Genomic DNA, 70,194 nt, shown 5'->3' on the forward strand with positions numbered 1-70,194 from the left:
TAGGCAAGGCCGCAGACTTCCTAGGTACTGTCTGGGGTCTGATTCCTGGGCAGGAAAATGTGAGACAGGAAGAAGGGGAGGGGGAGGGAACAGGGGATGGGGAGCGTGGAGGAGAAGAGAGAAGTCGGGAGGGCTAGAGAGATGAGTGAGGAAGGGAGGGCTGGGTGGGGGGTGAGGCGGGAAGGGGGCCATTGTAGGTGCAGAGAGAAGGCAGCGGAGACCCTGGGCCACTCACTTGCTTCTGCTGGGCTCCAGGGTTCAAGGTCAGCCCAAGTGTACGTGCCCAGAACTGCCTACCTGCTCTCCCCCTTGGCGCTGATCATGCCCTCCAGATGCAGCCCAACCTGGGGGCTCCAGCTTCAGATTGGGGGGAGGGGAGTTTCCGAGGGTGGGGAGGGCTCTGCTCTCCCAGCCTGTACAGGCTCCCCAGGAGGAGACCCCCAGAAGCACTCTCTTGGCTTATCTGTACCGAGAAGAGAGGTGTTTACGTTTGCCAAGTGAACGATAAACAATGGATGGAGAAGCCATTCTGCTTGCCGGCCTTCCCTTTGCGTTCTGAGCAGTCTTCTGGCTCCCCGAGCTCGGCTGGCCATCTTCCTGGCTGCCTCTTCAGGCATCAAGACTGGGACCTCACACGCACATCCACGCACACCCTGCACACTCTCTCTGGGGGGTGTAGGGCGGATCACAAGACCAGTGATGAGTGGCTGAACTGGCTTGACCAAATATGAAAGGAAAAAAACAAAACCAAACAAAAAACGATGTCCCTTTGGACATGGGGGTTCCCAGCCCCTTGCCTGGAAGTGCAGGAAGACCCTGCATCACTGACAAACATCCTGGTGGGAAATCCCCCATCCAGGGGCTCCTTGGGGCTCCTCCCTTCAAGCCCCCACTGCCCTTTTCCTGTGGGAGGGAGGAATGAGGGGGGTGGGGGAGGCGCTGTCTACACCCCAGGAAGCCCCGTGAGAGCCGGCCTGGTGGGTGCCCCTGGGGTGTGCCTAGCTCCCGTGCAAATGATGGATGAGGCGGGAACAGAGCCTTTCTTCCCCAGCTGTGTCAACAGCCCCTGCGCCCCCCACCCCAGGGGGTGGGTGCTGCTGCTGTTGCGGGGGGGGGGGGGTTGGGGAAGCAGCCCCGGAATTTGCTGCCTCCTGGCCTGCTCTTTCCTCCCCCACCCCCCGCCCCCAAGAGTCTGAGGCGAGGCTGCTGGCGGTGACTTGACCAAGGGTGCAGTGCTGGGTATTTGCTGCGTCTCCATTCTTCTCAGCCCTTCCCGAGAGCTGGGCGTGGGGTGTGGCTCTCTGGCCTTGGTCTCACCTCCCCTGGAAAGCCTTCCCTGGTCACCCCTGCTGAGCTTCCTGCAGGTCCCTGTCCTCTGGTTCCCAGGGCTTCCTTCAGAGGTCTCCTGTATCTTGGAGCCTGTCCCCACCCCACCCCCTCTCTCCTTGGTCCCCTTCTCATTCCTGCCGAGGCTGGATGAGCAGTGGTTCATGGATCTGGATGGGTTTGGGTTGCCAGGGCTGTTGCATTGGTTTGAGCTGCTTCTGTCCCAGCTCACGGTATGTGACTCTCAGCAGCTGCCACCCAGAGAACCAGGGGTGTGTGGAGTTGGGGACCCAGGAGCTAGAAGCAGCCACGTTATCTCTTTAAAGAGGCAATGAGGGAGAGACTGAGACAACTGGAGTAGAGTTCCTGCTCCCACTCCTGGGCCATTCTCCCGATCCCTGCGATGGCTGTGGCTGAGCCTGGGAGGAACCACTCCATCCAGGTCTCCCACACTGGGGTCAGGAGTCCAAGCACCTGAACTCTCATTGTGGCCTCTGAGAGCCTGTGTTGGTAGGAAGCTGGCACCAGCACCTGAAGCCAGGAGTGATACCCAGCGACTGTGATGCGGGACCTAGGAATCTGAATTGTTAAACTAATTGCCTATTCAGCTTTTTTTAAAATAAGCTTTTGATTTTGGATTAATTTTAGATTTACAGAATAATTACAACGACAGTGCAGGAAGTTCCTGTGTGTCTTATTTTTTATAAAGATTATTTGCTTATTGAAAGGTAGAGTTACACAGAGAGAGGGAGAGATGGAGAGAGAAAGAGATCTTCCATGCACTCCTTCACTCCCCAAAAATGGCCTCAAGTCAGGAACTCCATCTGAGATTCCTATGCAGGTGCAGGGTCCCAAGGCTTTGGACCATCCTCTGCTGCTTCCCAGGCCACAAGCAGGAAGCTGGATGGGAAGTGGAGTAGCCAGGACTCAAACTGGCGCCCACATGGAAGCAGGTATCTCAGGTGGTACCTTAACCCACTTTGCACAATGCCAGCCTCTCCCATCTACCCTTAATCTAGTTTCCCCTCTCATTAACATCTTGCATAACCATGACATTTTGTTAAAACTGAGAAGTTAGCCTCAGCGCCTTATTAACAATTGCACTGGGGTCTTCATCTGGAGTTCACTTGATTTCCCATTAACATCCTTCCCCTGTCCCAGCACCGAGGCCTGGATACTGCCTTTGTGTTGCACTCACATTTTAAACCTTGTAGGGGTTGTTTTTATGTAAGAATAAAGGTTTCCCTAGCCATATCCTCTGTAACATATTGTTACAGGGGTGGGTGTCGTAGTGCAGTGGGTTAAGCTGCCACTTGGGATGACCACATTCCATTTCAGACTGGTTGCAGTCGTGGCTATTCTGCCTCAATCCACCTTCCTGTTAATACATCTGGGAAGCAGAGGATGGTGGTCCAAGTGCTGGACTCCCACCACTCATGTGGGAGACCAGGATGGAATTCCAGGTTGCTAGTTTCAGCCTGGCCCAGGCCCAGCTGTTGCAGTCCTTTGGGGCATGAACCAGCAGGTGAAAGATTTTTCTTTCTCTGTCTCTGTCCCTCTGCCTCTCAGCCGACCAACCCATCAATCACTCTTTAACAAAATGTTGTCAGTGTATTTATTTCTTGTGGTTTCTCAAACTCTCTGGCCTGTTGCCCCATGCCCTGCGGGGCGAGTGAGGCGCTGCTGTAAAGGAATGGCCTCAGGTCATTGTGTGTTATAATCACATCTGTTGAGTGACATGGGCAAGACACGGGAACTGTGGGGCCTGGGAAGGGCTGCCCTGGCACAGGGCAGGTGGGAAAGGGTACATTTGGGGAAGATGTGCAGACCAAGAGTCTTCAGGTTGCAGCCCGGGATGCCCCAGGAGACAGGGCCAAGCAATTTGGGCTGTGAGTGTGATAAGTGCTGTAGTGTCCCTGGTCCCTTGGCCCAGCCCTCTTTATTTCTGGGTGTTTATCTTACTTTCTGCCCAGGGATTTGGCTGTAGCAGCACACTTGGTCTTGTTCTTCCCGACATCCCTGGGAAGCTGGAATAATGAGAGTTAAATGTGTAATTAGCACCTCCGGGATGCTCGGCTAATGACAGAGCACAGACTTGCAGTCCCTCTTGAAGGACGACAGGGTCTTCCCATGGAGCTGGCCAAGCTGGCAGAAGGCCGGTGGGGCAGGGAGTCAGGTGGGCTCCCAGGGCTTGACCGCCTCCCCTGACCAGCCCACTTCCAGTTTGCAGGTCTTAGAGCACTGTCTGCTGATGTCATCTTCCGCACTCTCTCTGCTCGAAGAGGTGGGCCGGTGGTGGGGGTGGGGGGTGAGGCAGGAGGTGAAGGGGAGGATGTGGGAGGCAAGCATTTAGAACTTGGCTTTGGAATTTTTCCCACCTCTGGAAGGGCAGCTTGCGATTTCTGGAAGAAATCTGCAGGATGTCCGCTTAGGGACTGGGGGTGGGGAGGGGAGCTGGCTGAGGACGGAGAAGCCCAGGGGCCCTTCTCACCCTGCTGCGTGGGCCTGAAGCTGGAAGCCCAGGACACATCTTCAAGTCCTCCCAGGCCATGCACCCACTGGAGGCTGGGGAAAATGGGGTAGGGTGTCACCAAGGAAACCAGGCCAACAGACATCGCCCACACCACAAGGTGGCATGTCCTCTCAGTGGAGGGAGCCACTGTGCAGGCAGGGAAAGCAAGGGCCCTTTGTCTTCTCTGCTGCAGACCCTCCTCCTGGTCTTCATGTGTCCATCTCAAAGGGCCACAGCAAATAGCCACGGCCTTGAGTTGGTCCCCCAATTCATGCCACATCCGCGGGACACTGGCTTAGAAGGCGCAGAGGACTGTGGTGCTGACATGCTGTGGGCTCTGTGGCTGTCCATGCTCCTCCAGAGCGTGTAGGAAGTGCTAGGCTCAGCTCCGGCAGTGGGTCTTTGGAGCTTCAGAGTCCCAGTGATGGAGCAGGTGTGCCCCTGGCACAGAGCGAGCCAGCTTGCAGAGCAGGTAGTAATGTCAGCACTGCCCTGAGCAGGACCTGGGTCTGAGCAGGACCTTGAGCCTTGTCTGGGAAGTGAAAGCTGGACCCAGCAACTGCTGGGGTCGTTTTGGAAGCTGCACTGTGAGCCTGTCACAGGGGGAGCTGGAAAACTAGAGTGGAGGCAGCCAGGCAATGTGCAGGGGAGGCAAGTGACTGAGGCAGGCTGGGAGTGTGCTGCTGTCCTTCTGGCGGCCTTCTCAGCTGAGTCTCTGTCCCTCACAGATGAACATGGGTCAGTTGTGGCCACTGTGGGGCACTGGATCTTTTGAGAGTGACATCCTCTCTGGAGGTTTAGGCAGGAGCAAGGAGTATATTTTCCAGACAGGATTTGAACCATGTCACTGATAGATTGTGGGTGAGGTGGGCCATGGGGCCTGCGTGGTGGTGGTGGCGGGGAGGCGGGGGTGGCTCAGCTCCAGGTGGAAGGTGAATGTAGACTCTTGAGCATCCCATCTAGCCTGGGATCCCTACCCGTGGGACGACACACGTCACCCCTGAACATGCAAACAGAGTCTTGCTTCTCTCTTGCCGTTGCTTTTGGATCCAAAATCCTGCTCAGAGCTCTCTCACCTTTCAAGACCTGCTTGCTTTTGCACTGCCTCTGGACCCGGCCTTCGCCACGTGCTGCCTCCCTCTCCCTGCTTTCCCAGAGCTTCTTGAAGCTCCCGAGGACACTTCCCCCCCATCCCCCCTCCTTCTCCACCCCACCTCCCACCCCACTGGGAGGTGGGCAGGCATGGTTAATGGAGATGCAGATTTAAGCAGTTTTTGAAATTCCTCTTTCTTTTCTTTTTCATTAATTAATTAAATGTCTTTGAAAAGCAGATATACAGAGAGGAAAATCTTCTGTCTGTTGATTCATTCCCTAAGTGGCCACAATGGCTGGAACCGAGTTGATCCGAAGCCAGGTGCCAGGAGCTTCCTCCAAGTCTCCCACATGGGTGCAGGGTCCTAAAGCTTTGGGCCATTCTTAACTGCTTTTCCAGGCCACAAGCAGGGAGCTGGATGGGAAGTGGGGCTGCAGGGATTAGAACTAGTGCCCATATGGGATCCAGGCACATGCAAGGCAAGGATTTTAGCCACTAGGCTATCATGCCAGGCCCTGAGATGCCAATTTCTTTTTTTCTTTTTTTTTTTTTTTATTGTTGCTTACATTGTATTATGTAGTACAGTTTTATAGGCGCTGGGGATTCCCCCCACCCCTCCCATACCCCTCCCCCCATGGTGGATTCCTCCACCTTGTTGCATAACCATAGTTCAAGTTCAGTTGAGATTCATTGCTTGCAAACACATGCCTAGCATAAAGTTCAGCGTCTTATTGTCCAGATAAGTTCAGTGGCCTCTTGGGGAGACCTTCTATGGTCTGAAGATAGGTCTAACAGAGTAAAGATCCGGTCAGTTAAAAGCCCCAACAAGGCCTCAGTAGAGATGCCAATTTCTTAAAGCAAAGTTTTACTGGGACCAGATCAGGATTAGGGTGAGGCAAATGAGGCAAGAGATTGAAGACACGCTTGGATCTTATTTTTATTTGAAATTCTAACATCTTGTTCATTATGGAACTTGGGACTAATTTTGATTTTAAAAATATTGCGCATTTGGGGCTGGCGTTATGGCATAACAAATTGTGCCACCTCCTGCAACTCTAAAACATTTCATTTGAGTGCCAATTCATATTCTAGCTGCTCCACTTCTGATCCAGCTCCCTGCTAATGTGCCTGGGAAAGCAATGGAGATTATAAGTGCTTGGGCCCCTGCTTTCCAAAAGCACCCAGTTCCTGGCTTCAATCTGGCCCAGCCTCGGCTGTTGTGGCTATTTGAGGAGCGAACTGTTGGATGCAAAATTGTTCTCTCTGTGTCTCTTCCCTTCTCTCTATAACTCTGTTTTTCAAATGAATAAGTATTTTTTTTTTAAGTAGAGTGTCACATGAAGGTATTATTTATTGGCAGGTGTTTGGTGCCACAGTTAAAATGCTGGTCAGGATGCCCAGGTCCAATAGCAGAGTTCCTGAAATCCCTGCTTTCTTCCCTATTCCAGTTTCCAGTTAACGCACACCCTGGGAAGCAGTGGGGATGGCTCCAGTGGTTGAGTCCCTGCTGTGTACATGACAGGCCTGAATTGAGTTCTGGGAACCTGGCTCTGGCCTGGCACTGCCCCTGCTGTGGCAGGCATTTGGAGAGTGAATGTAGTGGATGGCCTTTCAAATAAATGAATGAATGAAAATATTGCTTTAAAATTTTGAGAGAGTCTGATCCCTGTGTTGGTTTCTGAGTTTGGGGCAGTCCTGAAGTTGTATGCTAGAGGCAGGTGTCCACGAGTCTCCCCAAGCCTTCCCCCAGCAGATGTGACACCTGAGGACCCAAAAGGGCAGCTATAGCTCAGAGGAGCGGCTACAGGTATGTTAACATGGGGAAAGCTTGGCTTGGTGTGGTTCTGCTGCGTGTAGGGAGGAGGCCCTAACTGGCCGCAGAGCCGCTGAAGAGGAGGTCCAAGTACCAGGACTGTGGTGTGGTCGGTCAGTCCCCTTCAGGTTGAAGGTGGGGTGGCAGGGTCAGCGGGACCCTCTGCTCGTTTCCTGGAGCAAGATTTGGGGAGAGCGCCTCTGGCACTAGCTTGCTCACTCCTTTAGGATTTTTCACATTCAAGATCTGAGCTTGACCCTAACCCTTGGCCTCCTGTTCCTTGTTAGAGCTGCAGGCCTGGTGGTCAGGGCTCTCTCTGATGCCCCCTGGCCCAGGGCACTGGAGTGAGAAGGCTGCTGTGGCAGCTCTGGGCTGTTCAGAGGAGGAAATGAAAGTGAAATGGAATCAATTAGTTTTGCTAGTGAACTCTACTCCTCCAAGGGTGCTAAGCAAAGTTTAAACAACCTCAAGAAAATCACTTTGACTACCATATATTTCCCCTGAGGATGATGACTTAAGATAGGGCCTGGGCCCTGGTCTCTTGGCTGGTCCAAGCATGAATGCTGGGTTTGTGAGCCCCCGGGGTGGGGTTGCAGAGGATCCTTTGGGGCTTCGGTTGCCTGCTGCAGGTCCTGGAGCCCACCTGCAAGGGTGTGCCAGTTTCCTGAGCCCGAGGGGTAGGGGATCCAGTGGGGCTTGGGTCACCTGTCCTGGGTCCTGGGGTCCACACCTGAGGTGGGGGCCAGGGGATGCAGTAGGACTCAGGTCGCCTGGTCCTGGTCCTCCCGCCTGCTCGTGAGTGAAAAAGGCAGAGCAGTGGACAGAGACCCTGATGCACATGGAAAATATGGCAGCTCATTTGGTACCATAGCAGAGGAAGGAGAACAGAGCAAATTGGACAACTACCCCAGCAAACAATGACAGCAAAAATCTGGGTGAATGGAGACTTGAGGTCGACCATGTCAGCCAGTGGACAAGGGAGGGTTGCCTCACCCTTGGATCGGCGAAATTGACAGCATTTCAGAACTATCCACACCAGTTGCTCAGAATCCTTGGAACATGCACCACATCGGGATCCTGGGTTGATATTGGGTGGCGGTTCCCCACCCCTGGGTACTGGGACAGTGTGGGGGGAGGGCTGGGTGTAGCTTCCACCTTTATTTCTCCCCTGTCTCTCCTTTTCTCTGTGTATCTGCCTTTCCAATAAAAAATAAATAAATCTTGGGGAAAGAAAACACAACTATATGTATAAAAAAAGAGAGACAGAAGGAATCAAGAATCAAGGAATCAAGAGTAAATAGATAATTTGGAAACAACGATTTCACCCAATTTCTCCTAACCTTCAATCCTTCCTGCCATGGTCAATCATGTAATCATCATAAAAAATAAAAATTTAAAAAAATTAATAAAAATAAAACAAAAGAAAATATATAAAATAATAGAAGCCTTAAAAAAAAATAAAGGCTGGGGCTGGGGCTCCCTGGAAACCCCCCCCCCCGAGAGGCTTCTGTTATTGGGGTCAGAGGTCGCTGGTTGGAGGTCAAGATCAAGCTTTAGGAGAGATGGAAAAATCTGGCCTGCTGCTTTTCCTCTGTGGGCCCTGAGCTCACCCGCAGGAGCCAGCTGAGCGCACACAAACAGAGGCACTGGAGCCGGCGCGGATCCCGGCTTCCTCTGAAATTTCCAGGCCTCTTTTTTCCCGTCGGATTCCAGACAGATGAAATTTTCCTGGCCCTAGCCTGTTCCTGGCGGCATCTCCCCTCTGACTCACCGTAAATCAGGGTTGAGGCTGAGCGCTGGGGTTTTCCTGATTGACAAGCCACTGCCCGGTTACATGGGGCTCTGGTTCTAAAGCTAAAAATAGTGCGTGGAGGAGTGGGGGGTGTGGGGAGGGGAGGGGTGCTTTGCCTCAGTTCTCTTGGCGGGAGCCCTGGCTGTACCTGCTTTGTGTTTTGAATGCTCTTACTGTCAAGGATGATGACTCCGTGGAGAAGGGCTATGGAAGTGCGGCTGGGGCCCCCGGGGGTGGGGTGTAAGTGACACCATTGTTCGTGGGCTTGCATGGGGGGCCTGCGCATTCTTCAACAACTCCATCATCAGCAGGGCCCCCAATGAATTTCAACACAAACACCGGATTTGGCCTCACCCACAGATCTGCAGCCATAACACATGAGGTCATGCTGCTTTGGCTAACCTGAGGAGCTGTTGGGGTGAGGTGGGGGCAGACCCCTGGGTGGCTGGGGTGTCTGTCCCCCTTGGCTCAGCCAGGCTCCTTGCTACAGCGGGGTCCCTGCCTATTCACACTTTCTCTCCCTCCTCTTAGACACTTGGAAACTCTTGGTTCCTTTGTCTCTCTTTTTTTTTATACATATAGTTGTGTTTTTTTTTCCTCCCAAGATTTATTTATTTTTATTGGAAAGGCAGATATACAGAGAGAAGGAAAGACAGCGAGAAAGATCTTCCGTCCTCTGATTCACTCCCCAAGTGGCCACAGCAGCTGGAGCTGAACTGATCCGAAGCCACGAGCCAGGAGCTTTTTCCAGGTCTCCCACGTGGGTGCAGGGGCCCAAGGGTTTGGGCCATCCTGCACTGCTTTCCCAGGCCACAAGCAGGGAGCTGGAAGGCAAGTGGAACAGCCGGGATTAGAATGCCCATATGGGATCTTGCGCATGCAAGGGGAGGACTTTAGCCACTAGGCTACTGTGCTGGACCCTCTTCTGTTTCTTTTGTCGGTTTGCGTCTTCTCTAGCTGCTTGCCTGGCCATTCCTACCTTGGAACTCTTTTCCTTTTGAAAGACAAAGTTAGAGACATACAGAGAAAGAGAGAGGAAGAGAGAAAGAAGTGGGAGGAGACAGACACAGAGAGGAGACACACACACACACACACACACACACACACACACACACACACACACTCACACGGTGGGGGAAGGGAGTCTTCTATCCACTGGTCTACCCCCCAAATGATAGTAATTAGCTGGGGTTGGACCAGTTGGGAGCCAGGAGCCAGAAGCTGGGGCATCGCTCCCCACTTCAGCTGCCAGAGCTGTTGGCTGACGAAAGGGTCTCTCCCCAATGACCTGGGGTGTCCCTGTTTAGCCATATCCTCTGCTGAAAGGGACAATGGGCTGGACTGAGAATGGCTGAGCCAGGCAGGGACACCAGAGTCGGCAAGAGAACTCCATTTGTGGTGCTGCTTCCTACCACCCACGGCCGTTGAGCAGATTGCCTGTCCTCATGGTGCCTCAGTATACCCTTCTGTGAAATGGTGTGATGATCCTCACTTCCAAGGCCATGGTTCGGGATGAAAAGCGTTGGGAACATGGGACTTGAGGGCAGGGAAGCTTGTCGTGGCTGCTTCCCTCTGCCGCCAGCTGCTGAGGAGGGGCTGCCAGCATTGCCTCTGTGCATTCTAGAAGAAGTGGTAGGCTTTCCACACTTTTTTTTTTTTCAATAGTAACAAGGGACAGGAGGGGGCTTGGGGGAAAGCCGGGTCTGGAAGGAGGCTGTTTTCACCCAGGCTGATTTCAGCTGCAGAACGACTCCTCAGACAGGAGGGAAGAAAAATTATTAAAGGATTAAATCTCGAATAATCCCCTAAGCCCCAGGGGCCTCAGAAAGCAATAAACCCACAGACCTGAACTCTGCTCTGAGAAGTCATGGGGGTGAGTCGGCAGCCAAGGCGCGGAGCGTGCTCCCAGCATGCACTGCGGTCGCCTGCTCTCTGTAACACGGGCCCGGACAGCAGTTTTTCTTGCCCTCGCTGTGGATTTTAATAATAACCGTGTGAGCTGCAGGAACGGTGGAACTTTCCTTAAGATTCCATAAAAATGAAAATACACAAGCTGTGAAATTCCATCCTTGTAAAACGAGACATCTTGGGGCTGTGTCCTGGGCAGGTCTTCCTCACCCCCTCTCCCCTCAGGGCCCCTGGTTCATACAGCTGCCCTAGGAGGGGCAGGCAGAGAAGATGCAGCTGGAACACGCCTGGCCAACTGGATGAGTCCGGAGGTGTTACAAGCTCTTCCAAGCTCTTCGCCTGGGTCGGGGAGACCCTCCAAGGTTCACCCAGGAAGTCCAGGAGGATCACAAGGCTGGTGCAGCACCCATTTTCTGTCTGCTAAGTGCCCTGGGTTTTGGGGGTGCCTTTTCCCGGGCTGAGCCAAGAACAGAGAGCTTGCCCTGTATCTTTCATCTTGTTCTCAGTGATGTTGCTAAGAGGGTAAAGTTTTCCTGTCTGTAAAATGGGTTGATTTGGTCAGATCAGAGGTTTCCCAAATGGTATCCTGAGGAGTCTTGAGGATTTCACAATGTCTGTTTCACACACCCCTGCCAGGGCCTGTGTGTGTTCTCTCTCTGTCTCTTATTAAAAACACTTTTTTTTCCCCAAAAAAAGATTTATTTATTTTTATTGGAAAGGCAGATCTACAGAAAGAAGGAGAGACAGAGAGAAAGATTTTCTATCCATTAGTTCATTAAACCCTAAATGGCCGCAATGCCTAGAACTGAACCGATCCGAAGCCAGGAGCCAAGAGCCAAGAGCCAGGAGCTTCTTCCATGTCTCCCACGTGGGTGCAGGGTCCCAGGGGTTTAGGCCATCCTGCACTGCTTTCCCAGGACACAAGCAGGGAGCTGGAAGGCAAGTGGCACAGCCAGGACATGAACCAGCACTCATGATCCAGCATGTGTGAGGTGAGGATTTAGCCACTGAGCCATCCTGTCAGGCCCCATAAAAACACTCCTATAAAAAGATTTATGGGCCTGACACAGTAGCCTAATGGCTAAATCCTCACCTTGGATGTGTCAGGATCCCATATAGGCATCAGTTCATGGCTCAGCTCTGGCCATTGTAGCCACTTGGGAAATGAACCAGAGGATGGGAGATTTTTCTCTCTTAATCTCCTTTTTTCTGCGTATCTACTTTTCTAATTAAAATAAATAAATATTTAAAAAATGTACAATGCTTGCCAACAGTGCCTGGGTCAGAAAAAATAATTATAATAGATGATTTATTTATTGCTTATTTGAAAGGCAGGATTACAGAGAGAGGGGACGACGAGAGAGAGAGAGAGAGATATTTTTCATTTGCTGGTTCACTCTTTAAATGGCTACAGTGGCTGAGTTTGAGCTAGCCCAAAGCCAGGGTCCAGGAGCTTCATTTGGGACTCCCACATAAGTTCACGGGCTCAAACACTGAGCCATGCTCCACTGCTTTCCCAGTGCATTAGCAGGGAGCTGGAACGGAACTGGAGCTCGTAGGATTGAATCGGCACATGTGGAATGCCAACATCGCAGGCGGCGGCTTCACTTGATGTGCCAAGTGTGTACTCCTTGAGACCTGCTGCCTTCGGGAGTCAGCCTGCCGCCCCTGTCGCCTGTGTTTGTTGCAGATGAGGTTTTCCTGTAAGATTGTGTTTGAACGAAAGGTACGGAAAATAAAAAAGCTTGAAGAGCTCTCAGGGTTCTGGCTGGAGCAGTGATCCATCTGTTTTGTGCCTCTGCCCGGGTTCTTGCTGGCTGCTAGCTTCTCACTCTAGGGCCCCAGGGCCCTCTTCCGCCCCGACAGATGGGGGAACCAGCCCTCCTCCATGGCTTCCACACTGGAAAAGGGGGTATAGGTATAGACTTGGTTGAAGGGCTGAAGGCCAACAAGGGGAAGCTGATGGAAACCTCTGTGTGTTTTGACTGAATTTTAATTCAAATTTCTTCAGAAAGAAAGTAGGAAGCTGGGATGTACTTGGCTTACCTAACAGGAATTGCCCATGGAGTGAGCCAGGGTCCCACTGGGCCCCAGCATTTGAGGGTGCGCTCTTTACATTGTGGCAGTCTTCATGTTGGGCTTAAGGGAAACAGGGCCTCAAAGAATACCTCACTTGTTTAAATAATCATTTTTAAAAGTTATACTTTTTATTTATTTGAAAGGCAAGTCAGAGTCAGATCTTACGGCTGCTGGTCTAGTCCCCAAATGCATGCAATAGCCTGGAGCCCAGGACCTTCACCTGCACCTCCTACGTGGCTGCTAGGGAGCCAGGCACTTGAGCCATAATCTACTGCCTCCCAGGGTGCACACTGGCAGGCAGGTGGCATGGAGAGCGGGGCCGGGACTTGAACCTGGACGCTGCCACTTTCCAGCTGCTGCAACAGATGCATGTCCCACTTTTCTTTTTGTCCCTCTGTCTTGCTTGGTTCCGCTCCTTTCTGTCTCAGTTTCATTCCCTTGTCCTGTAGAGTGGCCGTTTCTACTTGGTTGGGAATAAGTCCCTGGCCTCTCTCATCAGCTTAGTAACACCTGTCTCCAGGGACTAGGGGTCCATGTTTGGGCCAGCCTGGGTCAGGTGATCACTCTGGTGGCTGGGTGGACTGGGATATTGCATTTGGTAATGCTTCTGGAAATGTGAAGTGGAGGGAAGGCAGTTCTCTTACCACAAGATGGCAAAAGGGACCCTGGGCAGATGCCAACACATGCACCACTAACAGCACATGAATGTCAACTTTTACTGGACCTTGGACATTTAGATAAGCCAGCAATGCGCTTGTGAAAGAGGGCTTTTTTTTTTTTTTTAAAGATTCATTTATTTACTTATTTGAAAGAGCAACAGGGAAAAGAAACAGAGAGGTCTTCCATCCACTAGTTCACCCCCGAACTGGCCACAATGACTGAGGTTGGAGCAGACTGAAGCCAGGAACCAGGAATTCCATCTAAGTTTCTCACATGGGTGGCAGAGACCCAAACCCTTGGGCCATCTTCTGCTGGTTTTCCAAGCGTTAGCAGAGGGCTCAATTAAAAGTGAAGTAGCCAGGACTCGATCAAGCACTGCGATATTGGATATTAGCACTGCAGGCCTCTTCCCTCTCCCCCACCCCTATTTTCTTTTGAGAAGTGCTGATATTTCTGGCTAGGTCAACCTAGAACAGAGCATGGCCAGTACCTGCAGGATGGTAAAGTAAGCCACAGGCTAATTTAACCTGGAATTTGGCGGATCCAAGGAAAACCAGGAATCATTAGAGCCCAGAATTCCCAGGAAGGAGCGGTGCATATGGGATGGGGTAAGTGCCAGTTTTATTGCAGCCCAAAGGGACAGGCGCCTTAATTTGGACAATATTTCCAAAATATTGCAGAAAACCTGGGGACTCAGGATCTGCTGAGACCCGGTCAGTGGGAAGTCACCCCCTGGGGTCCTGCTTTCTTTGTGTTCGTTCCCCCCCTCACACGGAGGTATCCGTTCCTACCACCCAGGCTTCCCCAGCGTCACCCTGTCACCCCGGTCACCCCGAGGTACTGCATACCTCCATGGGAACTTTCTCAGAGCCTGGGCGAGCCTGGCAGTTGGTGTTTGGCTCACTTCTTCCTCTTTGGACAAGGTAGCAGCCCTGAGCCAGTGAGTGGTGCTGCCACCCCTCCCCCTCTTCCTCCACTGCTGAGAATCTGTCCTTCCTGGGGGAGCTGCCAGCAGCTGTGGGTCGCTGGCTGCCGGGTGCTTCCAGCCTCCCAGCTGTCACGTCTTGGTCCCTGGGGACCCGCTATGGGATTTACTGCTGCCTGCTTTTCTTGGATCTAAAAACCGCAGAAAAGGCGGGGGCTTGGGGGGTGGGGGGAGGGTTGTGGCAAGGAAGGAGTTGAATTTGTATCAAGGCAATAATTCAACAGGAGAAAAGCCCCACAAGCAGGAAGGCGTCTAGTGGCAAGGACACAGCAAGTGGCACTGATCAGCCACAGCCGTGAAGTCCAGTGTTAGGACACCGACATTTGTCCTGTATTTCGCTTCTCACTGCCCGTCCCTTCCCAGCAAGAGAGGCACTTGTGCGAGTTTACATGAGTGCGAGGCTCGGCTAAGCTTCAAGCCTGAGCTATTTATTTAAAAATGACGGTGGATTTACTTATTTATTTTCACTTTATTTGAAAGATGGAGATCTAGAGAGAGAGAGAGAAAGAGAGAGATCCATCTTTTGTCCTTTCCAAGTCAGGGCTGGGCCACATTAAAGCCAAGAGCCCAGAATCGACCTGGGTCTCTTGTGTGGGAGGCAGGGACCCAAGTACGTTGGCTAGTACCTCCTGGCTCCCAGGGTGTGCATTGGCATGAAGCTGGTTAGGAAGGTGGAGCCAGGACTCAAACCCAGGCACTTCAGTATGGATGCATGTCTCCCTGGGGGCATCTTAACTGCTATCCACAATGCCTGCTCCACCTGAGCTCTTTTCTTTTTAAAAATAAGTTTATGTATCTGAAAGTCAGAGGTCAGAAAGTCCATCTTCCGGTTTACTCCCCTGATGTTGCTTTATTCTGACCTAGCTCTACAACAATCATAGCTGGGTCAGGAAAAAGCAAGGAACTCCATTTGGGTCTCCCACCTGGGTGGTAGGGGCCAAGCACCCAGGCCATTGCCTCCTGCCTTCCCAGGTGCATTAGCAGGGAGCTGGATTGGAAGTGGAGCAGCTGGGACTCAAACTAGCACGCTGATGCCAGCGTCACAAGTCACAGCAAACGTTCTGGGCCACCACACTGTTGGCTTCTGTCAGTCTGCACTTGTTAAACTATGCATCTTAAGAGCCTTCTCTCTACCTGGTTTATTTTTTTTAAAAGGTTTATTTATTTGGCTTTCCTTTCAGCCACAGCCACTGTCTTCCAGTAATTCGTCAAGATGACAAACTCAAAAGGAAAAAGGAGAGGCACCTGTTATATGTTCTCCAGGCCTTTTAGGAAACGTGAAGTTGTTCCTTTGGCCACATACACGCACACTTACAAGAAAGGTGACATTATGGACACCAAGGGAAAAAAAAAGGAATGCCTCATAGATGTTACCATGGCAACACTGGAAGAGTCTACAATGTTACCAAGCATGCTGTTGGCATTGTTGTATACCAACAAGTTAAGGGCAGGATTCTTGCCAAGAGAGTAAATGTGAGGGAGCTGAGGTGGCCTGACATACAGTTGTTAGCTATCAGTTGCTACATAATGAATTGCCCTCACAATTCAGTCTGCCGCTCATGACCTCACAGCTTCTGGGCATCAAGAATCTGGTGGTGGGTGGGAGAAGCTTTGCTGGAACCCTGCTCAGGGTCTCCTGTGGCTGCAGTCTGTGGCAGAGCAGGGCTATGGTTGTTTCAAGCCTCTGGCTGTTTGGATGCTCAGAGTCATGGTATTGGCCTGGAGACATGGCACCCTGCCATGTGGGCCTCTCCGCAGGACAGCTTGCAACATGGCAGCTGGCTTCCCCCAGAGCGAGGGCTCTGACAGGGAAAAGGTGGAAGTCACTGGCTAACCTAATGTCAGAGGTGGCACCCTGCTCTGTTTGTTGGAAGTTGAATTTCTAGGTCCAGCCTACCCTCGGGAGACACAGAGGATCATAAAGACACGTGGGGTCGGGCAGTGTGGTTGCTGTGGACCCTGCTTGAGGCTGCCTATCACAGCCAGGAGAAGGGTGATGAGGCTGGGGGTGGACCATGGCCCTTGTTAACAAGAGGGCATGGAGGCAGACACTGCACACAGAAGGTGAAGCCACAGATGGTTGTGGGCAAAGAGCAGTAGTTATTTCACAGCTGCTTCCACAGGACAGCAGTGAGGTCTGGCACTCACTGGCCTTAAGCTTCTGGAAGGGTTGGAGGGCTGAAGGTCGGGGCTGGGAGGAACAGAAGCCAGGGGAAGCTGACCTGGTTCTGTGTGGCCCTGGGCTGCACTCCCCTCACCCAGCAGCATTTCATCACCGCAGTTCCTATGTTAGAATATTACCAGAAATTAATTTTTTCTAATAAAACGAATTATGAATTTAAAAGGAAGAAAGAGAGATGAGAGACAGGGAGAGACATACAGAGAGATCCAGCTATTGATTTGTTCTCCAAATACCCATAGCCACCAGGACTGGGCCAGGTCAAAGCCAGGAGCCAAGAACTCCATTCAGGTCTACATGTGGTTGGCAGGGGCCCCAGGACTTGGTCCATCACTCACTTCCTTCCAGGTGTACTAGTAGGAAGCTGGATTGGAAGTGGAAGAGCCAGAACTTGAGGTAGGACTTGGATTTGGAATGTGGCAATCCCAGACAACACCTTCTCTACTGCACCGGATGCTAGCTCAGACCTTAAAGTTTCCACAGCGCTAGCACATGAGTCGGTGCCTGGCAATTGACAGGTGTCTTGTAAGTTATTTCTGACCATGTAAGTTAACAAACCAAAGAACCAAAGAAGTAAGGGTCAAAAGGAGGGGGGGACAGATCAGACACCAGAAGAACACCATTGCCACTGTCCCAGGCAGTTGAGTGACGGTGGCAAGCCACTGCAGACCCTGGCTCACAGCATGGCATTTATATCTCCCCACTTGCCAGTCTGTGGGACACTGGTTTTGCCACAGCTCGAGGCTTACGTTCCAGTGTCCCCGTGTTTCTTCAGTTTCTTGAGCAAGATGCTATTTGGCACACAGTGAATGGCAGGAGCAGCACATGATGCCCCTTCGGGCTATGGCATAAAGCTAGCATCTCTCACTTCTGCTCACATGCCTTCGACCTCCTGCTGGTCACATGGCCATGGGCAAGGTTATTGGGTTGGGGAAGTGTTTGCCACCCACTCTCCTGCTGCAAGGTCACAAGGTGAGAACAGAGGTTGCCTCACTACAGTCACCTTTAAGACCAAGCTTGGTTGGGGCTGCCTTCATCCCTCCAGGGAGAATCCCCAGGAAACCACAAGCTGCTGGTCCCAGGGGGCTGCTTGCACTCCTGGTCGAACTTTTCTCCTGGGGTTTATGACACAAAGGGACAGGTGTTCCCTCAGCTCTGCTTTCTTTCTTTTTAAACAGAACACCCAGCTTTCAGTTGGGCATATGATGCAAATGTAAAGACACATTTCTCAGTGTTTTTATTTTCCTTTAAGATTTATTTATTTGAAAGAAAGAGCAAGGGAGACTGGTTTCCTATCTGCTGGTTCACTCCCCAAATGACCACAATAGCCAGGACTGAGCCAGGCCAAAGCTAGGAACCTGGAATTCCATCAGGGTCTTCCCCTGGATGGCAGGGCAACTCGAGTACATTATCAGGAAACTGGATCAAAAGTGGAGCAGAAGGGATGCCGGTGTAGCAGGTGGTGGTTTTACCTTCTGCACCACAATGCCATCCTTCTCAGCCTTCTTTTTGTCAAATTTGAGGAGACTAAGTTTTTTTTTTTTTTTTCTGTAACGGTGCAAGGGTTAAACACCTGGTGTTCATATGGTAGCTGCAGAGCACTGGCTCACAAGATGCCACAGGAATGTTACAGGCACTTCTCAAGGACCGCCAGGTGACTGCCCCTCCTCTGCTATTTCCTTCTTAAGCACCTTAGCTTGTACTTCACCTCCAGAAGGCCACTCACCGAAGGGTGGATCCAAATCGATGTTCTTTTTTAGGCAAAAACGAAACAGGATAGATGAAAAAAGATCACAAACTGCAAAGAACAGCCAAAGGAAAAATAAAATGCAAATAAAGAAGCGTAAGCCAATCAAGTTTATATCACAGAAACGCCTTACCCTGCTGTGGCATGAGCAGGGCAGTCCAAGGAGGATTTTTGCTTCAGGGGGCAGGAAATGTAAGAGAACATATTGCAGCAAGTGATAAACATGTATGATGTTAACATAGCGGTAACATAGGATCTGCTGCATCAACTCAGAGATGAAGGGTTTTGGCTCAGCCTTGTGTGGGAGGCAGGGTAAAGCGCCGGCTCCAAAGCCAGAATCCCCCCAAGTCCCGTCTGCTCCACTTCTGATCCAGTCCTTTGCTAATTCTCCTGGGACAGCAGCAGAAGATAGCCTAAGTGTTTGTGCTTCTGCCACTCATGTGGGTGATCCAGGTAGAGTTCCTAGGTCCTGGTTTCATTCTGGCCCAGACATGGCCCTTGGGTCATTTGGGGAGTGAACCACTGATGGTTGTCTCTCTCTCTCTAACTCTGCGTTTCTAATAAATAGATTAAAAAAAAAAAAAGATGGGGTGAGGGGTTTGGCTCTTCCCTAGGAAGCTTCCGGAGAGCCTACTGTTAATCACATGTCCCTTGTGAGTCATGGGTGGAAAATCAGATCCGATCGGAGGGTTTTCTGGGACCCTGATGGCCCAAACGCCACTCAGAGCTCTGTGCCCTCCTGTGGCCCCTCTGTGAGTTCTGTGCCTTTGACAATTCTCTGCTGGTGCAAAGCAGAGCCTTACAGGGTCATCCTTGCTTCCCAGCAATCTGTCTGCTTCTCTCCAACCCATGTCACCATATTTCCTGCCCCCTTGGACCTGGGCTCCTGATCATGCTGCTGATGGGGAAAGCTCCCCTGTACTCCTGGACCTCTTCCTCGGCATTATGGGGTCAGTTCAGTGTGCCTGGTGCAATTCCTGAGATCTCTGCCAGGAACCTGGTGGTGAACCCAACCAGTAACCACTGACCCCCTATTTGCCAGAGCTCTGCAGACATTTGATACTTGTAGATCTCAGAATTCCTAAATTCCCCAATTGTCTTTTGTGTTTCAGGAAGGAAAGAAATACTAAGTGAACATCTGCTATGTGCCAACTGTTTTCCCATTTGTTTCTTCATTCCAGCTGCAAGAGTAGATGCTAAGAGATGAGCCAGCCAAGGCCCAGAGAAAAGACTCAAGCAGTAGATGTGGGGCTGGGATTTGAACCCAGGTCTCCCAGCTTCACCAAACCTGGGCTCTTTCTTTTCTGCAGTCTCCAGAAAAGCGCAGGCACAGATGCTCCGAGGCTAGGAAGAGGCTTCTCTGTTCAGAGACACAAGACAGAGGGATCAAACGCGAGAGGGTTCAGACAAGAGAGATCTGGTGGTTGGACTGGGGGAAGGGAAGCCGAATTCCAGGGGCCGAATTCCAGGGGCCGCCTTGACAAGGCCTTGGGGCTCCAGGCACAGGGCTTTGTTCTGCCCAGGTCCTGCTGGAAACACCTCCCACCCCACCCGCGATGAGCTCACCCTCTGTTGGCACCAGTCACTGCTCATCTTGGCCCTGGCTGGTTACACATTGACATTTCTGCAGGAGGAATAAAGCAGTAACAGGAATCTAATTTTTCTTCTTAAAATAATACCTCTGTGTCCTGCCAGCTAGCAGGGAGCTGCTGCTGCCAGCAGATCTTAGGGACGCCTGCTCCCAATCTCGTAGGCTTAGTCTGATACTGGCTTCCTAGGAGACCCCAGCAGCCAAAGCCGCCCACAGGTGACCTTGAGCTCCTGGCTCTGGACCCCATGACATCCTTCACAGCCCTGGAGGGTTGCTCACTTCCATGCCCCCTATCCGCAGGGCACAGAGATGCCACTCAGCAGCTCCAGGTCTGGTAGTGGGTGGCTCCCACAGCCTCTTTCTTGGACACAAGCAATTTCCTACAAGAAAAAAGATCACTACAAAAACTACTCTGAAAAATAGAAATTCTGCACAGGAGGAATTTAATACTTTATTTTGCAGTAGGCTTTTACTCCTTTTTAAAGAAAAGGGGCAAAAAAAAAAAAAAGAAGAAGAAGAAGAGGAGTCCTCACCTGGAGGCCTGAGTGCCTGGCCACCCCTTCCCACGGGCACGTTCCCTGCGGCCTGGCTGCAGCGATGGAAGGACTCCGAGAATTCGGAGGATATTAAACAGAGCCACAACGGACCCCGCAGTATAAACACATCTCAAGTGCAGACAGGAATGCCACAAGCTCCTATTTGGTTTAATGTAAAACATACACCAGTTGTGTCTGTGTTCCCGTTTTACAAATAAACAAGGTGGGGAGATGGACTCGGCGAGCATCCCCGGAGAACCAGGTGCCTCCATTCATGGCAAATCCGAGACTTCTCCTACCCACAAACGATTCGAAAAAGAACGCTTAATGTGTGTCCTCAGGTCTGGGCCAAAAGGCAGAGCCAGAGGTGGATGGGGTCGGGGCAGCCCCGCTGTAGGACCCTCTGAGGCTGCTGCCAACAGAGGGGTCCCAGATGGCAGGATGTCTGCCGGAGGCCTGGATTCCATTCCTATTGTTTTTTCTAAGATTTATTTTATTTTTCTTTGAGAAACAGAGTTATAGAAAGAAGGAGAGAGAGAGAGAGATGGCTTCTACCTGTTGCTTCATTTTTCAAGTGGCCACAATTGCCAAGGCTGTGTCAGGCCAAAACCAAGAGCTGGGAACTCAATCCTGGTCTTCCATGTGGGTTCAGGGGCTCAAGGACTTCTGCCATTCTCTACTGTCTTCCCAGGTCATAAGTATAGAACTGGATCAGAAATGAAGCAGCCAGGACACAAACTCAATGCCCATATGGGATGCAGGTATTGCACACTGAGGCTTAACCTACTACACCATGGCACCTGCTCTAAAGTCCTACTTCCTACCCAACTCCTAGCAGTCTGTGTGGTCCCAGGCATGCCACTGCATGCCTCTGGCCCCATCTGGAGATGGGGTGACAATCTGGGATGTTCTGAGAATATACCACTGCCAGGGCTCCAGGGGGTAAATGGGCCAGCTGCCTGGGAAGGCAGGAGCACTCATGTCCCTGTTCTCCTCCGTAAGCAGTGCTTCCTGCCATTCCAGAGAGAGCGGGACTGTGTCACCTCCTGGTGGAGTATTTTCCTGAGAATCAAAGGAGCTCTCAGATGCAGAAACCAAGGTCCCTGCATAGCACATGACTGGCTGAAGGTCCTGCAAGTTCGACTGGCGTTTGACCCTTTCCTGGGTGCTGTGATCATAGGTCAACAACGACTGGCCCCTTTCTCCACATGTGACGCTGAGCACAGCTTTATTTTAGGTATTTAAATTTATGACTCTATGAGGAAAAAAACATATGCCCATTTTATGGAGGATGACACTGAGGCTCAGAGAGAGAACATGTTTTACCTGTGCCCAGCAGCTGGTGCTTCCCCCTTGGGATGCTCATCACACCTTCAGCTCAGCCCAGGCACCCTGGTGACCTCACCGGGGTCTGGGTGTGCAGTCGCCTAGTATGGGCACAGAACATGGTGGCTCTCAGCTCAGCCTGGAACCTAGAGTTCTTTCCTAGGGGCATCACTGTCTTCCCAGGGCTTGGAGAATGCTTGAAACATCTTTCCCTGGTTTTTGCCCATGCCTTTGTCTCAGGGCTTGAGGATTTTGTGCTCAGATAATGAAATCACACGTCCCTTTGTCTTTCAGAGATGTGGAAAGGAAGACACTTGGCCACTTTCAGAATCAAAGAGTACTTGGATCGTGCCTGAGAATTCGGGTAACCTGGTTCATTCATCCCCAAAGATCTCCCCTCTACCACTTCTCCAACCTGCTGCTGTGTAAATTATCCCAAGTTCTGCCTCAGGAGAACAGAAGTTGGAGGAATAAAGAAAGAGAGCAAGGAAAGAAATGACCAGCTCACCCATAGATGACAAGAGCCTCCCACCGATTCTAACTTCATAGATCAGAGCTGAGCCTGCAGCCTCGGACCAGGCAGGGATGCAGCTGATCAGAGCCGTCGGCCTCATGGGTCCTGCACCTGTCCCTCCTGGATGGCTGTACTGCTGCCCTTCCCCAGCACATGGGTGCATCTGGGTGCAATTTTCTGCCTTAGTGGTGTATCTTCTTCCTGGATGTGCATCGGCATCTTCCCAGAATTCATCCTCCTAGATGTCCCCAGCTGTGTGACCTGTGCGCCACAGATGCTGGTGTGTGTGTGTGTGTAGGTTGGTCATTTATACTGGGGCACCTTCACCTGCAGGAAGCTCTAGCTACAAAAGCTGGAGCTGTTGGTAGGAAGAGAAAGTGGACTTGGGCTAGGGCCGGAGTCTGGCTTGGTTCTCCAGGCTGTTGTGAGCGTGCTTGTCAGGGTAGGGGATGAGATGGGTTTCCTGGAAGAGTTAGTGGGAGCTGTGTGTCCGCTCTTAAGCATTCATGCCTTATGGGCTTGGCCACCATCTGTGCCTTTGCTCTGATCCTGATTGATTTATTTTTATTACAAAGTCAGATATACAGAGCGGAGGAGAGACAGAGAGGAAGATCTTCCATCTGATGACTCACTCCTCAAGCGGCCGCAATGGCTGAAGCTGAGCCAATCCAAAGCCAGGAGCCTCTTCCAGGTTTCCCACGCAGGTGCAGGGTCCCAAGGCTTTGGGCCATCCTCAGCTGCTCTCCCAGGCAACCGGCAGGGAGCTGGATGGGAAGTGGAGCAGCCGGGATTAGAACCAGCGCCCATATGGAATCCTGGTGCGTTCAAAGCGAGGACTTTAAGCCATGGCGCCAGACCCTCAGTCAGGCTTTTAAAATCCCTTTCTCTCATTTCCTAGATGCAATTTCAGTGGTTGCTGCTGTGATCCACGAGCTGGGCAGAAGCGTTTTCGGCGGCAGCTGAGAGCTGAGGCTCAGCAAGGTGAAGATGCTGGACTGAGTTTGTACAGGAGGAAAGTGACAGAACTTGGATCTGGAATGGAACCTTCCTCTCTGCACCCCCCCAGAACTCCATGCCTGGCTCTTGCTACCCTCCTGGCCTCTTTCCTGCCCTGAGGACTTCTTCCTCTTCATGGGGTGGCACCTTTCTCCTCCATGGGTACCCAGAGAGCATGATCAAACAGGCCGATGGGACATACGTATGAGCCAGAAATGTAATAGGTCAGACATGTGCCAGTGGGAGGGCTCAACCCTGAGGATGCCAAGAAAGGCCCCTCTCAGAAGGGGAAATGAAAACTCCATCCCTCCCCATAGCAGAGGTTCCTGATGATTCCTGTTTCAAAGCCATAACCTCATCAGGCCCCCTCGCAGGGCTCCCCTCTCCCAAGAAACTTTCCCAAGAGTTTTCCATTGTAGAGCTGGGAAGAATGCGGCTCTAATCCCCTTGGTTCCATGATTTCATCTGCTCCTCTTGCTCTCCCACCCTCCCCAGTGGAGAGGCAGGCAGCAGGCAAGCTGAGACAGGGAGGGGCACTGAGGCTGGCCTTTCGAAGTCTAGAGGCTCATTTGGGTCTTGGGGCAGGAGCAGGAGGAGCTGGAAGGGATCAGCGACCAACTGAGCTGGAAAGCTGAATGTCTTCCAATGAGCCGTTCCCACCTACCCCAACCCTTGTCCTCCACCCTGCTCCTCCATACCCCCACCTCTCCTCCCCGCCCCCCAGTCCCCAGGCCCAGGAATCCATCTCCCACACTTGCTGCCCTCATTATCTCTCACTGGTATTGCCAACAGCTGTCCCAGTGTCTCCCAGATTGCAGCCTGGGACCTATCTTTCCAGATGCCCTTGTGAGCCAAGCCACCAGGTCACCCTTGGGGCCCCGTAACACCCACAGGTTGAAGGCCAGGCCCCAGTGTGGTGGCCGAGGTCTCTCCCCTCCATCCTCTCCCTGCTTTCTCTCCCACAATCACTGCCACGTACTCCCTTGGCACTTCACTGTTCAGCACCCTGATTCCTTGTGGGGTGCTGCACAGCTCCATGGTACCATCTCTGCTTTACATACTCTCTCTCTCTCTCAGGTTTACATGGTTGCTCCCTTTGGTCTAAGATCTTTGAACTTGAATGGAGCTATGTAACTGGCTTCACCGGTTCTTTGGTTTTCAGACAGCATGTGGTGGGATTTCTGAACTTTCATGATTGAGTGAGCCAGTTCTGGTAAATCCCCTTTCCTTCCTCTCTTTATATCTCCCTGGAGAACAATGATGAATATAAGATTTAATGCAATTTCAATCAAAATTCCTAAGACTTTTGAAGAAATAGAAATAGAAAAGCTGATCCTCAGTTCAATATAGGATTGCAACAAAATGTTGGAAGACTCACAATTCCAGATTTCAAAACTTACTGCAAAGTGACAATAATCAAAACAGTGAAGATGAACTCATTGACCAAGGGAACATAGCTGAGGGCCCAGAAATAAACTCATCTATATATGAGCAGTGGGTTTCCACAAGGGAGCCAAGACCAGTCAGTGGTACAAAGAGTAGTTCTGTCAGCCATGTTACTGGCACTCACACACCAAGGAATGAAGCTGGACCCCTACCTCACTGCAGATACAAATTCACTCAAAAGGATCAGCAACCTAAATAGAAGATCTGAAACATAGCGGAAAACAAGGGGGGAAATATTTTTGCCTTGGATTCAGGAGATTAAAACATGTTTATTTATTTTTTTTAAATGCTCATTTTGAAAGGCAGAGTAACAGAGAAAGAGGGAGGGAGGGAAGGAGAAAAAGAATGAGAGTGAGCATGTAGAATATGTAAAGAACTCTTACAATTCAACAACAAAAGGCAACCCAACTAAAATGGGGAGTGATCTTTTCCTTAAGATTTTACTTCTTTATTTGAAAGTCAGAGTTACAGAGAAGCAGTGAGGGAGTGGAGTCTTCCACTCACTGATTTGCCCCGCAAGTGGCTGTGATGGCCATGGCTTGAGGTAGGCTACAGCCAGGAGCCAGAAGAAGCTCCATTTAGATCTTCCACATGAGTGGCAAGGACCCACGTACTGGGACCACCTTCCAAAGTTTTCCAAGGAAAACTTGATCAGGAAGTTTGATCAGAAGTAGATTAACCAGAACTCAAACCTGTGCCCATATGAGATGCCAGTGCTTCAGGCAATGACTTTAGCTGCCACGCCACAAAGCCAATGCTGGGTAATAAACTTGAAAAGACAAGTTTATTATCTTTTTTTTTTTTTTGCTTATAGGGACAATAAGAGCACAGAGGTGTTGACATCATTGGTCATGAAAGAACTATACATTAAAACCACACATAGAGATCATTTCATCCCATGGGCATGTCTAGAATAAACCGAGTGTAGCTGGGAACAGGAGAAGCGGGGGCCATCACAGCTTGGCAGTGGGGATGTAAAACGAGGTGGCTGCTTTGGAAAGCAGTTTGACATTTCCTCAAAACATAAAACACAGGATTGTGTCTGTGACTCAACAATGCCGCTTCTAGGTAGACATCTACGAGAAACGATGCAAAAATCCCATCACTAACACACACTCCCAAGAAAAATGAAAGCGCATGTCTACCCAGAAACTTGTACACAGATGCTTAGAGCAGCGGTGTTCGTAACAGATCGAAGACGGAAACTACCTGGATGCGCGTCGACGGACGAACAGGAAGCATGTCGCGGTCTATCAGCGTGGGGGATTATTTTGCCATCAAGTAGGAGGAAGTGCTGATACACACTCCGGCACGGACCGGGCTCCAAATTATGCAAAGTGAAGGAAGCCAGACACAAAAGGGCACATCTGAGTGTTGTATCATTCCTTTCACATGAAATATCTGGAACTGGCAAATCCACAAAGATAGAAAACAGATCAGTGATTTCCAGCGGGTGTGGATTACTTCAAGGGTATGGGATGTTCTGGAAGGATGGAAAAAGCTTGAAACCAGAGAAAGGCGGCCGTTGCACAATGTCGTGAGCACACCAGACGCCCCCACACCACTCTCTTTAACGCGGCGGGGGTGTGTTCCACGGATTTTGTCTCCATAAAGAAAAGCCCAAGGTCGCTTTTCTTATGCCACTGTGGTTAGGTGGATTAAGTTCTAGTCTGAAATGCAAACATCTCACATCTGAGTTCCTGCTGTTCCGCTTTCAATCCAGCTCCCCGCTAGCGTGCCTGGGAAAGCAGTGGAAGATGGCCAAGGTGACACGCGTGGGAGACGTGGATGGCCTGCCAGGAGGCTTTGGCCTGGCCCAATTCTGGCTGTGGTGGCCATTTGGGAAATAAACTCCAAGAGAAAAATCTCTTTCTTTGTAACTCTGCTTTTCAAATAAATAAACAAATAAATCTTAAACAAACAAGTAAAAAAACAACTGAGCTCCAGGGAGAGGCAGTGATTTACCCCCAAGCATTCAGAGATGATATCTTGAGACTTTCATTTGTACTATTCTTAAAAAATATTTACTTGAAATGCAAGAGAGAAAAAGAGAAACATCTCTCCCACATGCTGGTTTATATGTCCCTCCTGCCTCCAATAGCCACATGGCTGGGCCAGGCCATAACCAGAAGCCAAGAATTCCATCCTGGCTTCCCATGTGGCTGACAAGGGCCCAAGCATTGGGCCATCATCTGCTGCTTCCTTGGTGTACTAGCAGGACACTGGAATGGGAAGCAGAGTGGCTGGAACCAGGCACTCTGATGTAAGGTGTGGGAAGATTCAAGCTGGAGCTTAGCCCACAGCATTCAGAGCCTACCTCACTTGCACTGCTTTTCTTCTTTCATTCTGTCCTTTTCCATGCTGCCCAGTGCCAGCAGATGGCCCTGTGCCCCTAGGGACCTTATAGCATAGGCAAGTCTTACCTTCCCCAGTGAAGTTAGCCCTGGCTAGTCCTGCCCCACAGTAGGGTCCTGCAGAGGTGGAAGACGCTGCCTGAGACCCCAAGGGTCTGATAACAGCTGTCGGGTGGAGGGGTAGTACAGACTCTCGAACAGCATGATGGGGAAAATGCCCCTGGGCTTCCCCCAGCCCCCAGCCTCATGTATCCAGCAAGAAGAGCCGACCAGATATCCTGAAAGGGAAGGAAAAAAAAGAGGAGGAAAAAAAAAATCTTCCCATCTGTTGAGTATTAACCTCTGAACCATTTAACCAAACATTGGCTTCTCCTGTCATTTGATAAGGTGTATCCAGCGCAGGGAGATGAGAAAATTGGAAGGTTATTCTTTTAAATTACATCAGCAGGAGGTTTGTTCCTGCCGTGGAGCTCCGAGTGTCCCATTTGAGACATCACATCACAGCAACCCACTCAGCGCAGCCTGGAGAGGTTTCCTCGGTCTGGGAGTCCAGGCATTCACAGGGAGAAAAAAAAAAGCAAGAAGGATCTTAAAACAAGGTCCCTGCACACAGGCTGTGTGTCCTGAGCCGGCCCTGCGCGAGTGCTGATTATGGAGGAATGGTTTGTGTCACCGTCACACGGAAGTGTCCGATGGCTTTTCTGCAGAGACAGCGCCTCTCAGTCTTCCAGAAACTCCGTGTGCAGACTTCCGGAACTGTCGGGGACCTGCACGACCATCTCATCCGCCCCAGCCCCCCTTGGAGTCAGGGTTCTCAGCTGGATGGGCCAGCAAATAGTCTAGACAGATAGGGGCCTCCCGAGCGGGCCAGCCAGCTTCCGCTGGCTGACTGGGCCAGTCTCAGGGACATCAGGCCCTGGACAGAGCAGGGGAGCCCAGCTTCTGACTTCTGGCTTTCTTCCGAGCCCCAGCTGGTAGGCCCAGGTTACCTGTCCCCTGTTAAGTCCTTTTCTGACCCCACTCAGGCCTTGTGGGAAGGGTCCTGGGAGTCATGACCCTCCTCTCTGAGCTTCTGTTTCCTCCAGGTCCAAGCAGCTGGATTTGATAATGCCCCAGGTTCCATCGGCTCTGCATACAGCGATGCTTATTCCTAAAATGCTTCTGCTTGGGAAGGAACACCCACTCTGATTCCCCAATAGACTCCCAGTCCATTTGGTGAAGTCTTTCCGGCTATCTTCCCTGGCTCCCTCACTCCTTTTTGCTGGTTCTTGGTTTCCAAGGTGGCGCCCTCTCAGGACACACCCATTTTGTCTCACTCCTCACCTCTCCCTGGAAGGGACAACAGATAGGCAGCCCTGAGTATTTTCCTAAGCACAGAGGAGCCCTGGGCTGGGCTCTTGCATCTGGGTGAGCTCATTTAACCTTCCTGAGCCATGGTAGATTTCCCTTCAGATAAAGAACTGGGGGTTCAGAACTTGCTGAGCCCTCCAACTGGGAGGAAGTGCAGCCAGGAGTCATACCAGATCTGTCTGTCCCCAAAGGCCAGACTCTGTGCAGCGTGTCATGTCACACCTTCCTTGAGTCGCTCGGGCGCCTGCATTTCTCTTTGGTGACACTTGTTCCTGGGTAAGACTCTGGCTTCCTGAGGCCAAGGGGCAGAGCTGGCAAAAGGCTCTTCCTGAAAAGATGGAACTCCTCAGGCCGACGGGAGAACATAAGTCCTAGAGAATGGCTAGGACATGGCTACAAGCAGCTGGAGTCTAAGGTGCCCCTACCTTAGGTGACATCTCACCTGGTCCCTTCCCAGCACAGCTGGTGCATAATTTTGTGGGTCAGCCTGGCTCTCCAGAGAGGGCATCTGATGGGCCCCACAAAACAGCCACCAAGGGCCCAGGACGATAACCTAGCGGCTAAATCCTTGCCTTGCATGCACCGGGATCCCCTCTGGGCACTGGTTTGTGTCCCAGCTACTCCACTTCCCTTCCAGCTCCCTGCCTGTGGCCTGGGAAAGCAGTATAGAATGGCCCAAAGCCTTGGGACCTTGCACCCATGTGGGAGACTTGGAAGAAGCTCCCAGCTCCTGGCTTTGGATTGACTCAGCTCCAGCCATTGAGGCCATTTGGGGAGTGAATCAGTACACCAAAGATCTTTCTGTCTCTCCTTCTCTCTGTAAATCTGCCTTTCCAATAAAAATAAATCTTTAAAATAGCTGCCAAGTCCCATCATTTTTAACACAAAACTGCTGTATGCTCTTGGGTAAATCCCTTCCACTTTTGCATCATTTTACCTGCTTATCTCGCTCCCCAACATGCCCCACCCCTATAGCATTGAATACCGGAGACATGTGCTTGCTCTACCTGGCCCCACCACGATGCAGTGAGGAGCCACACCAGCTGCAGATGTTGCGTTCCAGAATTGAAAGCCAAACAAGCCTCCGGTCTTTGTAAATGACCTGCCTCATGGCATGTCGCACTAGAAAACAGACAACGACAGCTTCAGCAGCTTTGATGTGACCAGTGTTGTCCATCCTCTCGCTCTTGTTGTATCCACTCCCAGGCTTGTCCCAGCTGACCCCTGGCAACTGTTCGGTGGGTGCACACTGGTCCCCCAGCCCTGGATGTCCCTGAGGAGCTCACTGGGAGTTTCTACATCTGATAGCTGTTACTCTTCCCGACAGACCTTTTGAAAGGCTGGGCTGCCCCAGCTCTGGGCCTTGGTCCTCAGCCGTGAAGACACAAGTGGAACCTTGGCCACTCCTGGCTTGATGAGGGGCTGAGCTCTCTGCCTTCTCGTCAGTCAGACAGAGCAGATCTGTGAGGGCAGCCTGGCGGCCAGCTGCAGCCCAGATGTGGAGACCTGGCTGGCCACAGAGGAGGTGGGTGGGTGGGAACATCTTTCTGCTTCCTCTCTTGAAGACAAATGGTTCAAGGGCCACTGGAGGTTCCGTGGCCTGGGGCTGGAGCAAAAGCTTTGGGGATCTGGGAAATGTGTTCCTTCCACTTCAGGAGGAAGCTGTTTGGAGAACTGACTCAGAACATGGGGAGCTACGAGAGCCACCAGTGCTTCCCTTCTACTACCATTCTCTAATAAGTTTCGTTGGGGCCTGAATGAAGGGGACCCAACACTGTGTGGTCCTGCGGGGAGCAGATATACAGGCACACAAACATCGTAAACACCCCCAAGGCACACCACCATGCACCCCTATGTGCATGTACACACAGTCCCACATGCACCCAGCAGGTGTGCACACCCTCGCAGGTGTCCCCCTGCCCCACAAGGAGCAGCCGGGGGTTTCTGCAAGCTCTGTGAGCCCGGCACAGAGGAGGGCAGGAAGCTGCGTGTCATCTATCATCCCTCCAACAGGCAATGTCCTTTCGGCCCCAAGCTGGGGTGGGGCGGCCGGCATTTGTGAAGTGGTCTCAGGAAGGAGCCCCCCTACCCCTGGCCCATATTTCACGGACACCCCAGACAGGGCCTGCTGTCAGGATTGCAGGCCAATTTCCTCCCCCAGCAGCAGGCATGGTTCTCCCGACAAAGAGGGCCATTGTGTTTCTGCACCCCCACCCCCCAGTGTCTGCTACCGCAGAGATCTGCTGGGGAACACAGCGGGGATTCTGGGGGGTGAAGATGCTGTTCCTTGTGCCACAAACCCTGGAAGGGTCATTTGTTCTTGGTCCTAGCTGAGGGGCCTGGCTGAGGGTCACTTGGCCTCACAGACCTTAGCCACCCAAGTGCCCCATACTGCCAGTCTCCCAGGGCCGCTGGGACAGCTTCTCCCAGGCCTGCCAAGGTGGAGGTTGTGGAGCAGAAAAAGCATTTTAAGGGGCTGGGGCTCCCCAGGCACTCCCAGAAGAAACCCCAGTCCTGAGCACTTCCTTCCCTCCCGGATCAGGACTTATTCCCATGTGCAGGGCACCTGCAGGACACCAAGCCACAGCGGGGGCGGGGGGCGGGGGGCGGGGCAGAGAGGCAGGGGCATGCATGTGTGCCTCACCGTCCCACTCTGAATCAATTGCAGGTTGGCCGCTCTTTTTTTTTTTTTTTTTTTTTTGAAAGAGTTACAAAGAGAAGTGGAGAGAGATCTTCCATCCCCTGGTTCATTCTCCAATTGGCTGCAATGGCCAGAACTTAACTGGTCCAAAGCCAGGAGCCAGGATATCCCCCTGGGTCTTCCAAATGAGTGCAGAGGTCCAAGCATTCTACTGCTTTCCTAGGCCACAAGCAGGGAGCTGAACTGAAAGTGGAGCAGCTGGGGCTCAAATAATTGCCATAGAGGATGCTGGTGCTGTAGGCAGAGGTCTAGCCTATCACACTATGGCATCTGCTCCATTCTTTTTAAATTTTCACTTGAAAATCAGGGTGAGAGAAATAGAAATGGACTTCTTCCACCTGCTGGTTCACTCTCCAAATATTTGCAACACATAGAGCTGGGTCAGGCTGACACTGGGCACCAGGAACTCAGGCTCTCCCATGCAGGTGGCAGGAACTTGATTCTCTGAGCCATCCCCTGCTGCCTCCCTGGGGCACATGTTAGCAGAGGGAAAAGCAGAACTGGGATTCAAATCCAGGCACTGCGATATGGAATGTGGGGATATGCTGTACCAATTGCTTGCCATGGGTTAGACATGCTGGGAAGGGAGAAAGAGTCAGATATGAAGGTAGAAATAGCAGGCAAGGGCCTGGTGTGATGGCTAGATTGGCTAGTCTTCTGCCTTGCAGGCCCCAGGATCTCATGTGGGTACTGGTTTGTGATCCGGCTGCCCCACTTCCCTTCTAACTCCCTGCTTGTGGCCTGGGAAAGCAGTGGAGGATGGCCCAAAACCTTGGGACCCTGCACCCGCATGGGAGACCTGGAAAAAACTCCCAGCTCCTGGCTTTGGATCAGCTTAGCCCTGGTCATGTGGCTACTTAGGGAGTGAACCTAAGGGCAGAAGATCTTTCTGTCTCTCCTTTCTGTAGATCTGCCTTTCCAATAAAAATAAATATTGAAAAAATTTTTTAAAAAGAATAAGATAGGGCAGGTGAGAGATGATCTTGGCCAGTGCGCCTGGCACACTTACTGAGAAGATGTTGCCAGGCAGGCCCCAGGCCATCGCTCTCTGGGTCCCTTCCAGGGCCATCTGCAAAGATGCTGCTCCTCCGCAGGCACTAAGTCAAGGTGTGAATACTGCTTCCAGATGTGTGTGGGGATGGGGGTTGATTTCACACTTGAATTACCAGCGTAGGGTACACTCAGCTAAAGGATGCCAGCAACCCAGGTAACAGCTTAGTCCACTGCACCACAACACTGGCCTCTTGCTCCACGGCTTTGCTCTCACTGGGTTGTAGTCTCCTTACAGAAGGAAACTTCGACTAGTGCATATGTGTATACACATGTGGCGGGGGCGCGGTGGTGGGTCTCGCAGAGAGTCTTGTGAAACTAAGCACTGTCCTGCACAGTGTGTGTGACTTACCCAGGGCCCCAGAGATAAGCCGACTTTAACTCCTCTCCCTGCACAGAGATCACAGAGTTGTCACTCAAGGAACGCTTAGAGAAGTGAGAGGATGAGTCTGACCTCGGCCAGCAGCTTGTGAGTGAAGCGCCACATCTGCTTTGTAGGAATATGTTTCAACTACTGACTATCTCCCAGCACCAGGACCCTGCAGAGACAGTGTCAGAACCCCAAATCTGCTAGCTCCCTCTCCCCTGCTTCCAGCCTCAGGGTCTGCAGCCTGTGTGGTGGACTGGGAAGGGGAAGTGATGAGGTGAGGATATGGAAGGAGAAAGTACCGGGGGGGGGGGGGGGGGGGGTGTTGGGGGCATGGTGGTGCAAAGGGTCTGCCAGTTCAGATCCAGGCTGCAGTTCTTGGGCCAAGTGCACGGCATGCTTCTGGCAGGATTTGTGTCCCTGGGAAGCTGGTTTTCAATCACACTTTAAAGCACAGATAGAATTATATTTTACAGCTCCTGGGGAAACCCACATCTTCACCAGAGCCGGCCACCCAGGGGCTGCAGTACCAGCAGGAGTCTTTCAGAGGCAGGATTTATCCTGCTGGGTTGCTCAATACCTACTGAGTATGCTGGATGGCAGAAAAAGCCAACTTCAGGTTCCCGCCAAGAGGAGCACAGACACGCAGGTTGACGCCCTTCATGGGGATTCGCCATCTCTGGCTGAGCATGCTCCCTTCCCAGTAAAGCTGGAGTTCAGCCCAGACATGGGCCCCAGCTCTGGGGATGGGCTGCAGTCCTGAGCCAGTGGCTCCGGTTAGGAAATTAATAAAGAGAGGCTCTCGCAGCCAGGCCTGCGGCAAGAGACGAGTTAGGTCATGTCTCTTCTGCTCGTTCGGATATTACTCCCAACCCTGATGTCACCTTCAAGCTATTAAGCATCGCCCTCAGAGACATGCGGGGGCGGCCCGCAAGCCTCTTATCAGGCGTGCCTATGAGCTGCGCCATGGTCAGTGGTCAGACCCTGCAAGCTATCTCTTTACCAACCTCAGATCCGAGGGAGGAGGCTTCGTGCAGACTTCAGACAGGACTCGGGTGGGAGTGATTGACTGAGGATCTTGATCCCAAGAACAGAATCAGAGAATTGCGCTGGGCTGCAGAAAGAGGAATGGTGTCTTGTCTTTACAGGCGTGGCCAGCCAAGCCCTGTGGCCTCTGAAAGACCATTAGAGCCAGGGTTTCTACATGGCCAATGGGTCTAGCAATGGGCGCTTTTGAGCTGAGAAAACCAAGTGATACTACTAATTTTGCAATCTCTCCCTCTGTTTCTTCTTCCCTCCCTCCATTAACTCTGCATTGAGCATTTATTAGATAACAGGCATCCTGCTGGTACCTAGAAATCAGGTGACCAGAGAAACACACTGTAAGGAGTTATTTGAATATCCCACCCTGGACCAGGCGCCATTTCATCTTCCTCACAGCTCAAGAAACTCGCGCTGTTCTAGCTGTCCACCAGTCAGATGTAGCCTGGCATTCCACCTGAGAATCCCACCCCCAATCTTCCAGCCCCTCCCCCAGCCCTGCTCACTCACCAATCATCCCTAGGTATTCACCTACAGTCGCCAATCCCCTGGGGCCTGCCCTCAATCCCTCCCAATCCCCCGCCCCACACCTTGCAGACAAAAAGCCCCCAGGTGCGGCTCTCTATCTCTTCTCCTTCACGCCTCCCTTCCCTCTTCACCTCCTTTTTTTCTCTCCACCACCTCCACCCCGTTTCTGCCCCGCTGGAATAAAACTCCTAAGATACCTCGTTGCATTTGGTGTTTTCAGCTCACGGTAAAGAACCAGGGTGCAGGAATTAGCTGCGCGTAATTATATTATAATAACATATCGTATGAACTAGAACTCTGACACTGTTTTAAATAACTAACACACACTCCCTCTTCTTCCTCCAAGCCTGAAAAACAGACCACCAACGAACAAAGAAGCAAACAATGGAAGAATTACACATTCTGGAATTTACACAAGGTGGGATGATAGAAAAGGACAATGGTGACTGTAGATGAAGGAAGCCTTGGAGGGGGCAGAGATTGGTGTAATTTCCCAAAGTATTTCAAAAACAGGTATTCAGGACTTGCAACACCTGGAACTGAGAAAAGGTGACCAGTGAGCAAAGGGACCACGACTGGCCACGCGTCTTTGGTGATTAGAAGGGATGAATGGTTCTTCCATCTGCCTGGAAAATACTTGGCTGTTAATGGAAAGCATTTCCACTCATTGGCAGGGAAAAAGTCACCTTCAATGAGCTTACCCAGTTATTGCCACACCTTGGGAGCCCAGACAGGAAACATTGAGTCCCAGTTGTGTCCCTGGAGCTGTCAGAAATGCATCCGTCCACGTGGGGCTGGTCTGAGCAGGTGGGCAGATTCCTGCAGCTCTGAGCCCCTCTGGGCTCTCTTGTTCGGAAATGGATTCTTTGTCCATTTCATCTCTTTCTCACCTCTCCATCTCCCCAGCAAGGGCAGCCAGGCACCTGCTCGTCCTTGATGCTCTCTCAAGGATGAAGAAACTCATTACCCAAGTTGCTCTCTGGGAATTCTCAGGTGTTTGGATTCCTACCAAGTCACCATCTCTGGGCACAGTCACAGGCTCACACTGGGGAGTCACCAGTGGGTGGCCTGCCTCTCCACACAGCTTTGCCCTTGAGAGAACTGAGAGAACGCAGAGGGTTTTTTTTTTTTTTTTTTTTTTTTTTTTTTTTACCAGCTTGAAGAGCAGCTGGCCGCAGCTACTGCGCACCCAGAGCTGGTCAATTAGGCATCAACACCAAAGAAGGAAAGAGGAGTGGGCCATGTTTGAAAGGTAGAGAGATACGCACAGAAAAATTGCTCATCTGCTGGTTCACTTCCTAAATGCCTGCATCAGTCAGCGCTGAAGCCAGGAGTCTAGAATCCAATCTGAGTTTCTCAAGTGGGTGATGGGACACAAAGTACTTGAGCTCTTCCCAGAGTGTCCATTGGTAGGAAGCTAGATTGGAAACAGAGGAACCAGGACTTAGCTAAGCACTTTCATATGGAGTGCAAGGTATCCCAAGCAGAGACTTAACCACTGCCTTAAACATCTGCCTCAGATAGTTTTTACATTGGGGGTGATAAGGATCGATACTTTTGGTGACCCCCTTTGGGATGAACTAGGGGATGAACTAGGAGTCGCCTGAGACTGGCAGAGAGAGTTCCTGGAGATCCTAATGGAAGTGAATGATGTCAATGGTGATGGTGGTGAGAAGACAAAGTACATGGGGGCGGATAAGATCTCACCAGGAAGTGAAATAAGCAGGACCAGGTAACTGATTAGCCCTGAAAAGCAACAAGTTTAGTTCCAGGTTTCCTGTACATGTGAATGGGTGAATTGTGTTGCCAACAAGCAGAGGAGTAGCCCAGTAGAGGCCATGTGGCTGCCCCCTGTTAATAGGCTACCTTTAAGGGGTCTGGAGTCTCCAAACTGCCAAGGGCAGGAGGCCACAGCATGTGAGCTCTCCAGCTCGCAGATGAAAGGGTAGGAAGTGAGGGCCCAAGACTGGGATGCCTGGCTCCTTGCTGGAGCCTTCTGAGATTGTATATCTGTGATAAATGACCTGGCTCCCAGGGGCAGAACAGCAGCCCCCTTCTGAACCCTTACTTTACATTGAGAGGGTCTGGGGCCAACTGTGACTCCATTCCACACCTTTCTTGTTATAGAACCAGGCTAAAAGGGGAACCCCTGTCTCAGCCTGAGCAGGAAACACAGAGGAAGGAGAGAACCGTATGATGACTCAATGCATGCAGCTTTACCTCTGCCCACAGTGTGTTGGCCAGCGTAGATCACACGGACAGCCTGATGTCAGTGGCATGATGTCCCTTGACAAGTGCATCATACGGCAAGAGTCCAGGAGGTTGTTTTCCCCAAAGAAGGAAGGGGACTATTGGGCCCAATCTACTTCATCTCTCAGCTCAAGGTTAAACCTCAGCCTTGATGACCTCATCTGGGATACTGGTAGCATCTCCTGGGATTGTAAAGAGGACTCACCTAGCTGATCCACACCAAGCGCACAGATCAGTGACCAACCAGAGTGAACTCTGGAGGTGGACGGAGGAGGAAAGGGGTGTTAATGTCTTCAGTGGGGATGGTTGATGGGGACAGTGTGTGGGTGTACTTCATGCCACAGAATGACAAAAATGGTTGAAATGGTAGCTTCAGGGTTCTGTAGATGTCATGGTTTTAGAAGTAGATAGAAGGTGGGCCCTGCACGATAGCGTAGTGGTTAAGGTACTCGCCTTGCACTTGCCGAGATCCCATATGGGCACCAGTTCTAATCCCGGCAGCCCTGCTTCCTATCCAGCTCCCTGCCTGCAGCCTGGGAAAGCAGTTGAGGACGGCCCAAAGCCTTGGGACCCTGCACATGCATGGGAGACCTGGAACAGCTCCTAGCTCCTGGCTCCTGGCTTTGGATTGGCTCAGCTTCAGCCATTGTGGCCGCTTGGGAAGTGAACCAACGGAAGAAAGATCTTCCTCTTTGTCTCTCCTCCTCTCTGCATATCCGCCTTTCCATTAAAAATAAATAAATCTTAAAAAAAAAAAAAAACCCACAAAGTAGGTAGAAGGGATTGTCTGGGAGCAGAGTGAGGAGTAGGGACGGTAATCAGTAATGGGAAGTCTTGGGCGCCAGCTGTGAGGGCAGAGTATTGAGGGAGGGAACCTGAGAAGGGACACTCAGACAAGGCTAGTCAAAGCCAGTGATGTCCACCGGAAGTCACAGGGCCGGAGTGTCCAGTAGCAGAGAGGACTGGAGTGCCTGAAGGTATGTCCTAAATTATAGCTCTCTGAGCACCCTTCTCTCTGGCACCTTGCTTTGGTGTGTCTGTTTAATCCCCCCAGTGCTGATGATGTCACTTCCGGTCACTGTCCACACCTCATCCGGGAGGCCTCCATGCCAAATGAAGGACATGTCTTCTTTGTTGGCTTCTCCCGTCCCCTCTCCCTAGTCACTCCTAGTTTGTCCATTGTTGACATTTTGGTTAGACAAATCATCTTTTAATCAAACAGACATAGAGGAGGTGAGCCTCTGGGGCAGCAGAGAGACCCTGCTTGGGATGTCAACTTTCCGTCTCAGAGAGCTTGGTTCCACTCAGCTCTGCTTTCCACCCAGATTCTTGCTAACACACGCCCTTGGATAAGGCAGACACTGGCTCAAGTCACTGGGTCTCTCCCACCCACCTAGGAGACCCCGACTGAGTACTGGGCTCCTGGCTCAGCCCTGACGGTTACAGGTATTTCTGTCCATCTATCTGTCTCTCTCTGCCTTTCAACTGAAAAGAAAGACTTAGAACTGGCAACATTTATCCTCCTGTCCTTCTTTTTTTTTTTATTATTATTATTATTGCTATTTGTCCTTTATTCTAATTTCCTCCAGAAAACATCAAATGAAAATCCAAAGACTATCCACAGAACTATGGCTCTTAATTCTGCAAACAAAAAGGCCTGGGAACTTGGCATTTTTTTTAATCGATTTTATTTCTCCAAGAACTTTCTTACAAATTATTTTTGCACAGCTAGATTGATGTAATCTTAAGAAAATATATGAAGTATGCTTTAGGAAAAAAAGTCACACACGCTCTAACCAGCCATCTCGTTTGGCGATCATTTTCCATCGTTCTTGTCCTTCTCAGGGTGGGGAGGGGCAGTTATTTTTATACATGGCCGGTGAAATCTTCATGCAAGGGATCCCAGCTCTTGGTGACCTTCCTCCCCGCAGCCGCGGCTGAAAAAAAAATCAAAGGAGCACCACGGCAGGCAGGGGCATCTCCTTCCAAGGCTGCAGGCACCAGTCCTGGGGCTATTAGACCTTCAGTGGCACACCCAGAGAGCCCAGTTGGGGCCTGAGCAGTTTCTACACAAGAACCTCCCAGCAGAGTGGCCTCTGGGGAACACACAGAAGAGGCTGGCTGCATTTGGCGTGTGATACGATCCTGCCCTGATTATAATCAAATTTCTTTGAGAGCACAGGCCCCCCGAGGCTGCAAACCTTCTATTCCAGGGCTCCCTGTCCCTGAGCCCTCAACTGGCCACCCCTTCCCTAGGACAAAAGTGCCACTTGCAGCCCTTAACTCAACAAGGCGAGTGAGCACGTCTCAGTGCAGAAAGAAGTTGCTGCCCCACCTGCAGGGCCTACTACTCCGTCTCCTTACTGGTGGTGAAGCTGGGGTGTGGCCTGGCTCAGGCCCTGGGGAAGCCAGCTCAGACGGCCCTGCGTGGGGTCAGCATGCAATATCTCTGTCTTTTCAAATGTTCAAACATTTGCTTACTCGCAGGTACTGGATCTGGAGCAGGGACAAATTTCTGGGCGGCAGATGCTGAGCTGCAGTCCTTAACCTCCTTCCATGGATTTTGCTTATAGTTTGGGGATAACTAAGGATCCCCAAAGCCTCAGCTGTGAAGCCTGGGGAAGAGAGCTGGGCCAGGGTGCTTGTTGCCACCGTTTCCTTTTTTCTGGAACCCTGGTGTCTCTGAGTGGCCAGCTAGTTTGGGGATTCCTCTTTCTGCAGGCCGGGTGGCATCCAGACCTGGAGGAGGCCTGGCTGGTGCGGGAGGGGATGTGGGTGGCCATCAGGAGACCCTGAGAACCAGCGCCCTTGGAGCTGTTTCCAGATATGTCTGGTCCAGCAGACTCTAGATGATTCCATCTACACTGGGAAGCACAGGCCCTTGGGAGGGCTCCACTATCAGAGAGCAGGGTCCTCCCCACCTCGGAGGACACTCCGGGAAGCTTCAGGCTTCCAGAATGCAGACAGCTCTGAATCTGAGTCAATTGGCCATCCTGCAGGGACAGGGAGAAGGTGGAGGTGGGGTTGGACTGAGGCTTTGTGGGCAGGGGCTCAGTTCTCAGCCTTTTTTCTCCCAGAAGAGCTTCACTCTGAACTTGGAGAGGCTGCGGAGTCCCCGTCCTCGGGGTCCTGCCCATGAGGGGAAATGGGCTGACCTCCCTTCACACGCTTCCACTTCATCCGTCGGTTCTGGAACCACACTTTGACCTGAGGGAGAAAGTAAAGGTGCCCGGTGACTCCTGGGCTGGAGGTACCCTGCCCGTATGGCCTCCCCATGCAAGCCAGGGCACAGCTCCAGGGACCCTGGTGGGAAACCCCTGTTGTTGTTCTCACCTCCCGCAAACGCCCCAGGACCTGAGCCTTAAAGGGAGGCCACAGCCATCTATCTGCCCAGGGGTTTGGCCCTGGCCATTCATGCAGGGGACCAGGAAGGAGTTCCAGGCTGCTTCTGGTTGTTATGTGGGCATTTGGGAAATAAACCAGTGACGAAAGCTCTCTTTCTCTCTGTCACGCAACTTTTCAAATCAGTAAATCTTAAGAAATAATAATAATTCTCTCTGCATTGGCCCGGTACCCCTTACTTCCAGCCTCCACCACCCCAGGGTCTGGGAGCCGCAGGCTGAGAACACGGGTATCGGGAACTGTGCAATTCAGCTAGCTCGGGCAGCGTGCTTTCATCTGTGCATCAGCGTCACCTGTAGGCCATGGTACGATCCCGTGATCTACGTGGAGCCCTAGAGGTCATAGGGCTTGGAGGTGGTAGCGGCAAGATTTGAACCAATAGCTTCTGATCCCAATCCCAGCACTCTCGTAGAGTGCTGTGTCAAATGAACACTGCTATTATTGTTTATTATCATTATTATTGTTATTACTTCACATCAGAGCCTGGGTGTGTGTGACGTGGGAGGCACTGAGGAAAAGCTTTTCTCAGCACATGCCCAGGAACCAGCTACATCACCCACGACGTGTAATCGAAATGCAGACTCCCAGACCCATTCATCGTGATCATGAGACTGGCTGTTCCTGAACTTGAGCTCCAATCTGGGGGAATAACCAGAGTTGAGATTTCACCCCTGTATGTACAACTGAGGATGCCTGGGCTGCCTCCCTGACTGCTGGAAACAGTGCCCAGGGACCCAGCCCAGCCAGGAGCAAGATTCAAGTCTCTTCACATGATGCTCAGGTAAAGCCAGAGCTGACTGGGCAGAGGAAGAAGACAGTGGAGAAGGTCCATGGTGGGGGTGGGAGAGGAGGGAGTGGAGAGGATGAGACAAGTAGAGGGGCTGTGCAGGCTGCACCTGGCGTTCGGAGAGGTCCAGGTTCACCGCGATTTCGTATCTCCGCAGCCGGGTCAGGTAGTTGTGATGTGCAAACTCCGCCTCCAGCTCCCGCAGCTGCTCCTTGGTGAAGGCCGTCCTCTCCTTGCGAGCCTTGCTGCTGCCATCCGACTTCCCGCGGTTCTCCTGGTTGTCTGGGGAAGAGAGGACACCAAACAGGAAGACATGAGCCTTGGAGGGCCCTGGTCTCCCAAGCTTTGTCCTGAGCCTGCAGCTCTCCCAGTGTCTCATCTCTAAGGCATGCTGACGGAGATGCTCTCTATCCTTTTCCCTGCCTTTGGTGTTTGGCCCCCAGTGGCCATGGGGAACCCTTGGGGGTCCCCACCTCAGGGTATCCCCCTTCTTGATTTTTTTTTTTCCTAATTCTCAGGGCCCAGGAAGCAGCTCTTGGCTCTTCAATGATCTCTGTGACAAACTCTCCAGGTGGCGCTCCCAGCCCCGCAGCAGCAGCCTCACCTGAGAACTTGTAAGAAAGGCAGGCAAGAAATGTAGTCAGGTAAGACTGCTGGATCAACAACCTGTTTTAACCAGATCCTTTCACACACCTGCAATGATTCTAGTTCATGTTCAAGTTTACAAACTACTATTCTGTAATCTTGTAACTCAAAGGGTACTTTCTGCTGGCAGCATCCAAATTACATGGGGACTGGTTAGACGTGTAGACTCTCAGAGCCTGCCCCAATTTGCTCTAAGGCCAATCCAGAAAGCCATGTGGACCCCCAGAAAAAAGCTCTCCATTAGCCACAGCAGGGCTCAGTCATTACTGCTACCAGGGGCACGCACCTGTGCCTGGTTTGCTTTCTCCCCCTTTTTCATTTTCTTTTCTTTTTAAAGATGTGTTTTATTTATTTGAAAGGCAAAATTAAGAGAGGGAAAGTGAGAGAGAGAGAGGTGTCTTCCACCCACTGGTTCACTTTTCAAATGGTCACAACTGCTAGGGCTGGGCTTAGAAGCCAGGAGCTTCTTCCCAGGTCTCCCACGTGGGCACAGGAGCCCAGGTACCTGGGCCATCTTTAGCTGCTTTCCCAGCCACATTAGCAGGGTCATAGAAGTAGAGCAGCTGGAAATTCAACCCTCTCTCTCATGGGATACCGTAAGGAAATTTAACTGGTTGTACCACAGTGCTGGCCCACACCCCTTAGCCACTTAATCCTCACAATAACCCAACCAGTGATTCTAGGATTACTCCTATTTTGGAAAGGGGAAAGCTAAGACCCTATGTGAGTTGCCCCTGGTTCATCATGAATGGCAGGAATCAAACCTGGGCAGGCTGACCCACACACTAAAACAGGGTGGACTCAGAAATCTGAAAGTGCTATGCAGCTGAAAGGTGCCATGGGTAAGAGGTGCCTCCCCCCTCTGCAATGGCAGTGGCCAGCCATGGGCACACAGGAGACCCGCTCACCTGCACAGCAAGCTGACAATATGCATTTTGTAGTGTGAAGACAACCAGAGCTGTGAACCCCACCGGTGCAGGTGTCATAGCTCATGAGCCCAGGGCGCAGGCAGGTGCTTTAGAAAGCTGTGCCCTACCTGCACCTTGCTGGAGCCTAGGGACTTGTGTTTTAAGAGACGGGGTCTATGTTGACCTGGACAACTGCTGGAGGGACTCAGACGAAAGTGGTTAAGGCCTCCCCCCTCCCCCGCGCCTTCCGTGAAGCAGCCAGACCGCACTGTGGAGGAGGGCGGCAGAAATCCCACAGCAACCTGGCCACCCAGGGTGAACTTGCCGACCGCTCAGCGCTCCCTCTGATTTCCATTCAACCCCTCTGCATTTCGGGGTCTTGGCCTTCCGACACGCTCGCTGCACGGAAGCTTGAGAGAAATCCCGGGTGGGCGGCGTGGCCGTGCGGGTGGTGCCCGGAGGAGCCCATCCCGCCCGCCAGCCCATCCTGCAAGGCAAGTCTGCACCCAGCGACTGGAACTGGAGCTGGAGGGGAGGGGGCGCTCCGCGACGGCCAGGGAAATCTGAACCAGCCGAGGGGCCGGCCGGGGAAGTTGGGGTGGAGGGCGCGACGCCCTGGCGCAGAGACGTACTCCGGGATTGGGGAGTAAGGAACCGGGCGGGTGGTGGGGGGCCAGTTTCCCGGCGCGCGGGCTGCCTGCCCGGCGGCCTCTGGCTCCGAGCCGGCTGGGAGAAGCCAGGCCCAGACCCTTCCGGAAGCGGGAGCGTGAACCGGAGGGGAAGGACAAGCAGCCCGGGGCTGGGGTCCCTGAGGAGTTCTCCGGCCTTGGCTGCTGCCGGTGCCTCGGCCCCTCCTGGCTGCGGGCCCGGGAGTGTGGGTCACGCAGCGGATGGACGACCTTCCCGAAGCACGTCCTGGCCTGTGAGCTGGAGAGCAAGCAAGGCCAGGAAGCGTGGGCAGCGGCCTTCATGCCTGATGTGGTCGGGGTGGGGCCTGCCTCGCTGTGTCCCAGGCCTGTCTTCCCTGGAGGCCTGGGTTTCCATGCGAGGGATGCTAGGGACGTCATCCTCTCGGGCCCGGTGAAGAGTTAATGTGTGCTCAGACACCATCTTTAAGACCTAGCAGAACTGGGTAGTAGCACATAGTTGTCCTGTTTGTGGTCTCCTGAGCTGCCCGCTGAGATCTGGGGGGGCTCTGGCTGGCTTTCCCTAGCTCTCCATCTCAGCCCCCAGGGCACCCCATTAGGGCTTCTGTCACTGTGCCCTCCTGCCCTGCTATGCTCGTTTGTGAGGACAGTTGGACTGCTAGCTCCCCTTCCAGGGAGCCTGCTCCCTGTGGCATCAGGCCCTTAGCAGAGGTCAGAACTGGGCATCTATTGGATGCAGTGTGAGGTGCAAAGAAGGCAGCTTCAGAGATGCCTGGAAATGAACCCGGATCTCGAGCCCGGATATACCCATCTGGAGCAGAGGCTCCTGAGCTCCGTGTCAGATGCTGTGTCTCTCTGCTGGCTTGCCTGGAGTTGGCTCTGGTCCTCCATTCTCCTGACTCCATCACTAGGGCTCCTGGGGTCCTCTGCCTGACACCCCCAACTTCTCCTTCCATGGGGGCCTGCCTCCCTGTGCCATGTGCCCTGTATATCCCGAGCCCCTCCCCGTCCGGCACACAATCCTCCTTAGAAAAGAGGGAGAGGGCAAGGGCCTCCTTGGAGCTGCTCTTGCATAGGCCGAATGAGCAGCTGACCCCTGCTAGCCGAGCCAGGCCCCCTGCTCCCCTTTCTTGGCCTGTCACCCATTGCCCGGTGCAGGCTCTGGAGTCTCAGTGTCTGTTTCCAGAGGCAGAGGTGGCAAGAAGCAGCCTGACCTAAGAACAGAGGAGCCCAGCGACTCATAGACTGTGGGAGACAGGGGTTGGGGAGCAACATCTACTAGCGGTGGGCAAGACCCTTGTTCATCAGCAGCTTGCAGAATGGGATCAGCATTGCTCACTGCTTGAAGGACAAGAAGTGTGGGCTGTGGCAATGGCAGCTAAGGTTCTCCTTGGTCAACAATGCCAGAGAAACCGCACCCTTGGCACCCACATGGAAAAGAAGCTCCAGGAAAAAACAGCCAGCAATTTTTGCCATTTCTGGCAGGGTATGTTGGGTCAGCCAGTACAAGTGCGACCTTCAAATGCATATCACGCATGGAAGTGACCCAGACCTTGGGCTGCTTCCCTCCCCCCTCTGGACCTTCATTTCCCTAAGTGCAGAAGGACAGGGTTGGTTTCAATTCTCTTACCCCTAGGAAATTGGTTCCCAAAGCATAAATGCTCTCCCTCAATCCCCTTTCTGTTGAGAATGCCTGGTCTTGAACTCTGAGCCTTCCCTTCCCCCCAGCCTGTTTGGGCAGGCAAAACTGAGGGCTGGCTGTGTACCCCATTCCAAAGCATGCCCCCTCCTGCCATACCCCTATCCTTCCCACGTCCTCAGGCCAAAGATGTGGCTGGTTAGCTATCTTCCCTAACTCCACTACTTTTCTGTAGCTCTTGGTGGCTCTGTGGCCGCCAGCAGCCCCTATTAATAGCTTCGCCTCCCATGGACAGTGACCAGAAGTGACCTGATTGACCATCCGCTTTAGGGCTCCTGCTCTGCTTCTCTCTCCGGGACCGCTGAGGCCGTTTCCGGGAGGACTTGGAAGCAGGATGTAAGTGCTCAGCTGGAGGAGCTACCCTCCTCCCTGCCCCCCAGCTCCTGCACAACCCCAGGATCAGGCAGGGCCACGAGGGAGTCATTGACCATGCCCAGAGAAATGCAAACAGGATGTGTGTGTAACTGCGGTTTCCACTGTGAGCCCTGACAGCATCCCAGGCGGAGGGTTTAAGAGTAGCTCATGCTGGGCGGGCCTTCCAACGTGAGCAGACAGCTTTTTCAGAGCCCCCGGGGGCTGCAGACTGACCCAGACAACTGGGCCCAGGTGCCCTGTCTCTCCTGCACCACCGTGTGGGTCACTGCCCACGAGGACAGTCGGACAGTGATCTTCCTGGATTCCCAGCCCCAAACCTGGGAGCAGCCACCTTGTAGGGAATGTAAGGGACTCCATTAAGGACATACAGCAAGCCAGTGATGGGATTGGACTTAGAATACAGATTCCCTGGACAGGAAGCTGCTTCCACACATCAAGGCTACTTTCTGTGGTTTGCTCTTAATCATTTAATGAAACAAGGAACACATTAGCCCAATTGGACAAATGAGAAAATCAAGACCCAGGAGACCTTAAGGTGGTTTGCCCAAGGCACCCTCTCAGAACTGGACCAGGATATAGGGGCACATGTCACACTGCCCTGAAGGATTTGGGGTATGGAGGCTCTGCCTACTCCAGGGAGCCAGCCCAGGGCCACTCAGCCCCTCTCCCTGGACTCCTGAGCATGTTCCCTCAGCCTGTCCAGCCCATTCCCTCTCCTGCAAATGTCTCTCTGGTTCTTTAAGAAGCTAGCTGTGGGGGGTTGGGGAAGGCAGGCTATGTTTTCCAGGAGACACATAAGTTGTTGCAGAATGGGGATGCCTGGGGTCCAAGCGGTTTTTACTTAGAGTCTCAAGAGTCCCAAGACAAGGAAGGTGGGTAAGTGGGAGATGAGCCATCCGAGGCAGGGGAAGGGAGGCTGTAGTCAGAGGGGTGGGAGCAGGAGCCTTTGGAAGGGTCTGGGAAGACACAGGCAGCCCTGGGCTTTATGTTCATGAGTTCCAGATGTCACCCTCGGCTGTCACAGCGGAAGTGTGGGCTTTGGGACCCACACCTAATACTCATTTATGCAGACCCTCTACTTTGCATCATGTTCGGGAGACAGGGAAAGACCACTTGAAGGCTGGTGGTGGCTCCTGGCCAGGGGTGGGAGCCAAGCTGGCTGGGAAGGAGGTCAGTGAGGAGGGAGGGATTGGGACCGGTGGCTGCCCCTCCTCTGCAGGGCTGTGAGTTCTGCCTGCCAGGAACAAAAGGCTTCTTAGCCTCTGACTTGGAGTGCTCTTGGGCCCAGATTCCCCTTATCTACTGCAGCCAGGGTGACAGGTGAGCAGGGCGGGATCCCTGAGCGCCTGGCATGGCATGGCAGTGGGCAGAGCCGGGGTGATCCCTGGCTGATCTTGTGGCCCATGGGCCCTTTGACTTTCCACTGGGCAGGGTCCAGCTGCCATAGCAGGACTTGACTTTCTGACTGTATCTGGTTAGGGGCCTGAGCAGGGTGGGATGTCTCTGAGCTCACAGCAGAGGCTGTGGCCTTAGGTCCTGCCCTGGGATTCAGGCTCTCCCAAAACAGGAGGAGGGGCAAAGAGGCTCAAGCCAGGAAGCAGGGGACATCCCAGAAGCTCTGCCAAGTGTCTTCCCCAATACTGGCCATGCTGAGTCTTTAGGATCCTTCCTCATGGGGGGTGGGGGTGGGGTTGAGTCAAGAGGAGCTCAAGGTACCAGAGAGACTAGTCTCAAAACCTACCCTGCCCAGGACTGCAGCGGCCCTGGCCTGGCGATGCCACGGGCTCAGGTGGGTCATGGCAGAGGTTCTGCCAGCGCTTGGGTCACTCTGCCCAGCTGGGCTGGGATGCAGCCTGCAGCAGGCTGTGGGGGAGGAGAGCATTGCATCATCTGAGCCTGGCTCCCCATGGAGGGCTCCTGCAGTTGGCCCAGCCCTCCGAGGGAGGGTGTTTATGCATCTTCTGACCCCAGCACTCACTCTGACCCCAGGGCTGGCTTTATGATTGAAGTCTGGCTCTCTTGAAAGCCTTTCTCCTACTCAAGGCGATAAAAGTCCTGATGGACTTCAGAGAGGTGCAGGACACAGGGTGGAAAACCTCCAGTCCAGCAGTGGAGCAACTCCAGGCGACAGGGTGAGCACATGAACGAATGGATGAACGCATGCCAGGCTGTGGCTTCAGCTCCTGGCCATCCATCATGCTCCTCCTGGTTGTGAATGTTTCACTAGGTGCCAGGGAAACTGTTCCGGCCCTCCAGACACTTTAGCCTAAACGGGGTGAGGCGGCAGAATGCACCAGTAACTCAGGATACCAGGCCAGCTGTGGCTGACTCTTAAGGGAGCAAGGCACACTCTTTGTGTATAGAGAGAAGCAAGCAAGGATTCCTGCACACCCAGCAAAGAGTGCCCCAATGTAACAAAAGCTCTGCGTGAACAGCCCACCACATCTGGTCCTCAATGGTGGAGAATGGAAAGCTTTTCTTCTAATATAAGGAACAAGGCAAGGATGCCAACTCTTGCTACATCTATTTTAGAGTGTTCTGGAAAGATTAGCCACATTAGTCAGGCAAGAGAACAAAACAAAAGGCATCCAAGTATGAAAGGAAGAAGCAAAATTATCTCTGGCCAATGACACAATCTTATTTGTAGAAATCACTAAAAATTCCACATGCAGAAAAGTAGACTCATCAATGGATTCAGCAAAGTTGCAGCATACAAAATAACACACCAAGATCATTTGCCTTTCTAAATACCGCCAAGGAGCCACCTGCAAGGAAATTTAGAGAGCAATTCCACTTACAGAAGCCTCCAAAAAGAAAGCAGTACTTAAGAATAAACTTAGCTTGATGCCTGCTTTGTGGTGCAGTGGGCTAAGCTAATTCTGGCACCTCATGTTGAAGTGCCCATTTGAGTCTCAGCTGCCCCACTTCTGATCCAGCTGCTTCCTAACACTTAGCTCTTGAGAGGGCAGCAAATGATGACCCTTTGGATACCACCACCCAAATAGGAACCAGTTTGGAGTTCCTGGCTTCAGGTTTTGTCCTGGTCCAGACTGGGCTGTTGCAGTCATCTGGGGAGTGAACCAGTGAATGCAAAATCACTCCGTCTCCATCTCTCCCCATCCCTCTCTCCCTCTTTTTTTTTTTTTTTAAGATTTATTTATTTTTATTGCAAAGGCAGATTTACAGAGAGAAGGAGAGACAGAGAGGAAGATCTTCCGTTTAAGAATTAATTTCCCAAGAGGCTGCAACGGTCAGAGCTGAACCGATCCAAAGCCAGGAGCCAGGAGATTCTTCCAGGTCTCCCACGCGGGTGCAGGGTCCCAAAGCTTTGAGCCATCCTCTACTGCTTTCCCAGGCCACAAGTAGGAAGCTGGATGGGAAATAGAACAGCTGGAACAAGAACCAGCACCATATGGAAGCCCTGCTTGTGCAAGGCAAGGACTTAGCCACTCAGCCATCGTGCTGGGCCCCGTTTATCATTCTTTCAAATAAATAATTAATCGGGTTTTTTTAATGGGCAAGGGATGTGAACAGGCATTTCGCCAAAGATCAACAAGTGTATGGAAAGATACACAATGTGATTAATTTTCAGAAAAAGAAAAACTAAAACCAAATGAAATATTTACCTCACAACCATCAGGATGACTGCCACCAAAATAATAGTAATAACAATAAAAGGAAGATGTGAATAAAAGGGCAGATGGAGAACGAGAGCATAAAATGGTGTAGCGACCATGGCGCAGAGTGTGAAGGTTCCTCAAAAAATCAAATGAAATTATTAGGAATTACAGCAGCTCTACTATGGGGCATCTAACCAAGAAACCAAAAACATGGTCTCAAAGAAATGCCTACACATCAGGCCTGGCAAGGCAGCCTAGTGGCTAAAAGTCCTCGCCTTGCATGTGCCAGGATCCCATATGGGCGCCAGTTCATGTCCCGGCTGCTTTACTTCCCATCCAGCTCTCTGCTTTGGTTCATCTTGGCTCCGTCCATTGCGGTGCTTGGGAGTGAATCAGTGGATGGAAGATCTTTTTCTCTGTCTCTCCTTCTTTCTGTAAATCTGATTTTCCAATAAAAATAAACAAACAAACAAAAATACCTAAAGGTCTGTGTGCATTGCCCACAGGCAGATAAATGGCTAAAGAAAATGCAATATATAGAGACAGTGGAATTCTATCCAGGCCTCATAGAAAGGAAGCCCTGTCACACGCTACAACATGGATGATTTATTTGAAAGGCAGAGAGAGATCTTCCATTTGCTGATTCATTCCTCATGTGCCTACAATAGCCATGTTACTTGCAGGCCAAAGCCAGGAGTCTGGAACCTTCCAGGTCTCCTATCTGGGAGGTAAGGCCCCAGCTACTTGAGCCATCACTTGCTACCTTCTTGGGTATGAATTAGCAGGCCGTTGGAACTGGGAGCAGAGCCAAGACTCCAGGCCAGGCACTCCACAATATGGGATGCAGGCAACCCAAGTGCTTAACTGCTACATCAAATGCTTGCCCCCAGATGTTAAGTTTTATGTTGTGTGTTTTTTAACCACCGTAAGAAAAGAAGGGGATTTTAAGTAGAAGACATTTCATGGCAAGAAATCTCTGGAGAGTTCCTTTATGGAGTTACAAACTGCGGTCAGAAAATCAGTACGGGTTCTAGAAGGTGCTATAAACTTTGTGATGGTAGCTTTTATGGAGAGGATGTAATGTACAAGTTTAGTCAATTAAGAAAAGAAAGAAGATATTCTTGGAAACAGTGGCTTAGAGATAGTCGCTAAAATAAGGAGAACTTCCACAGGCTGAGGATGGGGGAAGGGCAGGGTGTTTTAGGCAAACCGGAGGCTGAGAAAAGTCGGGTTGCTAGGGGTAAGCGAGAAGCCAGAGGTGCTGAGGACTTACACAGGTGCATGGGGTGAGTGGAAAGTGTGTGTGTGTGTGGGGGGGTGGTCTGCAGATCTGGCAGAAAGGGTCTGGGAAGGGACCATTTGGTGGGGTTTTAAATCCCAGGCGAAGCTAACAGTTCATATCGGTGGGTAGGGGCAGGCAGAGACTTGCAGCACTTTCAGGAGAGCAGGAGGGACAGCAGGGGCTCTGAGGTGGGAAGCATTGGTATCTGGCCAAGCTTAAGGCAGGTGGGACACAGGCAGGCAACAAGAAGTTAGGTCCGCCGCCGAGGACATGAGGCGAGAGGACAGCGAGACAGCCAGCCTGTGGCACTCCTAGGCAGCTGAGCCCATCCACCTGTGGCTGGGCTGATCGTATGCAACCTTCCCTTGAACCCATGGGGAAATTGTTGTGAAATCCCTTCTTCCCATCAATTACAGATGACCACAGTAGCAACAATGACAGCCAGAGGAAAAACAACGGTGGCCTCGCAGCTGTCCCTGTCAGCAGGGGTCTTTAACACCCACTTGACTGGGGTCAGGGAGTGGTGAGGGTAAGATAACACCTCATGGGGTCTCCCCAGTCAGCTCTGGGGTGGGAGAGGGCATGGAATCCTGCTCTCTGGACCCATTGGGAGCCAGCTTTGGGGGTAGGGAGATGAAGGGAAGGATGTGGGAATGACAGGAAAAGAAGGGGAGTGCAGAGTGCATCTCTCATCACAGACCTTGTCACGGATGCCTCAGGAGTCACCCAGAATGGAAAGCAACGCTGAAGCACCACTCACCCCAAAATCTCCCCACCAAATCCCTGTGCTCTGAGCCCCAAACTGCCAGCAACTGGAATCTCCCATGACTTCCACCCCGGATTCTCACAGCGGATTTAGAATGCTCCATTGCAAGGTCCCCATCAATCCAGGCATACATGCTGGACCCTACATTTTGAACGTGGCCAAAGGAAATGTGGGCACAGTGCCATGGGCAGCTGCCACTGACTGAACCCTCACAGTGACCCCATGCGGAGGATACTACCGTTACATCCCATTTCACAGCTGGGAAAGCTGAGGCTGTGAGGAGTCAGGAACTTTCCCAAAGTTATGCAAAGATTACTGTGCTGGCCCCACAAGCTATCTGTCTACCTGTGCAGCACCCCAAAAACATGGTTCTGATCTCTGCTGGTTAACCTTCCAGAGCTGGCTTGACTTGAACCAGGGCAGGCACTTGTATTGGGCATAAAAATGTAACGGGTACCGAAACCTCGGAAATCATGATCCATGTGATTTCAATGCATTGTTTTTTAAAAATCAAAGTCAATACCATAAAAATTCATGAAGGACAAAATCTCAAACTTTCAGAGAGAGGATTCCACCAGAGGAATTAGGATTGATGGAGGTGGAGAGGGGCGAATCTTCCCGAGTTTTTCTCTTTGATGTGGAATTTGAGGTTCCTGGAGTTGGTGGTGACCTTTACTCATTGCTTTCCCGTTTCTGTAGACTCTTGCAAAACTCATGTTCCTGCCTCCTTCTTCCCCTCTAGTTCAATTCCAAAAGTAGAAGGAAGCAACGAGGTATACAGATTTCCCTGCTGCTACTGCTCCTGTAGGAACCCCAAGGGACAGTCCAGAGGCCCTCCCTGCTGTGAAGTCCCCCAGTTCCAGGACCAAGCGTGGGAGGAATCTGTGAGGGGGTCAGCCCGGAAGTCCCTTGGGGTGCCAGTGGTAGGCCTGGGTATTCATTCCATGGTATGGTGCCATTGGCCAGTGGCCACAACGCAGTGGGACACATTTGGGTTTTTGCTAAAATTGAAAACGATGGAAGCCTTGTGCCTGGGCCCATCTGGTTCTGGCCTTTCCATCTCTTCCCCATGCCCTTGGATTTTGGTTCCCTGGAAAGCTCAGGATGCACCCACAGACTTCTAGGGTTCTCAGTGGCTGACCGACACCCTCCTATTCGGCCCACCTCTGTCTAGCCCCACGGGAAGTTTCCCCAGAGGTTTCTACACACAGCAAGGACAGTCGGGCTGTGCATGGAGACAGGACGCTGGGGCGGACGGGGGATCTGACGGGAGGTGAGTAGCAGAAGCCCGGAGCGCATGGCTCAGCATGACTGATGCCCCTCAGGCCTGTACCCCAGGAAGGCACTTCCCAGGGCTGCCAGACCTCCAAATGTTCAGATGGGCCTGGGCCTGCAGTGTGCCAGCTCATGGGAGAACAGCCCTAAATTTACCTCTTCACTCACTCTCCTCGCTCCCAGGTCAGCCCCAGGTTACTCCTCTGCCTCTGGACTCCGGGAGATGGGTCTTGGCCTCAGTCCTGGCGGACTTCCCTGTGCCCAGAGCATGGTAGGGAGAAGACTGACCCAGAGGCAACTCAGACATGGGAGAGCCCCACCCCAGCCCTTATCAGTCTGCACCCCTAAGTTCTGTCCCATGGGTCTTCTCACTGATCTAGTTTTATTCTCTCACAGGCACATCTTTCCTGGAGCCAAAGAGTGCCGGGGATACAACCTCAGTCCACCAACAGCAAAGAATCCTGAAACTTTGAGTAGAAGAAACCCCGGAGTCTTCAGGATTTGGCTAGGTTGGTCCTCTTTACAATTCATAATCGGGGCACCTGGGTTCAGAGAGGGTGAACAACTTCCCCCAGGCCACACAGCACAGGAGTGATCAGCCACCTACCTGAAGTCTCCTTTTTCCGTGTGGATGATTTCTTCTCTGTCTCATTGGCAGTGCTCCCGAGCACCCCGTAGTCCTCACCAGGGCTTCCTGCAGCATCCACCAGCCCAGGACTGCTGGCCCCCAGCTCCCTGGAGCCCCCAATGGGGCCTGGGTTGAGCCTTCGCCGGGCCTCCGTGACAGGGAAGTGCCATTCGGGGGATTGTGGGAAGGTAGGGTGCTGCTCATGGAAGACACGCTCCTCCCGGGGTAGGCTGTGGGGGGTGGCAGCCAGGCAGGAGGTTGAGAAGTCGGGGTACGCCGCTGTTGCTGCTGTTGCTGTCGCTGGGAAGTCTGGCTTCTGATGGAAGGAGAATGGGGTCGGGGTGTAGTGGGGCAGCCCCGAGGCCCCACTGCCTTCGGAGTGAGGGTTCCGGAGGCAGCCCCAGACCGAGGCTGGGGGGTGAGCGCTGGTCATGCAGCTGCTGGCCACGGGATCCATCTGCTGGCCGCCCGCCGCCTCTGTCCTTCCACGGGCTGGATTGTTTACACTTTATGTTCAAGTGTTTTTAAATACAAACACAAGTCTAAGCTGGAGGTTAAAATGCTCAACAGAAAAAAATCACCTCAGGAACCAAGTCCAAGGTCTTTCAGCATACACACACACACACACACACACACACCTGTGGCCAGCTCCCCCAAAATGTGTGTACACACACGTAGGGCTTCTGGACACAGCAGCCTGCTTAATGGGGTCCTGTGCATGTGTGTTGGTCGCCAAGGACACTACACATGGCCACTGTCCCAGCTGATGAGCAAGCAGCTTGACCCGCAGCCCCGAGTGAATGCCTGCCGGGGGCTGCCGTGCGGGGCTGCAAGCCACACTTTTAAATCCTGCGGTGGGGAGAGAGTGACAAATTTCTGAAGTGAAATGTGAGAGAGGAGAGGGAGGGGTTAACCTCGTCCCCTCCAACCAAAACGCGAGGAGGCAACTATTAATCACCAGAAACCTTATATGCACATCTAATGGGATTTGCAGATGGAGACTTTTAAAGAAACATTGTCTGTATTTTTTTTTTAGGAGAGGTAGCAGCACTCACAGTGGTGTGTATGGACACACACACACACACACACACACACACGGGTTTTAGTGTGCCTCCTGTAACACCATAAAGTTATTTTTATTGCCCTGTTAACAAAATTCCCCAAGTCTTGGATTGAGAAAATGCCTTCAGTCAGATCTAGAATTCATCAAATGTCAAATTCCGGGGAGTGGAGAAGGGAGTGAGTGCGAGAGACAAGGCTGGTGATGGGCGGTGATGGGGGGGGGGGTCCCTCTGCTGCTGCGGGCGGGAGTGGGAAGTGGATGAGAAGAAATGTGGTTGAGCCTTGGCGGTCTGCTGTGGGTCCGTGGGTTAGCGATTGGCGAGGTCCTGCAAACGCCTCTCCTGCTGCAGGAACAGTCACTCAACCCGCTTCACCTTCTGCTCACAACCTCCTGCCTTCTGCCAAGGAGCCGCGCTCCCCTCTGGGGGTGTAGTAAAGGGGGTCCCCTGTCATTTGTCTCCAGGGCAAAGGCAAAACTTTTTTTTTTAAACAATCTTTATGTAGTTAATTAGGGCACAAAGGTTCAAGGGCTACAGGAAAGTGGGTAAGACTATTATTTCCACATTTTTTCCCCTATATCTGGGGTAAGGGGGAGATGAAGGGAGAAGCCCCACCCAGTCTCCCACCCACCCCAGGTCCCAGACATGGGGCATGCTCCAAGGGTCTTGCTCAAGTGGTTTTGATAGTTCAACAGTTATGAATCTCTGCCAGTCTCGCCATTCCAAGTACGATGAGGTCGCTGAAGAATCCTCTGATTGACATAGTCCATCTTAGAGTCTCCGTTTGCCCTGTTTTTCACTGCCAACATGTGGCTGAGGTAGTTGATTGATTTGTTCTGTCCTCTGTCTTTTCGTGGTTAGGGTTTTCAGTTCGGCAGTTCGACTGGGGAGCTCCCTAAAGAAACTTTGTCTGAGGTGATCCCAGGCCAGGTTCTTGTGTGTACTCGCAAGCACAGGGCCCGACACAAAGGCAAAATTTTGAAATAAGGTCCTTAATGTTCCCGCCAGACATTGTGTCCACCTGCTCCCTGCCCCCAACCCCACCCACCTGCTGCGTTCTCTCAGTCCCCACAGGCACCTGGAACCTGCCTGCGCACCGAGCGTGGGGTCCCTGAGGGAAGTTCCGCCCCCTCTGGGGTGCTCTTGGGGGTGTCGATCCAGGAGTGCACCCCTGCCCTTTGCACCACAGGTGGCCTCCACCTCTGCTGTTGCACAGGCAGGGCAAGGCCATGCAGAGGCTCTAGGAGGTCCCTGGCGGAGGCTGGCCCAGCTCCTGCGGGTTCTGGAAAGAATCACCCGCTGCTGCGGGGAGGAAGAGCTGGCCCCTCAGCTTCCCCGGGAAAGCCTCTCGGGGTCCCGGCCAGCAAACTGTAACCCGATGCCTGTCCCGGCCTCCGCATCTGGCCCGGGAACCCCATCCCCGAGAGGCCCAGCTGCTTGGCCCTTTGCCCCTGCAACGGGTGGACCCTGGGTCACGGTGGGGTGGGCCGGGAGGTCAAGAGGGCGCGGGCTAGGGACGCGGCAGGGGCTCTGTGTTCCGAGCTCAGGAGCCGGACTCCCCCCCAACCCCCGGTGGTGCTGCAGCTGCCCACGTCCGTCAGCTCACCCACCCCTCACCACCCACCCTCCACTGCCCAGCCCTGGGGCCCCTGACAGGGTCCTCCTGGGGCAGCAGAGGCAATAGGCGGCCCAGGCCCTCCAATGCCAGGCCTTCCTGCCCCCCGCCCGCACCTTCAACCTCCCCTGGGTCAGCATTCCCATCCAGGCTTCCCCTGACCCCAGAGTCAGAAGACAAAGGACATAGGTGACTATCAGGCAGCCAAGAGCCATCAGGAAGGGAGGGTCTCAAATGATGCCTGGGCCGTGGCAATAGCTGTGTAGGGGTGCAAGAAGGCCACATCCCTACTCTGAGTCTTACTTTCCACACTGGTCAGTGGAGTCAGTTGTAAGGGTCCTAGGCTAATGGCCCAGGGAAAGCTCAGGCTGCCTGAACAGAGCACAGGTGGGGGGAAGATTATCTGCCTTTTCTTTGCCTAAGTACCCAGAACAGTGGGACAGAGGGCAAAGATGGCCCATCCATGCCCAGATTCCTTGCTCTGTGGGTACATGAGTCAAGACTGCAGCTTTGAGAATCAGGAGGCTGAGAGTTCAAGTCCTTCCGCTGGATGTCATCTACAGTCTGGCCTTTAGCAATTCACTTTGTCCTCTGAGCCTCAGTATTCACATCTGTAGAATGGGATGAGCTTGTCCCCTCTTCATTGAAAGCTCTTGTCTTAGCCCAGCACACAGGGGTCTCAGTGAGAGGAGGATTTTTTCCTTAGCCTTTTGCCTTAAGGAATAACCCAGAAGGTACCTGCAAAAGAGCCGTGGGCCACAGGAGAGAGGATGCGACAGAGTTGTGGGTGTCTCAGTTAGCCCAGTTCCCCCAGCAACCCCTGGAAGACAAAGGCAGGTTGCCCCGTGGGCCTGCGCGGCAGACTGTGCATGCCTCGGCTTGTCGGGAGTGGGGTCAGCTGATCTTTCCGGCCCGTCGGTCCCACAGGGCTTTGATGAGGCTCAAATATCCGTCCCCCAGGGTCATGGATGTGCCCTGGGAAGCCTGCACCCCAGGGAGACACAGAGCGGATGGAACTGTGTAGGAGAGCTGTCGCTCACGTGTCTGTTTTCGTCCTTGGGCGCTGGTCATTACGTGTGTGTGACCGAGGTTGCAGGCCGACCATGGAAAAGCACCATACACACGGGAGCCTGCGGGGGAGGCCCTGGCTTCGCACAACGTGCTGGCTTATGGCTTAGGGCAGGTGCATGCACTTGCTGGGGTCCCGGCAAATGGGTCCCCTGCAGGAATCCTCGCACAGGGAGTGAGAGGCCTGCTGATGGAGGAAGGTGTGCGGGCGCTGGCAGGGATGGGGCTGGGGAAACTCGTGTCAGTGAGAAACTGGGGAACTGAACACTCCACTGCAAACAGGGAGTACCACAAACAGAACTGTTATTCTCCCGTTTACAGAAGCTTGGAGGTTACAGGTGGGATGGGAGCAGCTCCTGAGACTCATCAGGGACCCCAGTACTGTGTGTGTTTCTTTTGTAAAAGATGAATTGATTTGAAAAGCAGAGTGACAGAGAGAGGCAGCTTCCAGCTGCTGGTTCCTTCTCCAAATGATTCCAGCAGTCAGGCCAGGATAGGCTCAAGCCAGGGACTCCCACACAGGTGGCAGGGGCCCAGTCCTTGGGTTGTCTTCTGCCGCCTTCCCAGGGACGTGATGCAGGAGCTGGGTCAGATGCAGGCAGCAGCAATTTGAACTGACACTCCGTACTCCAGGATGGCGCACACAGACAGACTGACAGGCAGTTAGGAGCAGTCCCAATTGGTAGATAGAAAGGGAGCATTTCTTTAAGAGGGTGAAAAATGCTTGCTTCTTCCCAAAAGCAAGATTGAAAGTGTCGCTCCCTCCCCGGGGATCCAGTTTCCCCATGGGACTAGCCTTGTGAGTTCCCCTTCCCAAGGGGCCTTTCTGCAAGTCTCACCCCTCAGCTGCCCCGTGGACCTGCTGGCCGGCGCTGTCCCAGAGCCACATGGAGCTGCAGGGCAGGCTGGGAGATGGGGGCACGACAGCTTCTCCTTCCCTAGCAGAAGCTGTTTCCCGGCCAGGTGTCTGGCTGAGCACGCTCCCTGGAGTATTTGAGATGGGTTTAGGCCAGGAGAAGGGTTTCTTTCTCATCGGCATACTTAAGGCAGAGGTTTTTTTTTTCTCTCCTAAATCTGATGCTCCTAATCTGAGGCTGCAGGTTCTGGCTTTCCCAGCACAGTGACAGATGATTCTGGAAGGAAGCTTTCCCCAATATGCACTTGGGATTGGGGGAGGGATAGTGGTTGTGTTAATGCTGGGCCCTGGTTGTTGGAGGTCTTGGGAGAGAGACAAGGCAGGGTCTGAGAGAGGGTGGTCAACGGAGGGGTGGGGACACAGGAGTAGCCCTCAGGCAGGAAGTGCTGAAGGATCAGGCAGGGGCCCTGTGTGATGTCCATGTGCACATGTGTGTTCAGGACGTACATGTATGTACATATATGTGCATTGTATATATGTGTATATTCATATATGTGCGTGCTGGTGTGTGTGTGCACCCGTGTGTGTATGTTTTATCTCTGTGTGCATGTGTGTAAGTGTTGTGTGTATATGTGTGTGTGTGTATGTGTGTGTGAGTGAGTCTGTGTATGTATGAGTGTGTACAGGTGTGTATCCATGGGGCAGGGTGTCAGGCAGGGAGACTTTGGGCCTGCTAAGAGGCCAGAGCACCATTCTTTGGGGAAACAGCTAACCAGATAGGACAGCGACCTGGGATTTATGTGGTGTGGGACAGCTGGGGTTTCCCTTGCTGTTTACCCAGCAGTATTTTATAAAACAGAAATCAGCATGTGGGTAACCACAGCTGTGAGTCAGGGGCCGGTGGGGGAGACCTGGTCCCAGCGCTGTGCTCCAGGCTGGTCACAGTCTGGGAGCCCCCAGCCAGCCTGGAAGCAGCGGAAGCATACGCCCCTGGCCAGCTGTGGTCTTGGGCGGGTCCCAGTTTACGCTCCTTCCCCAGGAGTGGCCGGCATCCTTGGAGTAGCTGGGGCTAAAGAGCACAGCACCCCCTTGTCCGAAGGGAATGGAGAGGGGTCCAGCAGGAGGTGGAGGGGTCAGGAAGCTTGAAACTGGCTGCTCAGCCACACAAGAACGTGGCTCCCGTTTTATAGCTTTTTCCTTTTGTAAAGAGAAGCTATAACTCTAGATTCGTTTTTAGAATCCATCTCTCCATATTCAAACATTGGCAGTGATCTTAAAATACTTCTGGTTGACCAAAGGACTGCAGGTACGACCTGGGTTTCTGGTCTCCAGCCTGCAGTCTCTGACACTGTCCAGGGCTCTGGGCTTCCCTCCTGGAGGGCGAGGGAGCCGAAGCTGGGGGAGGCTGGGGGAGGCTGAGGGAGGCTGGGGGAGGCTGGGGGAGGCTGGGGGAGGCTGAGGGAGGCTGAGGGAGGCTGGGGGGGACTGGCGGGATCACTGTGCATGGACGTGACATTGACAAACGCCCATCAGCTGCCTGAAGTGGCAGGACTGAAGGAGCAGAGCTAGTCACTTACAGAGGTCGAGTAACCCATCAGGGCTGGGGCCTTCGACAAGCATCTTGGATGTTACCAGCCCCGAACTCTGCCACCCATAAAAATAGCAGGCTCCTTGGGGGGGCACAGGCTGACACGGACCATAAACTTAGAGGGTTGTAAATGGCTGGGACACTCGGATCAACTGAATATTCTTTGTAACTTGGAGTTAATTGAAAATCCATAGGTTATCAATTTTCCAAGCAGGAGAATAAAATAGGAGGTATTTCAAAGAGCAATTACACGCGGCAGGGTTTAATCTGTCTCTGATGGCTCTCCAGGCTTTGGGAGGAGGGAGGTGGAAGTCTCAGGATGGGCAGACTAGAAGTTGGGGTCCTGACAACACTCCTCTAGCATGTGCAGCATGTGGGGTATCCTGAGGGAGGGGTGAGCACTGGAGCCCGCTGCTCTCAGTCCATTTCAGGGCGTGGGAACAGCACTGTCACATAGGGACAGTGGTGATGCCATGCCTTCCTGGGGCTCTTGGACCACAGTATGCCCTGGGCTCACGGAGACATCTGAAGCCCAAAGAGGCCAGGGCCTTGGCCAAAGTCAGGCAGCCAGAGCAGAAATGCTGTTTTCTAGGCTCTTGATTGAATATTGCACTAAGCAGGAAGGGACTTGGGGAGACTGCAACATAGGCAGAGATACCTGGGTCACTCTGGCCACCAGGGAAGGGTCAGGGCTCCTGGCCTCAGTACGGGGGCCCTACAAGTCCTAGAGGAGGCAGATGCTGGGGGCCACTGAGACACTGCCATCAGGTTTAGGGCCCTTTGACCATCAGCCACAGCTTCTAACACTGTGGTACCATGTGGTACACAGCCTCCCAGGGTCTTTTTGTTTTTGATTGAAGAAATCAACAGGCTCTCCCAAGGCCTGCCTGCCAAGGGGCAGTAGTAGTCCCAGAGGGCAGTAGGCGGAGCAGTCCTGGAGGACAGCACAGCTGAGATGGGCTCTGAGGGATGTGGAGGGAAAACAGGCAGGAAGGGAGGGAGTGGGCCCTGCCCAGGGACAGGAGGGAGAGCCCTGTTGTCCCACACCTGTTGCAGATGCCCCTGTCCTCCGTGGGCTCCAGCCCACTCCTGCAGGCTGTGTGCCCACTGCATGGGATCCGTGTTGTATGCCCACGCCAATGCTCTCAGAGGTGCTACTATGCTTGTCAGCTTACTCGTGCTGTGGGGACCTGTTCCTGTGGACTGGGCAGGGATTCCAGGACAGGGGTGGGTGTAAACCCACATGCACACAGAGTTCCCACCCCCACCAGGTGTGCCCACCTCCCCTGTGGTTGGGGTCTTGTCAGTGCAGACTCCCAGATGGTTAAATAGAGATGCCAGATCTGAATCCTGGTGTCCACACCCCTGCTGACCCTTCTCCCCAACCCACTGGACCACCGCCCCCCCAGCCATGTTGGAGAGCTAACATCACAACTCCCAAAAAGTGAATGTTCCAGTCCTTGGGCGTGCAAAGCATTTCACCCCACTGGCCCAAGGGCCCTGGCTGGCAAGTTCTTGTAGCAAGAGCAAGAAAAAATGCTTCCGCTCTTCAGGCAGGAGCCAGGGAACGCTGTGGACAGTGGGTCTGAGAGCGCCTCCTGGTGGTGATCATCAGGACTGCAGCATTTTCTGCACGGAGGCCCACTTTGGTGCAGTATGAGCCCATTTGGTGGTGGACAGGTGTGTCTGCCTCTTTTACCCATAAGGTCCTAGGAAGGCACAAAGAAGCATCTGTCACACAAGAAAGAACTCTTGTCCCACAGGGCTCACAGCCCGGTTTGAGGATGAAACATGAAAGGGTATTTTCCTCTTGCAAAATGCTGCGTGGGGACCAAAGGGGCTGGGGTGAGCTCTGGATTCTGGTGGCCTGAGGACGGCTGCAAGGGCAGACACCGGGCCTGGGGGTGACTTGGACAAGGATACCTGAATGCAGAAAGGAGAGTTTCCTAGGCCTAGCCCTGTCCCTCTATCACTGGCCACTTCCTGGGTCTCTTCTGGCATGGGCATGGGGGCAGTGGAGGAACAGTGGTGTGGTCTGCAGACAGATGCCAGGGGTGGGGCACAGGGAGAGAGGGAGGGGTGAGAGCAGAGCTGGCCCAGGATGCAGGGAAGCAGCTGAAAATTTGTCAAGAGAAGTTTCTTCTTGTTGCTTGGAGATGCATGGATTCATGTTTACTTGAAAGGCAGAGTCACAGAGCAAGATGACTTTCGTCTCTGATTCATTCCCCAAATGGCTGCAACAGTTGGGTCTAGACCAAGCCAAAACTAGAAGCCAAGACCTCCATCCGGGTCTCTCATGTGGGTGAAGGGGCCCAAACACTTGGACCGTCCTTTGCTGCATCTCCAGGTACATTTTTATGGGACTGAATGGAAAGAGGAGCAGTTGGGACTTGAATCTGCTCCGATGTGGACTGCTGGCGTCTCAGACAGCAGCTTTATTTGCTCTGTCACCTCATTGGCCCCAGCCCAGGGCTGGCTTCTGCAGCATTCCTTGTTGGTTTTTGAGGTGATGGCGAGTGCTGCTGGCTCCACGTTGGCCACAGAGGGACCTGCACAGCCCCGAGTGTCCGGGAGGAGGCCTTCCTGGGGCCCTGTCTTCAAGGACAGGTGGTTCACACATCAGAGCAGCTGTGGGACCCCCACCGACTGGAGCCAGGTGGGCCTGCGGTCAGGTGCCCAGTCTGCCTCCAACAAGCCACTGACTTTGGGCTTCCCGAGGTTCTTATGGAGGGACAGCAGCTAAAACTTGACTTACATAAAAGCGAAAGGGCTCCATCTACTGTATCACAAAGTGTTTGCTAACAGTGACTCCTCACACCTCACAAGCCCCGATGCCGGCAGGAAGGGTCGCCCCAGCTGTGCCGAGGTGCCCACGCACCTGCTGAGCGGTTAGATGCGGTGGGCGGTTCATGCGCCTACCTGGACATTCCCCGCCTCTGCTGGGAAGCCGTTCCAGGAGTGTCCTCCCTCGGTCACTGTGCCAGGACCCACGGGAGGTGCCTCTGTCCGGGCAGGGTATGCTCAGGGCTCCAAGCCCACATCGCCGTTCCCGGGTCCCCGGGCTGCACCCCTAGATCGTAGAGCCGTTGCCCCGGGCCTCGGCGGGGCGCTGGCATCCTCTGCTGGCCGATCCCAGAATGACCGCTCCCAGCTCGCTCCGCCCCGGGCTGAGAGGACCCTGCTGGGCTCCAGCTTTCCTCTTTCTAGAATGAACCCCAGAGACCCCTCCCTGTGAGGTGGGAACAAACAAGGTCAGTGTGAGGGTGCCCCAGCCCAGCGTCTAGCTGGTGTTTTCAGTGATGGTTGTGATCTTTGAAGACGGATTATTTGAAAGGCAAAGAGAGTGGGCATTCCTACCCACAGGCTCACTTCTCAAACGCCTCAGTGGCTGGGGCTGGGCCAGGATCCTTCCAGGTCTCCACCATGGTTGCCAGGGACCCAATCCTTTGGGCCATCGTTGCTGCCTCCCCAGTGCGTATTAGCAGGAAGCTGAAGTTGGGAGTTAGGAGCCAGAGGCAGGGTTTGAACTCACACAGTTAGTTCCCAGTGCTGATGGCTGCTTTGGCAGTTGTTGTCAGCCCCACTTCTCACCCACGGCTCTGCAGGAAGCGAGGCCCAAGAAAGCTAAAGGAGGGTTCCACAGCATCAGGGGAGCACTGCCACCCCAGAGTGGGCCCTGGGAGGCAGTCCTGGCCTCACCATGGAAGCACCGTCTCTTTTGTTTTATTCACTTCCCTGGTTCTGGGAATTGGGGGCTGCTGGGAAGGCAGGGCTCCCACAGGACGAGGCAGCAGAGGGGATCCTCCATGGGCCCCTCTCTTGCTTATGGTTCCAGCTTCAGCAGTCACTGAATCAGGTCCCGATGGGGTCTTTTCATCTGGATGATCCAAGGGTGTGTGGGGGGACCCCAGGGAGAACAAACAGCGTGCCAGGGGTCCTGCTCCCCAGCTTAGGGATTAGATCCACGTGAATCAGACGGTGCCTGAGTCAGGAAGGTCTGCCAGGTGCTCAGGGAACATGCTGCCAGCTGGAGCCGTCCCCAGCCAGTGACCAAGGACCAGGCCTCCTGATCTGACCCCCAGGATGGAGTGTTCTACTCTGGCTCTGTCCGTGACCTCCCTACGAGTCCCCAGCACAGTCCTGGGCACCTGGGAAGGTGCAGAGGAGGAAATATTCCCACACAGACACTTGGGAGGAGGCTCTAGGGGATGCCGGTCAGGGACATCCCATCACACACGAGCCCTTGGGAGGATCCCAGCCAAGGACTGAGTCCTTGGGCAGGAATGGCTCATGCCTCGTCCTCCCTGCTCCACAAATAGTCTACCCCCAGGGTCTGGCCTGTGCTAGAGAGACAGCTAGGGAGAGGCTGGGTGAGAGGGGCCCAGCTCTGTCCTGCAGGGCAGGTGGCCCCAGATCGGGCCACACCAGGATAGCCCCCTGGCCTCGCCTCCCTTGGCGTCGGTGGCAGCCCAGGAGAGGCTTTGCTGCGAAGAGGCCAGCAGCTCAGGGTGGCCAGAGGACCTGCCGCTGCCCTGAGCGTTAACATGATGGAGGAGATGGGCAGGTCACCCCCTCCTGACCGAGAGCCATCATGGAATAAAGGTCCACAGCTATTTCCAGACAAAATTGCCTGATGGGATGAAATGGCTCAACTCCTGCCCATTAAGCCGTGAAGGCCGTGTCCGTCGTAAATCTCCATCCTACCAGGCCCCGCCCGTGTGGAGTGTAGGCCCTCTGTGCCCCCAAAGGCCCTGGTGGGCTTCATTCAGGGTTGGAATGGTGCTTGCAGATGCCTTTGTGGGCATGGATTGTTCTTCTTAGTACACGTCAGGCGGAAACCCTGCTACCTGACAGCCAAGCAGGTGCCTTAGGGTCCAGCAAAGCTGCTTCTGTGAGTGAAATGCAGCAATGGGGCCACAGTGCTCCTGGCAAGGCCTGACTCCACTGTTCTCTCTTTTGGGGTGCCATTTCTCTACTGCCTCTCTGGCCCTCGCCATCTCCAAGGGTCCCCTGCCTGCTGATCACCCCAGCCCTGCAGCAACCGTGGGATGTGAACGAGAATTGCCCTGGCTGTTCTCTGTGTTTGGAAAGAGACTTAGGGCTAAAGAGGGCAGTAGTTGGGGCAATTTCAGACTGAGGACTGTGGGGTAGGGGACATGCAGTGTTTGGAGTTGGAGCCATAACCCTCTCCTGCTGCAGGAGGGCAGCTTCCCGAGGGACACCAGGCCTGCAATCCCACTAGTGGCCACCAGATGGTGTGTGGTATCCCTGGGGCAGTTCCGATGAGAAGGGGAGTTCATGAACCAAAAAGCAGTCAGGTTTCTTAATAATCAGCCCGTGTCCAATCCCATATTTAAAACAATTGTTTTTAAAGATTTATTTTATTTTATTTGAAATGCAGAGTTATACAGAGAGGAGAGACAGAAAAACCTTCCCTCTGCTGGTTCATCCTCCAAATGGCTACAACAGTTGGATTTGAGCTGATCCAAAGCCGGGAGCCAGGAAATTCCTCTGGATCTCCCATATGGGTGCAGGGTCCCAAGGCTTTAGGCCATTCTCCACTGCTTTTGCAGGCCACAAGCATGGAGCTGGATCAGAAGTAGAGCAGCTGGGACATGAACCTGTGCCCATATGTGATGCTGGCACCACAGGCAGAGCTTATCTCATCATGGTGCTGACCCCCCCTAATTCATTCTCCAGATATCTGCAATGGCCCGATTGGGCCAGGCCAGAGCTGGGAGCAGAGGCCAGGAGTCAGAACTCAATGGTCTCCACGTGGTGGCAGGGACCCAGCTACTGGAGCCACCTCCTGCTGCATCCCAGGGGTGTACACAGGCAGGAAGCAGGAGGCAAGAGCAGCCCTGGGATGCCTGCAACCCACAACTCAGCTACTGCACAAACATCTGCCTTCCAGCCCTGAGAAGACCACATTAGTGCTGCCACTCATGCTTCCTGCCCAGCCACACCTTGTGGAGAGGGGCCGGTCCCCTCTGGCCCCGGGGTACCCATGAGGGGACCTGTAGGAGCTGTCTCTGGACCACCTGTCCTTGTAGGATGATTGGACGGGCTTTTATTTTTGAAAATACATCTTTTTGAACATTTAACCTTCATTTCATTTGAAAGGCAGAGACACACACACAGTGAGAGCTTGCATCTGCTGGTTCGCTCCCCTGAGGGCTGACAGCAGAGCCAGGCTGCCCACGCTGCTGTCCTGGGGGAGGCAGACGGGGAGGGTCCCTATGATGGGCTGGGGTGCTCACAGCCACCCCATGCTTGTCCTGAAGAATACCACAGGCCCTGTGCGACCAGTTAGGAAAACCAGCCTGTGAGTCATTTAAAGTGAGCCCAGGGATGGGCGTTTGGCATGGCCTTCAAAGCTGCCACCTGGGACCCCCTCATTTCATATCGGAGTGCCCTGTTCAAGTCCCAGCCCCCCCACCTCTGAGCCAGCTTCCTTCGGATGCACTCCTTGGTGACTCAAGACTTGGGTCCCTGCCACCCATGTTGGGGGAGGGAATGCCACGATGGAATTTCAGGCATGAACCAGCAGGTGGATTTTTGTCTCACAAAAAGCTGCTCGTAAGTGACAAGGATGAGACCCTGTGTTCTTACTTTGCATTGGGCCTGCGGGTAAGAGAGCAGGTTCCCCAGCAGAATCCTCTAGGTACAGCCCTGCCCTGCCCTGCCCTGCCCTGCCCATCACCAGTGGGTGCCCCTCTGTTCCTATGTGCTCAGACTTGGCAGTCTCTTTCAGTGCTTGTCAGGGTCCCTGGGCTTCAAAGAGGCAGCTCGAGCCTGGCGCTTAGACCCTTACGCAGCTGGGCAGCAGATTCAAGTCACCCAAACTTTTGCTGGGCTGTGATTTCCCCTGAGAACGTGGCCAGGCCAAAAGGGATTTCTCTACTTCTTTGCCCTGGACTGGGGTAGACCTCTCTCTGTCCTACCCCCACCCTCACAGCCGGTCAGCCGCAGCCAGGTGACACCTGTGTTATTGCTAAGGGTTAAAAAGCCCCCGAATCAATAAAAGCCATTAATGAGTGTTGGTACCTCGAAGGCTACAGATAAATTCCCCCTACTCAGGGAGTTCAATCCCATAAAACAGCTCTTGCCTTCCAGGCGCGGCATCCGTGTGATAGAAAATGTGGAGAAATCTCCCCAAGGTGACGTACTAATTGCCTGTAAAATAAAAGGCAGATGGAAGCTTTATGATAGTGGGAGGAAGTTGGGAATATTAAGGTAAAATGTCAAATAACAATTGATTTTCCTTCGACATAAAGGGCCGATTTATGGCTTCCTAGTTACTACAAACGAGAAATTATTTGAAGTTCTAAAAAGTACGAGAAGAAATAAAGATGAAATAGAAGATGAAATCATCGGATTCTCTGAGGCCCTGGGGGCTGGAATCCAGGCAGCTGGGAGGCACTGCGCACGGGGGCCTGGCTCACCCACGGTCTCGGGAGCTGGAGCCTCTGTCAGGTTTTGGGGGTACGGGGGCTGGGGTTGGGATCCCTGGCTGTGGCGGGAAACTGCCCTCACTGGTCACACAGATGTCCCTTCGAGCCACCGCACTACCCAGAGCCTTGTCTGTGCTCACCTGTTCTCACTGACAGCCAAAGTCAGGGAGAGGAAGGGCCACTCCCAGCCCGGCTGCCATGCCCGGTGCTGCGCTGCAGGGGTGGGAGAAAGGGTCCCCCAAGCTGACCTGAGACAAGGACTCAAGGGCAAGTGGCTTGTGGGAGGGGCTACTCTATCTAGGTCCACTCCACGCGTGGCGTGGGGGGCATGAGGAGAGAAGAGGGCAGCTCAGAGAGCGGGTGGTCAGCACAGAAGCTAAATGTTAGGACCAGAGGACCACAGCCTTCAGACACCAGCTCCAGGCAGCCGCTGGCCGAGGCTGCTGGGTAGAGATGGTGGCACCGACTCGCTGGAACGCATCCGCAGGCAGCTTGTGGAGCTGGGAAGGGTGGGTGGCATGCTCTGCAGCCGTGCAGGTGAGGGGAGGTGTCTGGAACAGGAGCATCTCTGGCTAAGAAAACACTTACTTATTTTTTTTTCAGTTTATTAGACAGAGGAAGAGATAGAGAGCTTCTATAGGCTGATTGACCCCCACAAATACCCACAAAAGCCAAGCTTGGGCTGGGCACGAGTTGGTTGCTAGGGACTCCATCAGATCGGGTAGCAGGACCCAGGTACTTGAAGCATCACCCACCGCCTCCAGGGGTGGTTTAGCAGGAAACCGGCATCGGGAGCTGGAGCTGGGACTCGGGCACCTTAAACGCTGTACCAGATGCCCATCTCTAAGGAAAGTCTTTGGGGGCAGGGATCAGAAGAGGTGGCAGGGGTGAGATACTGGAGTGGAGGAGTGAGGTCAAGGCAGGCCAGGCCAGGCTGCGGAAAAGCCACCCCCTGCAGCCCTGCCACCACAGGAGACATCACAAAGGAGGGGGAAGGGTGGGAGGGTCCCTGGCTGCATAGTCTCTGGACTGGAACCAAGGGGAGCCTTCAGGGAGGGAACCCTCTCCTGCCTGTGTGCTGACAGAAGCCAGCATTGCCAGGTGCAGTGTGGGCCACCATGCCACCACACACTGAGTGCCTTGTAACGGCTGGTACGTCCTCTCTTCTGGATCTGGGGATGAGGCAAGGTGACAGGCGAGTGTTGTGGCGGAGCTGGCTAAGCCACTGCTTGGGGCGCCCACATCCGATATTGGAGCACCTGGGATTAAGTCCCAGCTGCTCCACTTCTCATCCAGTTTCCTGCTGATGCACCTGGGAGGGCAGCAGGAGATGGTCCACGGGCCTGAGTTACTGCATTCATGTAAGGGAGCTGGATGGGGGTTTTGGCTCCTGGCTTCAGCCTGGCCCAGCCCTGATAGTTACAATCTCTCTGTCTTTCTCTCTCTCTTTTTTTTTTTTCAAATATATAAAAAATAAAGGCAAACATTTTAATAATAGTAATATAAGAAACATAATCACAAGATGTGTGTAGGCCACGTTGTTCCTGGGCTGGGGGAAGTCCCTTGCCCTTTCTTGTCCAGCGCCCTGAGGCCACCCTGGGCTCACGCTGGCCTCTGCTTCCTGGGACCCCTGCTGTCTTCTATGCTTCCGAGGGCTCTCGTGGGGGCATGGGACCAGCCCAGGGCCACGTGCCCACACACGCACACCGGTGTTCTTCCTGCTTGGACCTGGAAACACCCTTGAGCCATAGCTGGTAACAGATTCACTTGAAGACACAGGGCACTGGGACAGGAGCATCTTTGGGGGTGGGGCTCTCACATCGGCCACTGCTTCCCCAGGTCTCAGCTGCACCCCCAGCCCCAACACATTGAGGTTTTCCGTGGGAGAGCCTAGGGCCAGGGGCCGGTTACCCCATTTGGGGGCCTCCTGAAGGCCCAGGGTGGGGCACCCTGTGTGTGTTTAATTGTCTGCATTTGGATGTGGTCCTAATCCAATAATCACATAGGAAATTCCTGCAGAACAGATTAATTTCTACTAGCAAAAAAACCCAACTGGCCCACGGTAAGGCCGCTGCCCTGACAAATCTGCCTCGGCCGTATATCTGAGAACGTGGAAGACCTGCTCGGCTCCCCATAAATCCGTCGGCTTTCCCCCAGGCCCCCACCGTGTGCACGGGGGGAAGCCTTCCCTCCCTGATTTATCCTTCATTAATAAGCTCCATGCTATATTAGGATCAGATTTATGACTCTGCCTCGCTAATATTTCTGACATTTCGTATGAAAGGAATTGCAAATGAAATCGCGAAACTTTTCCAGTCTTCCTGCAGATGCCAAGACACCAGTGTGCATCCAGCGGGGGCTGGGCAGAGGGGAGCCCCCGAGGGACCTTCCGAAGTAGCAAGGGCAGGATACCTTCGCGGGAGCAAGGGCCACACAGCTGACCGTGAGGGTGAGTCCAGGTTTGCCAGGAGCTCTGAAGGTCAGCGCTCAGGCCAGAAGGCAGCAGCCTCCTCCGTTCCCCTGCCCCACCCAGAGCAGCCATGAACCCAGAGCGTTTGTTCTGAGCCTACCATGGGGCCAGGCACAGTGGTTCATTCACTGATTCAGCAAATAGATACTTTAAAGACTGATTGATTCACAAGGCAGAGAGAAAGAGAGAGAGAGATCCTTGCTCTGTGGGTTACTCCTCAAGAATGGGACAAGCCAAAAGCCAAGAGCCAGGAACTCTGGGCCTCCCACATGCAGACCAAGGCAGGGATTTCAGCCCTCAGCCCTCACCTGCTGCCCCCAGGCTGGACATCAGCTGGAAGCTGGATCAGAAATGGAGCGTTCAGGGTCGTGGGGTGAGTTTTCCAGCCTTTTATTCCAGATTCTCACCTCTGTGTGAGGTCAGAGTTCAAAGCAGAGTGAGAACATACTGGGGGAGCCAGAGCTTTGGCAACCCTGTGAGAAGAGACATGAGAGAGAGCCCTGTGAGGAGACAGTGCCAAGGGAGGCACAACGGGGTGGTCCCATGTCTCTGGGTTACTTTCCGGGCTTGGAGATAAAAATGTTTGCCCCTTGCTGGAAGAGGAAGGCTTGAGCCAGGGCCTGACCCCTCGCACCCTACCCCCCTGCGAGTTGGCCATCCTGACCCCAAAGTGGATCTTGGGGGTCACCTCCACATCGCTACTCCTCCCAGGTCACCTGCTAGATGACCCAGAGCCAGAAGCAAGCCTGACGCTCCTGCCGCTGGGCTCCTGTCCAGATCTGAAGTCCTTTGGCACCAGCTGCAGGCCTGCCTGAAGACAGCTCCAGCTAGTTCAGGCAGACACTGGCCACAGGCCCGAGCCCAGGAACGGGCCCTAGACCCTCCTGTCACTTTGTAGTCCTGTCACTGCCCCCAATAGCCACTGGTGGTTTCACTGCTGTCCCCAGCACCTGGTGTGGCAGGAGGGAGGGCCCAGCTGTCCCCTCCCTGACCTACCCAGGCACCCTGCAGTGGCCCCTCTCACCTGCCCCACCCTGTTAGACAAGAAAAATAGTTCAAAATGATGAAGATGCTGGGCACAAAAGGACAGAGGTCGGCATGGAGGTATGGGGGGCAGGGCAGGAGGCTGGGCAGGGGACTTCCTGGAAGTGGAGGGGCAGGCAGGAGAGAGACCAGGTATAGAGTACAGAGGGTGCTGGGAGGTAGCCTCCACGCAGACATGGCCTCCCATGCTAGAAGCTGACCTGCAGGGGGCACAGCCTGAACCCCAGCGGGGCCTGAGTCAGAGGAAGGCAGGATGGTTTCAAGGCAAGAGGGGATGGTGCTTAATCTGTGGAAGGCAGCATGGCTCCCTGTGCAAGGGCAGAGGAGCTGGGCATTCTGACCTTTTAATTTCTTCTAAGGCACAAATCAAATTTAAGGGACCACTAGGGTTCTTTTTGTCACTGAGCCAAATGTATTGAGTTTTGTCAGATGCCCATAAAGTTCTTCAATGCCAGCTGCAAAGGAGAAGCTGGGATCAGGACTTTAGTACCCCCTGAAAAGTCGTCTTGGACCTGGATCACTCCACAAAGCTGCAGAAGAATCGTCTGGTCCTAAGACCACAGACTCCCCCCTCCCACTCCTGGTCTGCAGTGAGATCGTGGTGCCCTGTTTTGAAAATCTGACAAAATGTGCAAACAGACCTGTTGGTCTACCACAATGTAGCCCCTATTTCTCCTGGCAGAGATTGGGACCAATCTCTGGGTGTAGTTCTCAAACGGGCCACCAGATGGCGCTTTCCAGCCACGCTTCTTGCCAGGTGCCCCTGCTTGGAAGCAGGTGTCTTCACGGATGGGCCAAGGCAGCTGGCGGGCTTCAAACTTTAAAAAACCGATGTGCACTCTCAGGCAAGTGACACATTT

General features: G+C 53.1%; 1 protein-coding gene across 1 annotated transcript; it reads right to left on the reverse strand.

Moving 5' to 3' along the window:
• Positions 1-39,184: 39,184 nt before the first annotated feature.
• MEOX1 (mesenchyme homeobox 1) lies at positions 39,185-52,657 on the reverse strand. Its single transcript, XM_040989279.1, has 3 exons — positions 52,158-52,657; positions 40,443-40,615; positions 39,185-39,351 (listed from the first exon to the last, which is right to left on the reverse strand). Exons 1-3 carry the CDS (start codon positions 52,633-52,635, stop codon positions 39,229-39,231), a joined length of 774 nt encoding a protein of 257 aa, XP_040845213.1. The 5' UTR covers positions 52,636-52,657; the 3' UTR covers positions 39,185-39,228.
• Between the last annotated feature and the right edge of the window lie 17,537 nt (positions 52,658-70,194).

Source organism: Ochotona curzoniae, unplaced genomic scaffold, assembly GCF_017591425.1.
Source record: "Ochotona curzoniae isolate NIBS_2020 unplaced genomic scaffold, NIBS_Ocur_1.0 contig_520, whole genome shotgun sequence".
In the NCBI taxonomy this organism is placed as follows: domain Eukaryota; kingdom Metazoa; phylum Chordata; class Mammalia; order Lagomorpha; family Ochotonidae; genus Ochotona; species Ochotona curzoniae.

What these genes read in the sequence shown, in the direction of transcription:
- MEOX1 (XM_040989279.1), bottom strand. Translation starts at nt 52,635, where the DNA reads ATGGATCCCGTGGCCAGCAGCTGCATGACCAGCGCTCACCCCCCAGCC. An exon ending in ACGGAAAAAGGAGACTTCAG is followed by an intron (nt 40,616 to 52,157) that starts GTAGGTGGCTGA and finishes TCTCTTCCCCAG; the next exon opens with ACAACCAGGAGAACCGCGGG. An exon ending in TGGACCTCTCCGAACGCCAG is followed by an intron (nt 39,352 to 40,442) that starts GTGCAGCCTGCA and finishes TTTCTCCCTCAG; the next exon opens with GTCAAAGTGTGGTTCCAGAA.